Raw genomic sequence first — 72,089 nt, 5'->3', positions numbered from 1 at the left:
AAAACACCATTTGAAGTCACAGACAACAAAAGATGTTTGGATCTAGAAAACTGTCATGGACTTTATCAATATGTGTATCAATAACCCAGTTCCTATAGTGAGGAGAGAAGGAGACAATGAGCAGACATGTCAAGCAGTTATAACTGTAGCAAAATGCACGAGGCAAAGTGCCCCGAACATCCGGTCACAGAGTTTATTTATAGAGAGATAGATAGAGATAGATAGATAGATAGATAGATAGATAGAGAGAGAGAGAGAGAGAGAGAGAGAGAGAGAGAGAGAGAGAGAGATTGTGTGTGTGTGTGTGGGAAGTCAAGAATGTGTGTGTGTGTGTGTGTGTGTGTGTGTGTGTGTGTGTGTGTGTGTGTGTGTGTGTGTGTGTCTTGTGTGGGTGTGTCATACAAAGAGGCATAGAGCAATACATTTACATTCAGTTGATTGAGTCCATGATCAAGAATTAATAAACATAATTTTTTCCATAACAAAAACAGAGTTCCCTCTGGCAGTGCGGGTTCTGGAATCAGGCAGACGTGGCCCAACGAGGGTGGTGAAGTCTGTGGCTGTTCATGTTTAAATGCTAGCTTGTTGCATTCTTGCCATTGCATCGTTAAGATGACCTGTTTGTAAAAATCAGATAATTTGCTTATTTAATTACTTATTTATTCAAGTGTTTGTGACAGAATGAAACTTATGGTGGCTTTAAATATTTTAATCCCCACAAGACATAAAATAAGAAACATAAGTTTGGAAAGTCAAAGTAATCATCTGTAAGTCAGGCTCAGTAAATTGCTGCATTAAAAAATGAACTATCCATTGTGCAAAACACTGAAGAGATTGATTTGTAATCTTGTCTTTTTTGTATCTCTTTTTAATCATCAGAGTCAGCAAAAGAAATGCTGATGATTTCAAACTGTGAACCACAGTTAAACTTCTGCTTATATCTCCCAAAGGAAGAAAAAAAATTACCGGTAACTCGCTTTAAACTGCTGTGGATCTCTGAGGGAACCAAACTGGCACTAAACTACATATGATAGATAACTGAACAACATGTATGTATGTGTAAACACACACACACACACACACACACACACACACACACACACACACACACACACACACACACACACACCTAGTCTATAAAAACATGTTCATAAAGCCCTTTTGCACTAAATACTTCACATAAAGCAATCTCAGCAGTTTTATTCTTGGCATTTTCAGTACCTTCCAGAATGAGCTGTTTCAGGGCTCTGTCGCTTTAGGAAAATAAGCTGTGGCTGGCCAGGCTTACCCATCCCCTGCTCAGGCTGCTATAAGCTGAGAAGCTCTGATATCTGGGAGGGGCTCCAAGTCGAGCTGCTCCAGCAGCATCTCTCTCCTACATGTGAGAGGTAGTTCTATTCTGATTTTCCCATTTACGATGTCACACAAAGCATCTTCAGAGCATAATGCTGCCACCACCATGCCTCACAATGTGGATGGTTTGTTGTTTGCCAAATTGTGGGTTGTCTTGTGGCTAAAGAGAGTAAGTTTTGTCTAAGCAGAACAAAGAACGTTTTTCCAGTTGACCTTGATGTTTCCTACGAGCCTTTGGTAAATCCCAGGTGACCAATCAACTCTGAAATTATTATTGCCACTCCCGCACTCCCAGCTTAGACTAGTGGAACCTGGGCAACCTTGTTTCTTCTGAACCAGTAAAGGTTTGAACTTCTTCAGAGTGGTTGTAGGTGTCTTTGTGGCCTCCCTCCCTCATAAGTCTTCTTCCTGATGACCAGCATAAGGCATGTTCAGACACATTCCTCAACAATTGATGAAGGAAGTCGGTGGGTTGTTCAGTGAGTTAGAAATGCTTCAGCAGCAACCTCCTGACTTATCCTTTGGTCTCTTGTCAAAGTAGCTTGGAGTTTTCTTCTGTCTCCACATTGGAGTTGTAGCAGGAATCCTGATGAACCAGAGGCTGAACCTCCCAGACATAGCTATTTTTACTCTACAGTTACTTGATGCTGCATTCGGCCAATACTGATGCTCCTCTGTTGAGTTAGTGCCATCATTTTAATGAGGGTGAACATATGCAAACATTTGTTTCATATTATGTGTTTACATGTGTATCCACTTTGATATTGGAGATGTAAATTTTGTTGTTTTAAATTACAAATCAATGTCAAAAGAGTTTAATTATGTGTATTATGATTTCATTCTTAAAAACAGTAACAGGATGACTCATCTGTGTGTGTGTGTGGGTGTGTGTGTGTGTGTGTGTGTGTGTGTGTGTGTGTGTGTGTGTGTGTGTGTGTGTGTGTGTGTGTGTGTGTGTGTGTGGCAGGGGGTCTTTTTCAAGCATTATAGGCAATGAGAATTCAAATAGTATCAGAGGATTACAAAACAGCAAAGGAGAAGTCAGCTGAGATAAAAGTTTGTTCTGTCATAATAACTTGTGACATAATCTTGTCCTCCAGCGATGCTGACAAGACACAGACAAGCGAGGCAGACAGTGAGGCTGTGGTCAAGGACAGAATGACTCACTGCAAATAGGTAAAGAACATTAAAGAGACCCGGTCTGATGACACAGAATACAAATGACGAGCAAAGAATCACACACTGTAATACCATTACAATCCAGCTCTGTGTTCTGGGTTCAAAGATCCACTGAGCGTTTGAGTTGGCTCTTCCACTATTCAGAGGAGACCAGTTTAGTCTAAACCAGCAATGACACAGAAAGGTTATCTTCTAACAGCAGCCCACTGTTTGAGAAGACTTAAAAGGAACAGGGATGCACTGCAATGCAGCACCACACCGAAAACTATGGGGACTCCTTCCTGGGTAGCAGTGAAGAGGCAGAACACAAGGTCACCAAAGGTTTTCTCCACTCAGCCAGTCAGAGGAGTCTTTCTCAGAGGAACTCGATTGCTACTGAAACAAATCGCCGGCGAGGTGTGGACCACCTCCAGAGCTAAGTAACCTGCACTCCTCCTCCTCATTGTCTCTCCTTCACATCTAAATGCTGTTCAGATCTGTCTGTGATGGCCTCATCGACATATAAATATTGGACAATGGGTTTCCATAGGCTCCAATAACACGTTTTTGAGGCTAAATGGGAGGTGGTCACCACCGCCATTTTGACCGTGTCACAGGTTCTGTCAAGCCCATACAATTCCACAAAAGGGAAGAGAGGTGGAGCTGAGGGTGTGGCTGTAAGGCTGGGATCAACTGATGACACCCGGTCGAACTAGCTACAAGCTAACCTGAAGCTAACGCGGAGGTGGGAGCTAAGCTAATGCAGGTAGCAACCTAGCTACAACCGGAGTTAACTGTGCACCACACCTCTGAGTCAGAGATACGCTGGGCTGACCGCTGGGTAAAACCAGGTGGAACACAGAGGTCTCCCGAAAGCTGCTGAAAGCCGGCAGCCCGCGCAGCAGACAGAAGCCGCGATCAGACAGAGATGCGCCGAGCTGCGGGGAGAGGAGAACCACAAGCCGGCAGCCCGCGCAGCAGACAGAAGCCGCAATCAGACAGAGATGCGCCGAGCTGCGGGGAGGGGAGAAACGGGGGGAAAACATCGGTCTCCCGAGAGCTCCACAAGCCGATAGTCGGAACCCAGCTCCACCAACATGTTATATTTCAACCCTCGTCTCTCTCGTCTCTCTCGTCTTCCTCCGCTTATCCGGGTCCGGGTCGCGGGGGCAGCATCCCAACTAGGGAGCTCCAGGCCGTCCTCTCCCCGGCCTTGTCCACCAGCTCCTCCGGCAGGACCCCAAGGCGTTCCCGGACCAGATTGGAGATGTAACCTCTCCAACGTGTCCTGGGTCGACCCGGGGGCCTTCTGCCGGTAGGACATGCCCGAAACACCTCCCCGGGGAGGCGTCCAGGAGGCATCCTGACCAGATGCCCAAACCACCTCAACTGGCTCCTTTCGATCCGGAGGAGCAGCGGTTCTACTCCGAGTCCCTCCCGAATGTCCGAGCTCCTCACCCTATCTCTAAGGCTGAGCCCGGCCACCCTACGGAGGAAACTCATTTCGGCCGCTTGTATCCGCGATCTCGTTCTTTCGGTCATTACCCAAAGCTCATGACCATAGGTGAGGATTGGGACGTAGATCGACCGGTAAATCGAGAGCCTGGCTTTCTGGCTCAGCTCCCTCTTCCCCACGACAGATCGGCTCAGCGTCCGCATCACTGCAGACGCCGAACCAATCTGCCTGTCGATCTCCCGACCCCTCCTACCCTCACTCGTGAACAAGACCCCGAGATACTTAAACTCCTCCACTTGAGGTAGGACCTCTCCCCCGACCCGGAGGTGGCAAGCCACCCTTTTCCGGTCGAGAACCATGGTCTCAGATTTGGAGGTGCTGATCCTCATCCCAGCCGCTTCACATTCGGCCGCGAACCTACCCAGCAAGAGCTGAAGGTCAGAGCTGGATGAAGCTAGGAGGACCACATCATCCGCAAAAAGCAGAGACGAGATTCTCCTGCCACCAAACTCGACACACTCCACACCACGGCTGCGTCTAGAAATTCTGTCCATAAAAGTGATGAACAGAACCGGTGACAAAGGGCAGCCCTGGCGGAGTCCAACCCTCACTGGGAACAGGTCCGACTTACTACCGGCTATGCGGACCAAACTCACGCTCCTCTGGTAAAGGGACTGAATGGCCCTTAACAGAAAGCCACCCACCCCATACTCCTGGAGCGTCCCCCACAGGGTGCCCCTGGGGACACGGTCATAAGCCTTCTCCAAATCCACAAAACACATGTGGATTGGTTGGGCAAACTCCCATGCCCCCTCCATCACCCTTGCAAGGGTATAGAGCTGGTCCACAGTTCCACGGCCAGGACGAAAACCACATTGCTCCACCTCTATCTGAGATTCAACTATCGATCGGACCCTCCTCTCCAGTACCTTGGAGTAGACCTTTCCAGGGAGGCTGAGGAGTGTGATCCCCCTATAGTTGGAACACACCCTCAGGTCACCCTTCTTAAAGATGGGGACCACCACCCCGGTCTGCCACTCCCTAGGAACTGCCCCCGATGACCACGCAATGTTGTAGAGACGTGTCAACCATGACAGCCCTACAACATCCATAGCCTTGAGATACCCAGGACGAACCTCATCCGCCCCCGGGGCTCCGCCGCTGTGTAGTTGTTTGACTACCTCAGCAACTTCTGCCCCCGAGATCGGACAGTCCATCCCCAGGCCTCCCAGCTCTGGTTCCTCCTCGGAATGCGCATTGGTGGGATTGAGGAGCTCCTCAAAGTATTCCTTCCACCGTCCGACTATAGCCTCAGTTGACGTCAGCAGCTCCCCATCCCCACTGAAAACAGTGTGAGCGAGTTGCTGCCTTCCTCTCCTGAGGCGCCGGACAGTTTGCCAGAACCTCTTTGGAGCCGATCGATAGTCTTTCTCCATGGCCTCACCAAACTCCTCCCACGCCCGAGATTTTGCCTCGGCAACTGCCACTGCTGCACCCCGCTTGGCTATCCGGTACCTGTCTGCTGTCTCCGGAGACCCACAGACCAGCCACGCCCTGTAGGCCTCCTTCTTCAGCCTGACGGCTCCCCGAACCTCTGGTGTCCACCAGCGGGTACGGGGGTTGCCACCACGACTGGCACCGGCCACCTTACGGCCACAGCTAGCAACAGCCGCCTCGACAATCGCAGAGTGGAACAAGGCCCACTCGGACTCAATGTCCCCCACTGCTCTCGGGACGTGGTCAAAGCTCTGCCGGAGGTGGGAGTTGAAGACCGTCTTGACAGGTTCTTCTGCCAGGCGTTCCCAGCAGACCCTCACTATGCGTTTGGGTCTGACAGGTCTACGCGGCATGTTCCCTTGCCATCTGATCCAACTCACCACCAGGTGGTGATCAGTTGACAGCTCCGCCCCTCTCTTCACTCGGGTGTCCAAAACATACGGCCGCAGGTCAGATGATACGACTACAAAATCTATCATCGACCTGTGACCTAGGCTGCCCTGGTACCAAGTGTACCGGTGGGCATCCTTATGTTCGAACATGGTGTTCGTTATGGCCAAACTGCGGCTTGCACAGAAGTCCAATAACAAAACACCGCTCGAGTTCAGATTAGGTGGGCCGTTCCTCCCAATCACACCCCTCCAGGTCAAGCTGTCATTGCCCACGTGAGCATTGAAGTCCCCCAGCAGGACAATGGAGTCCCCTGATGGAGCACTATCTAGCACTCGTCCCAGGGACTCCAAAAAGGGTGTGTACTCTGAACTGATATTTGGCCCATAAGCACAAACAACAGTCAGGACCCGTTCCCCGACCCGAAGGCGCAAGGAAGCTACCCTCTTGTCCCCCGGGGTAAACCCCAACACACAGGCAGAGAGTCTCGGAGCTAACAAAAAGCCAACCCCAGCCCTCCGCCTCTCACCCGGAGCAACTCCAGCAAAGTAGAGTGTCCAACCACTCTCCAGGTCTCGGGTTCCAGAGCCAATGCAATGTGTCGAGGTGAGTCCGACTATATCTAGCCGGTACCGCTCAACCTCTGCCACAAGCTCCGGCTCCTTCCCCGCCAGCGAGGTGACGTTCCATGTCCCAAAAACTAGTTTTCTTGTCTGGGGATTGGACCGCCAAGGCTCCCGCCTTGGTCTGCCACCCGATTCGCATTGCACCGGACCCTTCATGTTCCTCCTGCGGGTGGTGGGTCCACAGTTGGACGAGCCCATGTATCCGGTTCGGGCTGGGCCCGGCCGGGCCCCATGGGCGAAAGCCCGGCCACCAGGCGCTCGCTCACGGGCCCCAACCCCAGGCCTGGCTCCAGGGTGGGACCCCGGTAACCCTCCGGGCCGGGTACTCCGACTCTTCATTTTAACCGCCATGAAAGATCCTTCGAACCGTTCTTTGTCTCACCCTTCACCTAAGACCAATTTGTCATGGGAGACCCTACCAGGGGCACTAAGTGCCCCAGACAACATAGCTCCTAGGATCATTAGGGCACTCAAACTCCTCCACCACGATAAGGTGACGGTTCAAGGAGGATATATTTCAACCCATTTTCTAAAGTGCAGCATTATGTTAAATGCACTGGGTTTTACCCTATTACATTTAAATTTCATGGTTAAACAGTACATGTTAAAATCTAAGCTCAGCTCGGCAGTGACATAAAATACATAAATATAATTTTACTTACCGAAAAAAATGAAGTGGAGACTCCTTGGACGCTCTATTAGTGCAATTAATGCCACAGCAAGTCATTTTGTCCAACAACTGCACAAAAAATATCCACAAAAAATATATATACACAAACACAGAGACTCAAAATCCCGGAACAGTTTCCAAGCCAGACCGAGGCTCTACTGAGGCCTTTCCACGGAGCTAGCTCTGTGGTCACGTGGGTCTGATGCTCATTGATTATACAGAATTTTAGGCTTTTAATCCACTTAAACAGAAGAGTGAGAAAAAATTCACCCCCCTCAGAGTTGTCATGAGTATAAACTAGATAATCTAAACCAAAAACATGTTTTGGTACCAGGCTGTAAACATGTTTACGCGGGCACAACCAGCAGCCGGCAGAGTCCCGGGGGATATCAGCGGCAAGCCGACAGGCCCGCCCGCAGCCTCCCACCCCCAAGCCGGCTGAGCCCGGAACCCAGTGACCCGGGACTCTGGGGCGACCAGCCCCGCCGAGGACCCAGCAGAGCCCAGGGACCCAGATCCCACCAGACAGGATTAATCAGGCAGACACTAAAAATCTTAAACCCCCTGACCCAGGAGCCACGAAAACTCAGGCAGACCAAGGCACCACCCTCCACACCAAGTGTGACAGGGGGAGGGGAGGCGAAGATGTATAGCAGCAAAAGAAGTCCCAGGAGAAGGGAGGAGTCAAAGGCCCCACCTGACATATACAGTCAAACACAAACACAGTAACACACTCCCTCCCTCATGCTTACACATACACATGCAAACTAAGACTCACAAAAATGCACACCAGACACCCACTCATACTCCCCATACACACTATTCACTCTGGTCCCGGTACTGCTGCACATGGGGTACAACCATCACTGGTTCCCAGAGTTCACACCTTTCTGCTGGGGTGATGATGAGCAGGCTCCCCCGCCCAGCACCGAGCAAAGCGACCCACCACCCCAGACCCCAACCAGACGGCCAGAAACCCCTCCTAGCCTCCAGCCCCAGGAAGCCAAGCAACACCAGATGTGTGCTAAGATCCCTAGTCTCCCTCCGCCTGCTCCAATACAGTGTTGGTGGGTGTTGATGAGGTGTATTCGTGGCTGTTGTGAGCGGGCAGTGCAGGCATTGTCTGGCCTATGTCAGCTGATGCCACCACAGCACCCCTCTTCCCCTCACAGCCCTCTGTGTCTAAGTGCAGATTAAAATTGGAAGTGGGCACCGGCACCTGGGATAAGGCTGAAAGATCCCCTTGCCAAATGCCATTGCCTGTGCTCACTCCCAAGAGCCTACGTGTGTGTTTGTGTGGAATGTCATTGGTGGAATGTGCAAATAAATTGGGGGGCAGGTTGCTACAGGAATGCGGAAATGGATCCATACCCACACCCCCTGACTTGTCCACCCCCCAAAGTCCTATGTGCATGTTTGTGTGATGATGTGAGGGAGCAGAAGCTCATTTCTGGTGAGAGTTGGACTCCGCCAAGGCTGCCCCTTATCTCTGATTCTGTTCATAACTTTCATGGACAGGATATCTAGGTGCAGCCAAGGTGTTGAGGTGATCTGTTTTGGTGGCCTAAGGATCAAGCCTCTGCTTCATCAGACAGTGATCTCCAGCTTTAACTGGAGCGGTTCGCAGTCAAGTGTGAAGCAGCTGGGATGAGAATCAGCTCCTCTAAATCTGAGACCATGGTCTTTAATCACAAAAAGGTAGAATGCCTTCTCCAGGTCAGGGAGGAGGCCCTGCTACAAGTAGAGTTTATGTATCTTGGGGTCTTGTTTATGAGTGACGGAAAGATGGAGCGTGAGCTCATAAGGCGGACTGGTGCTGCATCTGCAGTACTGTGGGCGTTGTACCATCTGTCGTGGTGAAGAGATGATCAATGTTCCAACTCTCACCTATGGTCACAGGCTTAGGGTAGTCGCGGAAAGAACGAGACCGCGGATACAAGCGGCTCAAGATAGGATGAGAAGCTTGGTAATGGGGGGGGGGGGGCTCAAAGTAGACCTGCTACTCCTTTCCATAAAGAGGAGCCAGTTGAGGTGGCTCAGGCAACTGATAAGGATGCCTCCTGGACGCCTGCCTGGTGAGGTTTTCCTAACACACACCCCTGATTTTGAGTGATCAGTTTTGGAGATCACATTCACTAAAATGAAAGCATTTTACATTTTTAGTTATCATATCTTCTTCAAATCAATGTGGCAATCTTCCTGTTTTGTCTAAACTCAATGAGCAAATATATACAAAATTTGGCAGATACACTGTTCAATAATCACTGTAAGCTTCAGGTAATATTTCACATAATATATTTCAGCTTTGTAGAATGAAATCAAACCGAAGTGGGAACACACCCTTGCTCATTTCTGCCTCCCAGCTAGATGAGATATGGAGCTTCTTCATGTATTTTTTTTTTTTCACCCACAGCTTCACAGGAAATCTTGCAACTTTCCACCGTGGTGGGCTCTCAGCTGTGAGTGGGAGCAAACAGATAACCCTTATCACGCTTTTCTCAAAGGAAAGTTGCAGCCGTGAAAGCTAATTACAACGAACAACTAAAAAAGGCACTGATCTGTTACACTGGATCTTGTCTGAGTTTTACTAAGAGATACGTCAGTCTAGTGTTTTTATTCAGCTTATGTCGTGTGACTGGTGATGCGTAATCTTCTCATTATGCTGTCGGTAAAAGCATGTCCAACATGCATAACAACACCCCCGCCAGACCTGCTGCTCTCTGAGGCTCACTGTCACTTGCTGATGTTTTCCCAGCTTCTAGCTTTCATCTAAACTGACTAGACTTCACCAGGGTGATGAAACATCGAATCAGTCCATCAAATCACGATTAAAAAACTAATTTTGCACTTACAAAAACTGACTGCTCCAGAGGGTTAATCAGCGTTGTTTTAGACTTAACTTGTTCAAGCAGTCTAATGCTTTAAAGAAATCAAATTAGGAGTCTTTTCCAGAAGCTAATGCAATTTACTGATGTCTCAATGAAATATCAGTGAAGTGATTTGGTCAAAAAAAAAAAGAAAAAGAAAGAAAACGCCGGATTGCAGCAGCTAAGCTCATTTATACAGCCTATCTTCAGAGCTCTTGATTTTGCAGCGGATTCAAGAGGAAATGGTGAGACCCTTCACTCTAATGTTTGCCTTTTGATGCTGTGTGAGTCAGTGGAGTGGATGCAACAAATGTTAATCCAAGCCCTTGATGAGGACCTTCAGGATTCACTCAAACACGTCACGACAACCCACAGCAAATCACCCGTGATTAGTGCTCAGAAATCTGACATAAACACAGCTTTAGCTCGTACGGAACACACTTTTAAAACAGGATCACTTCACATGTCAAACATTAAAGTGACATGAAGTGGTCAGATGTGCTAGTTAACGTATGCTACAAGTGCTGTGTGACATCACACAGGTGAAACTCCAAAAATGACAATATTGTGCAGAAGTTCTTTTTTTTCTGTAAAAGTAAAATTGTCCCAAACCAAGTAGCCTGCTCAGTGCATATGCATTATACTACTTTATGTAAAATCTTTGTTTCATTGATTTCATGTATTATTCTAATTATCTGAGATTTTGAATATGGAATTTTAATTAGCTGTAAGCCATAACCAACACAATTATAACAAATAAAAGCTTGAAATTTCTTGATTTGCATGTAATTGTTACATCCCCGGTGTTTAGGGGGCTTGGGGTAACATGGAGGACACTTGAAACAAATTATAAGTTAACAAATGTTTAATTAGATTTTCTTCTTTTTTTTTTTTTTGGTTTGTAGCTTATTCCAGAGTCAAAAAGTAATAATTGAACAAAATGGGTCTTTTTCCCAGGGATATCAACATTTAACCAAAACAAGCTCAGACACCAAAATGTAACACACAAAAAACTAATTACTCTAAAGAGAGCTTAAAATCTCAAAAGGTAACAGATTATCCCCTATTACCCATACCTCTTATCACTACTCAATATCAAAGTCTCACGTCCTAAGTTGGCGACAACAGACCAGAGGAAAGGCAGCTCTGCACTACTGTCCCTGTTGGTGATGATCTCCAGCAGGTCCTTTAACCAATCAGCGACTGATGAAAACATGGCGCAGCTGGTGCAGGGAGGAGCGACGGTGAGCAGACAGGCTCAGTCTGCAGACAGGCTCCTCAGATGCAACGTCAAGGAGGGGAAAAATGCAAAGGAAAATGAAATAAAACAACACTAAAGGCTCCAGCCATAACAGTAATGGGCCTGTCTCACATAATAGTTTCACCTTTTAAGTGGAATTACTGTAATAAAAAACTTACTGTAATAATCAAACTTGAGCACCATATTCAGATTTTTATATTTCAACTGCCTCTAAATGTGGTTCATAGGAGACATTTATGTATGTGTATTTGGTCTAACTAAAGAAATTAAATGGACATTAGACATAAGACAAGTTACTTAGTACTTCTGTAGCTGATTTGCAGTAATCAGCAAGCAGATAACGAATATAGGATGCTAAGATCTATATTGACTTTATATATTTTTTTGTTTTATATTTTGAGTTTATTCTTGCATGTGTCACTCATTGTCGTCTAGTTATTCATCTGTTCTGTGAGTCCCTGTTGTCATGGTCTGCATCTGCGTCTCCCTCATGTGTCTCCTTGTGTTCCTCATGTGTCCCCTTGTCTGCAGCCCCCTCCAGGTTCTCCCCCCAGGTATCCCCCAGGTCCTGTGCTCCCATTGGTCTCCCCTAGTCACCCCTTGTAAGTTTTTCTATAGGTTCAGTTTTTCATTTAATTAGTCTCTTTTTGTGTGTTTCTTTCCCCACTGGTTTTTTAGTTCTCCTTTCTCCTTAGATCATTAGTAATTTATCTTGCTCTTCTAGTCTTTAGGTTTTGTTTTTTAATCTTAGGTCATGTTATTTTCTCCTCCGCAGCTCACTTTCCTCTCCCTGATTAGTTAAATTGATTTCACTAGGTTTCTCTCCCCACGCACCTGCAGCTCATCTGCTAATCATCCTGCCCCAGTGTATTTAACCCTGTCTGCGTCTCAGTGTGGTGTTGGTTCATTGTACGGGTCAGCGTTGTTTTGTCCTCCCCCCTCTTAGGTCGCTAGGATTTTTGGCTTCTGCCCTACCAGGTTTTTGTTGGCTCTGCCCTCCTAGGAATTTTTGGCTTTGCACCCCATTTGGTTTTCTTAGACTCAACATCTTAATAAAGATGTCTAATTTTACATCCTCTCCTGCTCCGAGTCGTTCTGGGTATCTGCATTTTGGGTTCTACTCGTCCTCCAACCCTCAGCGTGACACCTGTCCATCTATCTGTTACTGAGAGTCTCACACCTGCTCCTCTCCTCGTCCAAACCAGTACTCCCAGTACATTACTGAAAGTTTTCATAGAAAACTGAAATGAATGAAAGACAATAATCCAGTGTATTTCAAACCCCGACTGGTTCACCCCCAGGACAGAAACACCAGCTCAGATATGGAGACCAGTACAGTGAGGAATGTTCTCACAGCTAAACTAAAGGAAAACCAACTCACCCAGTCAAGACTCAGTTCATCTACACATCTAGGACAAAGGTCACTCAAAAGAAGACAACATCATGTTGAACAGGGACTGCCCAGACTTAAGCTTCATTTATAGCGATGTGGACTGGAATCCACGTGGCCTCCAGACGGACTGCCATGTACACTGGCTGTGAATCATGTGCAGAACATCCCCGCGATGTTGCTCACAAGTTCAAATGTTAACAACTGTGTACAGAGATGAGCTGGGAAACAAAAGTCACACTCATCTTCTTGAACCATCATACACTAGAAACTCATATCCCACTCCTTAATAACAACAAAAGAAGCTGACAGAATGATGCAACATGGGTTTTATTTTGAAATAAACCAGATGTGCCTCTCTGGCACACGTCTCACTTCCTGTCTGGTTCCTGTAAAATCGTCAGCTTCATGACAATCCACAAGTGACATTTGGAAAACAATGGGGAAGATTCTGCAGCGCCACATCCAATTCTGCACCACATCTGGTATAAATGTATGGCGTTTAAAGCGTGCCACAACCCGTGCGCGCGTGTGAACGGGACTCGCAAGCGGAAATATACATGGCGAGAAGTCATTTGTGCACTGAGAGGGAGCAAACTGTGTCTGTGAGCGCACAAGGATGTGCACAAGTGACAAACCTGCGTGCGCGCGTTGTCAACGAGCACACGGCAGAGGAAAACGTGTGCGCGCGGCAGCCTCTGTGCGCGCTCGGCAGCCTCTCTGCGCGCTCGGTTTCTGACTCCTGCTCGCTCGGCTGTAAGGGCTTTTGGCACTCTGGAGGCGTGGCCTGTGGCAGATCTTCTCTGTCCTCTGATTGGTTAGTTTACCCCGCACTTTACCCTCTATCTATATAAAAAAGTCTGATATTCAGTAGTTGTTGGCATAGCTCAGCTGGGAGAGCGGGTGACTCTCGCCCCGGCGGATCCAGGTTTGAGTCCGGGCAAGGAAAATGCAGTAGATGTCATGTTAATTTTTCTTAATTTCAGGTATTTTACAGTTGTGACCGTTCAACTGTCATTAAACGTCCGAATGTTTGCTGGGCAGTGTTTTAAAAAGTGCACATACGCTAGATGGTTTTAACCATATAAAATTACATTTTTTGTGATACTGGAAAAATACATACTGAAATAAAACTACTGATTGAAAACTTTATGACTGTGGTTGTACAATATATGACTCACTAATACACTGCAAACTCCCTTAGAGTGGGGCTTCCAGAGAGAGAGAGAGAGAGAGAGAGAGAGAGAGAGAGAGAGAGAGAGAGAGAGAGAGAGAGAGAGAGAGAGAGAGAGAGAGAGAGAGAGAGAGAGAGAGAGAGAGAGAGAGAGAGAGAGAGAGAGAGAGAGAGAGAGAGAGAGAGAGAGAGAGAGAGAGAGAGAGAGAGAGAGAGAGAGAGAGAGAGAAGTTCTTGCCTCATTAATGAATTGTTTATTTTTTTCAGTATTTAATTGACAAATTATCCTTTCAAATAATTAATTGATGAGTTACATAATTGTCCATTTAGAATTGTTGAATGGACTGAGTCAAGTTTGGTGCACTTTATATATTTCAAAACATGTTTTTTTTATTTTAATTATGCATATAAATAATTGTAATGTTAATTTATTGAAATATTTCTATTTTTTTTCATTACCTCACCCTTGTTTTGACAAAAACGGGACCTTGCTGGATAATATCATGGAGAAACTATTTGTTCACAGTACATGGCTCAGTGAGGATCTGTGTACCAAAGGAGGAGATGCTCAGAAATCTGTCTGCAGATTGTTACAATCCAGACTGGAAGTGGTGGGCTGTAATAAGAAAGGAGACCAAACAGAGGAGTGGGGGTTCAACAACTGATTTATTTAACAAAAGTAAGGATTTACTAAAGCAAGTTAGTGAACAGAAAATGGCCAGTGAGGACTCCCCACCACACAGGAGAGACCCAGTGAAAGCAGAAAAACAGTAGGCTTTGTAGGCAGCACCACACCCTGAGCCCAGGTGCCTCCAAGGCTGCTTAACGAGCTGCCTACAACAGAAGAAAAACACAATTAAACACAAATGAAAACCCAATGAGACGGTGGGGGCATCACAACACGTTCAGGACTACCCAAACACCAGTAATTCTTGACTGCACAAACTTGCTTTAGTAAATCCTTACTTTGGTTAAATAAATCAGTTGTTGAACCCCCACTCCTCTGTTTGGTCTCCTTTCTTATTACAGCCCACCACTTCCAGTCTGGATTGTAACAATCTGCAGACAGATTTCTGAGCATCTCCTCCTTTGGTATACAGATCCTCACTGAGCCAAGTACTGTGAACAAATAGTTTCTCCGTGATATTATCCAGCAAGGTCTTGTTTTTGTCAAAACAAGGGTGAGGTAATGAAAAAATAGAAATATTTCAATAAATTAACATTAAAATTATTTATATGCATAATAAAAAAAACATGTTTTGAAATATATAAAGTGCACCAAACTTGACTCAGTCCATTCAACAATTCTAAATGGACAATTATGTAACTCATCAATTAATTATTTGAAAGGATAATTTGTCAATTAAATGCTGAAAAAAATAAACAATACATTAATGAGGCAAGAACTTTTTAAACTTGAACATACCTACACCCACAAGTCTATTTTTACCTGGTTAAAACCATCTAGCTTATGTGCACTTTTTAAAACACTGCCCAGAAAACATTCGGACGTTTAATGACAGTTGAACGGTCACAACTGTAAAATAATATCACAGGAATTAGGAAAGAATAATATGACATCAACTCTATGTTCCTTGGCCGGACTCGTACCTAGATCCTCCAGAGTGAGAGTCACCCGCTCTCCCAGCTGAGCTATGACAGCAACTGCTGAATCTCAGATTTTTTTATATAGATAGCTAGAGAGTAAAGAGCGGGGTAAACTAACCAATCAGAGGACAGAGAAGATCTGCCACAGGCCACGCCTCCAGAATGCCAAAACTCTTCACAGCCGAGCGAGCGGAATTAGAAACCGAGCACGCAGAGGCTGCCGCGCGCGCACGTTTTCCTCCGCCGTGTGCTCGTTGGCAACGCGCGCACGCAGGTTTGTCACTTGTGCACATCCTTGTGTGTTCACAGACACAGTTTGCTCCCTCTCAGTGCACAAATGACCTCTCGCCATGTATATTTTCGCTCGCGAGTCCCGTTCACGCGCGCGCTGCCATGTATATTTTCGCTCGCGAGTCCCGTTCACACGCGCGCTGTGGACCCAATGCGCGTGCACGGGTTGTGGCACGGGTCTGACGCGATATAAATGCATCTGTTTCACACTCATTGTAAATGAGGCTTTAGTCTGAGCTCCAATCTCACGCTTTTGCAATTAGCTCACCTGTCTTCCCTTCAGTAATAATCTTCCCCATGAATTAGACTCCTTTGGACTGGCCTCTTGCCTCTTTTCTGTTTCTGTCTGATTCTTGGTTTAAAAACTTGCATTAAAACTTTTTAACACTAAAAGTAAATGAATGTTTAGGTACGCAGACATTAATGGATAAAAACAACATTTCAAGCAGCCATAAACATGCCAGTGTGGTGTTGCAGCTCCTTAAGATAACTCACACTCCACTTCGTCACTCCCTGAAAAGAATTTCATCTCACATAATTTACAAAGTAAAATAATGTCCCTAATAAATGGTGTCTCTGTTTTCATCTCATGCTGCTGGTCATTTGTTTAGAGCTGAATGACAAAAGTGCCATGTGGTGGTATAATAGAAAAGTTTTCATCAAAACAAGTGCTGGCTAATTAATTTATATCATCCTTTCACAGCAGAAAATGTAAGGAAGTGTTTGGTTTCTGAAAGCCTGTTTGGATGAATGGAGGAGTGGACAAGTGTGCAACAAAACCAGGATCGGTTTTCAGATCTTTTACTTGGACTTAAAAGCCATTTTCTTTACCTTTTAATGTCCGTGTTTATTATTTATGTCTTTAGATGAATGCCTTTGTTGTATCCTCTATCCCAGTAATTTGAGAGAGGTACGTGGTTGCTTTTCAGCTAAACTAAGAAACTGAGACGCAGCACACGTCTATGCTCCATTTAGTTTTATTCAAAAGAACCCAGAAACTTCTCTGCGCAGGCGCAAAATACAGCTTTTGTCCAGCCAAAAGTAATCGATCACGCAATCATTGAGCGCCCAGTACTCTGTGAGACAAACTGCAAAAATAACGTATTTATACTTTAGTACTGTATTTCTCTATTCTATGCAATAACAAACATGACAACAATAATTATAAAATATTGTATGGCTCCTTTTTAACAGTATAAACTGGTCTCTTGAACATTTACGTTTTTGTAGCCTATAATCTGTCACAATACTCCCCCTCAAAATAGATGTTGTCCCCAACATCAGGACATGAACCACACAATAAAACTCTTGAGGCATTTCAACCAAATACCGAATACAGTCACAGACCGGACTGCAAACATGTATTGTCCCAACAGTCCATGGCACTATGAGAACAAAGACATCACACTTATCACGTAAAAAAACGGGAAGAAAAAAAAAGAAAAGAAAATCACAGTACTGTACAATCACAGCCCAACCAAAAGATGTGAGGCCGGCAAAAGTGTAGCCCTTAAACATGCACTGTATACCCACAGCATGTTCTGTTCCGGGTAATAAGGCAAAGACTGAATGTAATAACAAATTGGTGAACCCAATGTATCATAAGTGAATACTTTAGGTTTTCTACAGTCTCACTAGGGTCTTTGAGTCACTCCATGGGCAGGTTCATCGAAAGAAGGTGAGAAAGACGAGTGAGAAGAAGGAACCTCAAGACGCTGAACCTCAACCTGACCAATGTCATCTTCGAATGGTTCCTCAACCTGACCAATGTCATCTTCAGATGGTTGGTCAGCTTCTGTAGCTCCAGGTTCTGCCCTCCTCAGCTCGTCCGCAGGCCCATTGTATTCCTGGTGGGCCGGTCCTGAGGTCTCAGCTGGCTGTAGGGAATCAGAGTTTGAACGCGGACAAGGAACCGAATACTCATTGTCCTCGTCGGAGTTGGCCTCTGGTGTCTCAGATGACCTGGCAGAGTTTGTTTGCTTTGGCCGAGACTGCAAGGGAGTTTCCAATGGCAAACAGTCACATGGCAGTAAGAGATTTCAATGCAAAGTTCTAGACCTGCCTTTCCCTTCTCAGTTTCAGTTCATAAACAGGAATGTCTTTACTCACTTGACGGACAACTGTATGAATAATATCCTCCCAATGATTTCTCAGTTTGCCTGCCCCCCCACTTGGAGTCAAGTTCCTAACTAAAACGCAATCACCAGGCAACAGGGCAGAATACCTCACCTTCCTGTCATACAGTTTCTTACTCCGAACAGCAGCTTTAGCCACATTCTTCTGAGTGTTCTCATAAGCCTCTTTCATACAATGCCTCCACCTTTGCATGTAGCTTTGATGGTCAATATGACCCTGGTCTGTATTTGGAGATAAACTGAACAACATGTCCACTGGTGACCACAGTGCCTGTCCGTAAAACAAGTACTGTAAGAGGGAGAAAACCCTGTCACTCCACTCTTCGTAGCATTGTATGCATAAACATGTTTATTCAGGGTGTCTTTCCAGTTACCCTTCTGTTTCTCAGTGAGCGTTTTCAACATCTGAATCAATGTCCGGTTAAATCACTCAACTTGCCCGTTTCCCTGTGGGTGATAAGGGCTGGTTCTTGACCCTGTAACCCCACAGTATTTCTGCAGTTGCACAAAAAGCTGATTCTCAAACTCACCACCTTGGTCATGGTGAATTCTCTGGAGAAACCCAAACTTCAAAGCATAGTCAAAGATTTTGTCCGCTGCCATTTTACCAGACTTGTTTGCGGTGGCATAAGCCAAAATCCGTGAAGTGGTCCACAATAGCAAGTACATACTCATAGGCACCATTACATTTGTCCAAGTGCAAGAAGTCCACAGAAAAAAATTCAAAAGGCTGAGTAGTGACTATGTTTGTGAGTGGGGCTCTAATCTCGTGACACGGTTTCTTGGTTTTAAGGCATACACAGGTTCTCATCACATAGTCCTCTATTTCCTTTTGCATGAAAGGCCAGTGAAAAAACGGTTCCTTACCAAGGAAGTGGTCCTCTCTATCCCTTGGTGGCCCATTTCATCATGCAGTTCTTTTAACACAGTCACTCTTTGTTTTTCTGGTAGCACTAGTTGTCTTCTGTGTGATGTTTGTCTACACAAAACACCCATGTCACTAAAACACAGTTTATCCTACTCCCTGAAAAAACACACAAGTTGTGGACCCAGTTGCTTCAGCTCTGTACCTGAGGTTTTTTTTCTCTTCCAACTTGTATTTAATAAACTCTTCAATAATGGGATCAGTCTCCTGGTCTTGTTTGATTTGTCCTACAGTTAATAGAGCTGTAAACATGTTCATTGACCCTGCGGCACATTCAACTGAAATACCCATAGACCAGGCTACACTAGCCTCATCCTGATGGTCGACAGCTTGTGTGGCTGCACCCAGAGCATCATTTGACATTTCTTTTGAAGATTCCCTCATGTAAGTCTCCATGTCTAAAGGCATTCTAGACAGACTATCTGCATCAATTTTTTCTCTACCTGGACGGTATTTTACTGTAAAGTGGAAATCAGTAAGTTCTGCAACCCACCTACATCCTGTGGCATTCAGCTTAGCTGTTGACAGAACATAAGTAAGAGGGTTGTTGTCACTAAAAATGGTAAACAAGGGGGCATAGTACAAGTAATTACAAAATTTTTACGTGATCGCCCATTTAAGAGCCTAGAATTCCAACTTGCCCGAATGTAAGTTATAGTGTTTTTCGGCCGCAGTTAGAGTTCTGGACCCATAAGCTATAACCCGAAGCTTGCCATTTTGCCTTTGATACAATACAGTTCCTATCCCCTGGTTGAAGGCATCTGTATGTAAAATAAAGGATTGTGTAAAGTCCAGAAAACCAAGAACAGGAGGCTGAACTAAGCAGTCTATCAACTGTTCTAAGACTAACCCCAAAATTCCACTACCTCCGCTCCGCTCCGGCACGAACTCCGCAGCAAAAACGGTCCTGTTGTAGTCAATCAGAGCTGTTCCACTACTGCGGCCATGCGGCGCTGTTCCGCCATCTGGCAAAAATAGGATTGATTCTATTTTTGCCGGACGCCGGAGCACCTCTGCAGTCAATGGACAGAAATCACAACCGCCCAACAGGAAAGGGAGAAAACACAACTTAAATTATTTCACAATAAATCGATAAACAAAAAGCGTTTTTTGTTTCATATGCACAGGTTTAACAACTTTTAACAACTATCAATGGCGGCTGAACTTTAAATGCACAAAAATAAGCCATGAATACAGTTTCCACTATCAAAGTAGTCACACTTTGTTGATCCAAGCACTGCTGATCTCTCAACACAAATGAGGGCAGATTAAACAGTTCATGCCGATGCTTCTCCCACACAACGGGTGTTTGGATCTAACTTCCGCGTGTATTGCTCGGACTGTATCGCAAGATCTCGAAAATCCCGCGCATGCCTGTTTGCGCACCTCAGGTCTCCGCACCGGAGCGGAGCCGTTGTAGAGTGGGTACCAGTAAAAATTGAGTTCGGAAGCGAGCGGCTGCGGAAGGCGGGGGCGGAGAGGAGCAAAAGTAGTGGAATTTTGGGGTAACTGATGCTCTGCACTCCATCGAATAGGAGTACTCGAAGGCACGCTGATGATCTGTTGTTTTTTCCTTTTTTGAATGTGTTGTATAGTCTCAGTCTGCGAAGGGACTTTAAGCAGGTCATACAATGGGCTAGCAATACAGGAGAAATCCTTAATATATTGCCGGTAGTAGCTTGACAGTCCAAGTATTGCCCTGAGTTGCCCAGCAGTACTGGGCTGTTTATTTTTCAGAGCACGTACTGCTACTGTGTCTGCTGGGTCTATTTTATTTCCCTCAGCAGAAACAATCCTACCGAGGTATCTTACCTCTGATTTGAAAATGTCATATTTACGTGCTTTGAGTTTTATGCCATGGTCTCTTAGTCGACATAATCCTCTCCTGACATCCTCAACGTGTTCCTCAAAGGATCGACTGAACACGAGAATGTCGTCAAGATAGGGAACACATATCTCGTCCCACAGACCCTCCAGGCATTGCTCCATATTTTTCTGGAATGCAGCTGGTGCGTTCATTATGTTTATGTTTATTTATTTGGCAGACGCTTTTATCCAAAGCGACTTACAATTTATAACCTGTAGGGCATGTAGTGATCTGTGGGGAAAACCGGAGGACCCAGAGGAAACCCACGCATGCATGGGGAGAACACGCAACTCCACGCAGAAAGGCCACAGCCGAGTTTCGAACCTTCTACCTTTGTGCTGTGAGGCAACAGTGCTAACAGCTGCGCCGCCATGCAGGGTATGCCAGAGGGAATCCTAATCCACTCGTAAAGGCCCCAGGGGGTCACGAAGGCAGTTAGATGTCTACTATGTTTGGACATAAACCCCTGGTGATACGCCTTGCCTTGGTCAAGCAGGAAGAAGACAGTGTTACCCCCCCCAAGTTGTCCATTACATCCTGTACCCGGGGTATTGGGTGCTGGTCGGTGTGTGTCTTACGGTTCAGCTCTCAATAATCATTGCATAAGCGCATCGAACCAGCTTTTTCTCTCACACAGACTACAGGGGATGAAAAGGAGGAGGCAGACTTTTCCACCCATCCCTGTGCTATCAGGTCCTGTAAGTAGTCCTTCATCTCCCTATACATGGGCTTAGGTACAGACCGATATGTTTTTGAAACAGGCTCTGTGTCCTTTAATAAGATGTCCATCTGCAAGCTTTCCACACATCCTATGTCATCATCTGTTAGTGAAAATGATGCACATTCCGCTCTTAACACCTGCTGAAAAATCTTATTTTTTTCATTTTCATCCAGATGAGACAAGTCAACAGGAGGGTCCCATTGTTCACTGGTGGTGCATTTTGTAGTATTCTGAACCGATATCTTATTTACTGCATTAGGCCGGATGTCTCTTTTGAAAATGTCAGCAGGGTAGACAGACCCCACTGATTGCACAGTTCCCACAAGGGTTCGCCCTGGCAATGTGATGTCATGGCCGGTAGGGTTTTGTGCACTAAGAAAGGTCTTAGGGGTGGATCCCCCCTTCACTGAGACTAATGTCTCACAAAACTCTAGACCATCTGGCCACTGAGGGTTTTCACAAGCCTCAAAATTCAGAGCAATGTTGTCTTCAAATGCTTTAGTCTGCATCTTACATTCAATAAGCACTGAACTCTGGCTGGGCACAGTCACTTTGTTGTGTTTACGTTATACTCAAGATTTTGCCCCACAGTAACTGCTTTTATGAACGTTGCAGCTTTTTTTCTCTTCAGCTGTGGGAAAGCTGATGTCACTGCACTCAAAAGTTTATCTTTTCCCCCTAATTGCCATCTTTTGTAGTTTCTGAAACCAAGTGCTCGATAACATTGGACCCCATTATTGGGCACTGCTGCTGGTTAGCCTTAAGCACTAAAACAGGTATCAATAACTCAGAGTCATTAGCTAGAAGTTTGAATGGTATCTCAACCCAACCCACATATGGCATCCCAGTACCATTGGCTGCTTCGATCTGAAGGTGTTCATTTGGGCTGATAAGTTCGCTTACATCTCTCACTGATACATCAGGTAAGTTAGTGTCTTTCCATAACTTATCTATAGCACAAACCTGTGAACCTGAGTCCCAAAGTGCATCAACCCTTTTGTTACCTAAAATGCACTTAATGAGACACTTTCTACCAACTAACTGCTTGGCAGATGGTATTTTATTTTCTTAACCCCTTTGGCTCTGACTGATTTTTGGGAGATCCCCTTACTTCTGTGATGAACTCTACCACAGGTGTAGGGTTTACATTTAAGTTTGTGTACGGCCCAGTTGGCATCTTCTGGAACAGTAAAAGGTACTCTTGCATGCAGAGCAACATTTTAAGTTCTGATTTGTGCTTTCTAAGGTACAATTATCACAACACTGGGACCTATCAGAGCCACTGGTCACCCCATGTCCCTTTGGAGTGACCCCTTCTAGTTTAAAGGCCTATCTCAAGTTGGTTTTACTGACCTCTGGGCTTTACAGCCTGCCTGAAAATGCTCACTGCTGCCACATCTAAAACAGTGTGGACAAAATTCTTCACCCGCTTGGATGCAAGCAAAACACCTGGGTTGGGGGTGAGGCACGTGGTAACGTTGAGGGGCGAAACGCTGTTGGAACTGGGCAGTGCCTCCCATTGATGCAGGGCTGAGTGCTGGGTAGTATGGAGCCTGAAGAGCTGCTTGGGGGTGGAAGTGTTGAGCGGATGAGTCTGGTTGATATGAAGAATGAGGCGCAAAGGTGGGTGTCGAGTAGTGGTTCCCAGGCCCTCCGCTGGTGGGTTGCGTCGTGGACTTCTGCATTGCGTCTCTGATTTGTGACACCTCAGCTCGCAGGTCTTTAAAGAACACCATCTCGGATCGCATCTCTTTAATCTCTGACAGCAAATCAGGAGACAGAGTAGCTGCGCTTTGCTTTTGGACAGCCTTTTTCTCTGCGTGAGCTGTGATGTCACTGGGGTGCACAGCATTCACTGTGTTCACTCGTGGAAAAACAGTAAGTTTCCTCTTATATTGTCGTTCCTTTTCATTTGCACATGCTATATTCACTTTCTCCAACAAAACTTCATCTGAGGTAGTAGTCTGGAGGAGGTAGGGCTGCATGTCACTCTTCACATTATCACTCTGCAGGCTTGTCAGGATGGTGTGCATAAATAAACTTTGAACCAAGTCAGGATCGTATTTGAGACTCGAATCAGCTTCTTGTGATGCAAAGATTATCTTCTGAGGAAGGTCCATAGCTCTCAAGAGGAAGTTTTGTGGGGTTTCCTTGCTATTCTGAACTTCTGATGAAAGCTGCTTACATAGTTCAGTGGCTCCTCTCTCTTGGTAATGAGACCTAAGGTTTGTCTGCAGGATGGGGAGGGTTAAATCAAGTTTGCCTTCGAGGTAACTTCTTAGCTGCAGCCCTGGTGTGATTGCATGTATCACCGCATGAATTATTTCCTCTTCAGGGTAGCCTTTATTTAGTCCATTTTCAATTTGTCTGGCCAAACTGGAAAATGTGAGTCTGTCTTTCTGTCCGGGTTCCCCTATTTGGCCTGATATTTTAAAATATTTGCACCACATGAAATTATCTGATGGTGCAGCAGCCCTATTTTGCATTGGTGTGCTCTCTAAGGTCAATTTCCCACCGAAAAGCTGATATATAGCTTCCTCTTTAGCTTGAAGAGTGGTCTGAAGTGTTTTTACTTCTACCTGCAGACTCTCTCTCTCTCTCTATCTCCTTCACCTGCCAGGTCTGGCTCTGTCTTGGTACCTTCAATTAAGTCCTTTATACAGAGCAAATAGGACAGTCCCTCATCTTCCAATTCAGCCAGCTCTCTTCTTCCACTTGACTTATGATGTGCGTGATTAGCTGGCCTGGAGTTTTCTCTGCGTTTTTTTTTTTTTTTTTCAGTCCTAGTATTTGTAGATCACTGCATAGTTTTAGCAGTTGTTGCATTTTAACCCTTTAGGCACCATAGTTTTTTCAGTAAAATATGAATTTTTTATATCAGTATTTAAAGAGCTTGTACAAGGACACAGAACATGAAGGGACACAGGGCCTGGGAGGAAAGATCTGGAGAGCTGCAAACAGGAGACACATGAAACACACAGAGACACAAAAATGAGATGCAGACAAGGACACATGAGGGCGCTATGAGACACAAAAGGAGAAACTAGAGGGATGGAGAACACAAGGGGACACATGAGGAGAGACGCAGACGCAGACCATGACAGGCGCTTAAAGGCTTAAGTTGGTACAAAGCACCTTTAATTTCTAGCTGTAAGTCTTCCCGCTCAGACTCCATTTCGTCAGAAGAGTCGGCATAAAACAGTTCACTGTAGGTTTCTATCAGCTTTGTGATACGGTGCTGCCCCCCCCCCCCCCCCCCGCTGAACTGGTCACAGAGCCACGGTGCACGTCCACAATGCCTCTTCTGTCCTGGGTTTGATGAGAGATATTCAGCTCCAGTTTCCGCCCACAGTTGGCGTAATTTCCTCTGACCGAATATCCCAGCAGTGCCTCCAAATGTTGTATCCTCTGTCCCAGTAATTTGAGAGAGGTAAGTGGTTGCTTTTCAGCTAAACTAAGAAACTGAGATGCAGCACACGTCTATGCTTCATTTTGTTTTATTCAAAAGAACCCAGAAACTTCTCTGCGCAGGCGCAAAATACAGCTTTTTGTCCAGCCAAAGGTAATCGGTCACACAATCATCGAGCGCCCACTACTCTGTGAGACAAACCGCAAAAATAACATGTATTTATACTTTAGTACTGTATTTCTCGATTCTATGCAATAACAACCATGACAACAATAATTATAAAATATTGTATGGCTCCTTTTTAACAGTATAAACTGGTCTCTTGAACATATACCTTTTTGTAGCCTATAATCTGTCACACCTTCCATTCTGTTTGATTACAAACAATAGATGAAAATGTAATAAATCACTGATTAATTAGCTGCTTGACTCTGGTGACGTCTTCAGTGTTTGTGTCTCCCAAGAAGAATAACAACAAATTACACCACCTTATTTTTCTCTCAGGAGTATATCTGATAAATGATGAAGCAATATTTTGAATGTTTTGACTTCTAGTTATGCAGATTGTGTGTGTGTGTGTGTGTGTGTGTGTGTGTGTGTGTGTGTGTGTGTGTGTGTGTGTGTGTGTGTGTGTGTGTGTGTGTGAACATGCGTGCATGCGTGTATGTGTGTGTGTTTGGTTAGTTTATGGTCTATTAACTTATTTTATGTACACTTTGTTCAAACCAGATTCTGAGTAAAACACATGTTGAATTCAGAAGTTGTTGGATGGCTGGAATATAGTTAAAGATAAATGAAAGTGAAGTTTAAAGAATAATTTTGCTAACGTGCAGTCTGTTCATAGAAATTGTGTTAAAGACTCAAAGCAAGAAAGAGCCAAAACTTTACTCTCGAAAATTCGTTTTGGGGAAGTGTACCAACTATCCATCACCACCGGGTGACTTGATTTTTCGTGTTTCAACAGTTGTCTGCTTATCTTTACTCACTTTTCTATTACCTTGTGTATTTTCCAAGCCTCATGTTGTTATTTTGAAGTTTCTAGATACTGATAAGCTTCCAGCCTGACACCCCTGGCTGTGTTTCATTTGTTTTCCTTTCTTCCAGCTCTTCTCTCATCTCTCTTCACCTGGGATTCATTTGTTTTTCTGCAGAAGGCGTTGAAGAAGGGAGGAAGTCGTCTTCACAGGTGGCTGCAGCGGTTGCAGAAGGTAAGGATTAGATTTCACACCTCGTGCCTTTGTTTGTTCACATGTAGAAAGTTATTTTCTCTGTGTGTGATAAGAGAATATGGAAGATCTGAATCAGTGCCCCACATAGAGTTTATCACTGCCTCCAAATCTGGCTAACACACAGTATATTTATACTACACCACAGACCTATTTGAGACTCTACTCCTACTCTACTTCTCTTTGTTCTGGTCTGGTCTGCATTGCTCTAACCAACATATTTGCCCATCACAGTCTGAGAGAAACAGATATGACACAATGTCAGGTCTGACAAAGAAAAGAATAGAGGGAGGTTTAAACTAGAAACCAATGAGAATAAAATAACTACAGCATAAAACAGATGAGAGGGCTGTTGGAAGAATGGGGAACATGATTTAGACCAAGGTTTAGTGAAAAGTGGAAAAAAGGATGGGAAGCAACAGCTCAGTGTTTAAAGAGGGACTGCACACCATCAGAAAATATAAGTAAGTAAGTAAGTAAAAGTTTATTTATATAGCGCCTTTCACAGATATAAATCACAAAGCGCTGTACAACATGATAAAGATCAGGGCAAATACCTCTAACCAATAAAAACATCAGAAAAACAATAGCAGTGATAAAATAGAAAATAAAATCATGAGTATAAACAAAGTGAAGGTGTGAACCCGAACAAAGCCATCTTTTTGAACATTTAGGGAGGGAACGCCTGGATGAAAAGGTGAGTTTTTAGATGATTTTTTAAAGACCTCTACAGTGTTAGAGAGATGGAGATTTGAAGGTAGACTGTTCCAAAGTCTGGGTGCAATAGTCTGAAAGGCCTGTCCCCTTTGGTTTTCAGTCTGGTTCGAGGAACAGCCAGGAGGTTTTCAGATGTGGATCTGAGGTTCCGAGAGGTGATGTGTGGGGATAAAAGCTCAGATAGGTAGCTTGGAGCCTGGTTGTTAAGAGCTCTATAGGTCAGGACTAAAACTTTAAAGTGTATTCTATATTCTACCGGGAGCCAGTGGAGGGACTGTAAAACTGGAGTGATGTGTGCTCGTCTGCTGGATTTGGTTAGGAGTCTGGCTGCTGCATTTTGGATGGCTTGAAGGCGTGAGAGGGAGGTTTTGCTGAGACCAGTAAAAAGTGTTGCAGTAGTCTAAGCGTGATGACACAAAGGCATGGATGATTTTTTCCAGATCTGCAGTAGAAACCAGTTTACGGACTTTTGAAATGTTTCTCAGTTGAAAGAAACAAGAGCAGGAGATGGTTTTGACGTGTGAGTCTAAACTTAAAGCTGGATCAAAAATAACTCTCAGGTTTCTAATGTTGGCCTGGGCTGATGGGCAAAAAGACGCAATTTCTTCCTCGATTTTTGGCTGAAGTTCCGGGGGTGCAGCAATCACGGTCTGTGTCTTGTTAGCGTTGAGGACAAGAAAGTTGCTGGACAGCCAGTTACTGATCTGGGTCAGGCAGAGTACAAGTGTGGCCAGCCTGTCCAACTGGTGTGGCATAAAGGACATATAGAGCTGAATATCATCAGCGTAGATGTGGTAGGAGATGTCTGGGAAAAACTGAATGATGCCAGCTAGGGGAAGAATATAGAATGCAAATAGTAGAGGCCCTAGAACTGAACCTTGTAGGACCCCGCATGTTAGAGAGGCAGTATCTGAAGAGAAGGTTTTGGACTTCACTGTGAATGTTCTGTTGGCGAGATAAGAAGAGAGCCAGTCTAGAGCAGAACCTGAAATCCCAGCCAGGGCCTTTAACCTGTTTGGTAGAACATTGTGGTCTACAGTGTCAAAAGCTGCACTGAGGTCAAGCAGGACCATGACAGAGCATTTCCCTGCATCAGCAGCCATCAGGAGGTCATTATGCACCCTTACTAGAGCAGTTTCAGTTGAGTGCTGCTTCAGAAAGCCAGATTGGAAGGGGTCAGAGATCTTTGACTTAGAAAACCAGGATCTGAGTTGGGTTTCAACGACCTTCTCAAGTACTTTGCTGATGAAGGGTAGCTTAGAAATGGCCCTAAAGTTACTGGTGGAGCTGGCGTCAAGGTTGGGTTTCTTTAAGAGAGGAGTCACTACTGCATTTTTAAAGTAAGATGGAACACAGCCTTGGCTCAGTGAGCTGTTGATTATAGTCAACAGAGACGGACTGATAGAGGCAAGGGACCCGACTAAAACAGAGGGAGTTAAGATATCTGATGAGCATGATGAGAGCTTCATCTGACTGATTATTGAGGCTAAGTCATTTAGTGTAATTGGGGAGAAGGAGGTGAAAGACTCTGAGCACTGAGGGGCCTCCCCTCCTGAGGGGGGAGGGCTGGTGGTATGCTGGATCTCAACTCCTTGTTTGCAAAAAAGTGGAGAAAGGTGTTACAGTCATCAGCTGAAGATAGCTGAGCCTGCTGCAGAGGAGAAGACACAATGCTGGAGATGGTATCAAACAAAACCTTAGGATTATTCTTATTTTGGCATATGAGGTTGCTGAAGAAAGAAGACCTGGCATTTTCTACAGCTTCGTTGTATGACTCTAGAAGTTCTTTAAAATATTCGCGATGAACAACCAGACCTGTACTCTTCCACAGTTGTTCCGCTTTTCTATAGGAGCGTCTAAGTTCAAGAATCTGGTTGTTCAGCCAGGAAGAACTGGAGGCACTGGAACTGCGGCTGGTTTTGTAAGGGGTGACCTGATCTAGAATTTTGAGGCAGTGATCATTAAATAACTCACTGGCGTCAGATGGGTGCCAAAACTTGTGCACGTGTATTCCGCGTGCACAGGTCCACATCGCGCGTGTACGAACGGGACTCGCGCGTGGAAGTTATGACCTCTCAAGTGAAAATATACATGGCGAGAGGTCATTTGTACACTGAGAGGGAGCAAACTGTGTCTGTGAGCGCACAAGGATGTGCACAAGTGACAATCGTGCGTGTGCGCGTTGGCCAACGAGCACACGGCAGAGGAAAACATGCACGCGGCAGCCTCACTGCGCATGCGGCAACCTTTATGCGCCTCGGTTTCTGATTCTGCTTGCTCAGCTGTTGGGAGTTTTGGCACTCTGGAGGCGTGGCCTGTGGCTGATCTTTTCTGTCCTCTGATTGGTAAGTATTTTTCTGCTCCTTACCCTCTACCTCATTGGCCCATTGGTTTCCTCTCGGAGCACAATGGGGGTAGCGGAAGAACGGCTGCGGCGTGCACAGTGAGGCTACTATGCGCATGTTTTCCTCTGTCGTGTGCTCGTTGGCCAACGCGTGCACGCAAGTTTGTCACTTGTGCACATCCTTGTGCGCTCATAGACACAGTTTGCTCCCTCTCAGTGTACAAATGACCTCTCGCCATGTATATTTTCACTTGAGAGGTTCTAACGTGCAAGTCCCACGGAATACGCGCACAAAGGTTTTGGCACCCATCTGACTCCATATTACTCCACCCCTAGTCAAGATCTGAAATATGCTATGAAAGTGGGCGTTGCCAGGAGGCAGGGAGTGGCATGGCCAAGTGTGGGGAATTTCCATCCGGTGAGGGAGGGCGAATAGAAGGAGACTGTACCGATGACATGAAATTGTGCCAGCCCCAGTCAATCACAAGTTTAAAATGCAGTAGCCGCTGTTCTGACACAGGGGGCAGCACTAAGACGTTTTTAGACCTAGATTCTAGATTTCATCAAGTTTACACAAACATGTCAAAAAATGCACAGAAACAGAAAGATTGCATTTGTAAAGACCCAATTATACAGTTAATTAGCAAAAAAAAAGTTATCTGGCGTGGGCCAGACAATGCCTGCACTGCCTGCTCACCACAGCCATGGAATACATCTCATCAACACGCATCAACACTGTCTTGGAGTAGTTGGAGGGAGACTAGGGGTGTTAGCACACCTCTGTTGTTGCTTGGCTTCCCGGGGCTGGAGGCTAGGAAGGGGAGCTGGCTGTCATGTTGGGGTCTGGGGTGGTGGGATGCTCTGCTCGGCGTTGGGCGGGGGAGCCTGCTCATCATCACCCCCAGGGGAAAGGGGCGAACTCTGGGAACCGGTGATGGTTGTACTCCTTGTGCAGCAGTACCGGGACCAGAGTGAATAGGGTGTGTATGGGGAGTATGACTGGGTGTCTGGCGTGCGTGTTGCCCCTGGGTCCCGGGTCGCTGGTTTCCGGGCTCAGACGGCTTGGGGGTGGGAGGTTGCGGGCGAGCCTGTGGGCTTGCCGCTGATATCTCCCGGGACTCTGCCGGCTGCTGGTTGTGACCCCCCGGGGCAATCCTCTGTGCCTCTCGAGGGGGGCGGGGGCCTTTCTGGTTACAGTCATCCTGGGGTCCCTGCACTCTGGTACAGCTCCTGGATCTCTGGGACTTGGAGCTCCCTCCATCTCCTACACATCTTTGGGGGGGCAGATCTGTGGCCCCTCACACTCTATTGGATGCTCCTATAGAGAAAGCTTACATCTCTTTCGCCTCTGTCTCTGTGTCTGGTCGAAATTATAAAGCATTCAAAAACAATAACAATAAAGTTTTAAGTCTCAGGCGTGACATTAAAGGAGAAGCTTTGATGCTCCTGTAAGGCTTGTCACCAGCATTCAGACATTAATTATCTTTGCTTCACGGTCTGACAGGACACGTGAAATAAAATAAAATAAAATAAAAGTTATTTTGGAGTTTAGTTACTCTTTAATCACAGGAACCACTGGGAAAAAATACAAAACATCAGCCAAATAAAAAATAATCATTTTCACATTATTTAAACTTTTCAACAATTTGTTTATTTTAGCGTTTAATTTTGTAGCAATTTTTTAAACAATTTTCCACCTCCAAAAGAGTTTTACCTGAATACATGTCTAACAAATGTTTAATCGTTTTCATTTTACACTCTTTAAAAACTAGATAAATAATAATTTACAACACAGTATAAACTAACTGCTGAATGAAGTGATGGGTCTTTACAGAGCATCTCTCTATTAAAATAAACCCTGGCTTTTTTTTTGAGGATTTGGAAATATTCATAGTTAGAACTTGACATTTCAACAATCTTCATGTGAATAATAGTAAATCTGTTAGAAACTACAACAAACCAGAGCAAAGAAAATGAAAAATCTGAGCAGGATACATTTTAGCATCATTTTTATGCACCTAAAATATCTGCCCTTGTAAATATGTTAAATACAACCCACTAAAGAATGAAAATGAGGTAGCATCATTACCAGAGCTCTAAAGCTCTCCTACACTTGTTATTTCAATGCATCTGCTGTGGTCTCTGGTATAAATGAATACCAATGAATTGTGAGTTTTTCTCTGTGGATAAGAAGCTCTTATGTTTCAGGAAGTAGACGTTATCCAGAGGAGTGGGACGTAGGAAAACGGTAGAATTTTGGAGTGGTATTCATGATATTTGGACATCTCACCTCTGATGGGCTAGCAGCAACGCAACTCTACCACTAACTTTCTTTTCTTTGCAACGTTGATGTTTTATCTCTAACACAAGCCTGAAGGAGTTCTGTTGTGTTGTAAAATTGCTAATGCAGACAGTTAGCTTCTACTAGCTGAGATGCGCTCTGCTCTCTCCTGGATGCAAAAACAATCACACATTGTGAGCTAAGATGGGCGAGTCCATGAATGCAAATGTACAGTGTGACCCAGATCTGTGTGGCTTTTTCTGACCAGTTTCCCCATTGATTATAGTTTACCGGCTAAAGCAGGAAATAGGGGTAGAAAACTATTGTTTAATTAAAGAGCAAGTCAGCTCCAAATTAACTTATTTTTTCTCATAAACTATATAAATGCATGTCTAATCATGCTACAGAAAAGTGTAGTCATTGTTTTTGCACTTAAGTGCATTTTAGTTAAAAATTAAATGTTCTGCCTAAAACTGTCAGTGTTGTGCCATTGTCAGGTAAAAACTCTGCACTGCATTTGAATATAAATCTGCCATCACTATTGGCTAAGAGGTACCCGAGAACGTTAGCTGGTACCATGTGATGTCGCAATTTCGTTGTGAACCTGAGTGTGTGTGTATTTGTTGACCGCTCCGCCCTCTCGGCCTGCTAGGCAACATTATTTGCTGCATTTTTCAAACAGGAAGTGTGAGTGGAGTAAGACTCTGGTAGGGGGTGACTTGCCCTTTAAGCCTGCTAGTGACATCAAGTCAAGTCAAATTTATATATAAAACAAATTTAAAACGACATGGCAGCCTACCAAAGTGCTGAATAGATGAAGGGTAATAGGTCGAAAAGTAGATCAAACAACTAAAAACATGGAACAATCAATAAAAACTAAACCCCCATTTAAATAAGTAGTGAGAAAACAACAATAGGCTACAAATAAAACAGATAACAACCTAAATCTTGTAAAGTTTACCACAGTAAGGATAACATAAATTACCCCAAGAGATCAATGCTCAAAGGCCAATTTAAAAGTGTTTTTAGGCAGATTTAAAACACGCTAGCGAGGGAGCTAGATGGACGGACAGAGGGAGAACGTCCCATAATTTTGGAGCAGCAAAGTCAAAATCCCTTTCACCTCCAGATTTGCTTCATTGAAGGAACATAGAGCAAATGCCAATGCACAGAACAAAGGGGTCTTGTTGGAGCACACCGATTTAATAGTTCAGACAGGTAGAGTGGTGTTAGGTTAGGGCTTTCAAGGTGAAAAGAAGTACCTTGAACTGGACCCTAGCTTCAGCTAGTCAATGCATCTCTGCCAGCACAGGGGAAATATGATTCCTTCTGTTTGTGCCTGTTAGGAAACTTGCTTCTGCATTTTGGACTCTTTGTAAATGACAGAGTCTACGTTGACTTCTATGAGAAGTGAGTTAGCATAGTCTAAACGAGAGATGATAAATGCATGAATTACTAACTCCAAATATGGCCATGTCAGTACGTGTTGTGAAACTCTGTGTTATAAGTAAAAAATGGTTGTTTAAAAGCATAAATGAAATAAAGCTGTTTCTTCTTCCAGCTCTCAGAGGGTGCAGACACTTTTTTCCTCCTCTCCTCCATATCTTATCCTTAAGGCCTTTGTCTGCCTCTGTGTGCTGGGTGCACGGCTGCTTCTGCATTTTTTCTGGAAACTGGAAACTGAAATCACTAAAATGGATCTTGTCAGTTGGTCACCCAATGCGATTGATACAAATTTTTCAATGATGAGAACGGGAGAAGGGGCTCCCGGATGCCCCTCCGGGACAAACCCAGTTGGACACATCATGGACTCCTGGAAACAGTGGACCTGGATTTGTTTATCTCAGCTGTCTGTGGAGGACTCTGAAGACGTGTGGATATTTGTGGTGTTGGTGTCAGGTTTCCTCTTCATTGGCCTTGGAGGTTTCCTGGCTTACCGGAAAATTAATGAGCCGTCGAGGAATATTGGCCTGCTCCCGGAGCTTAGAGATGGTTTGCACCATGCTGTGAATTCACAGACTCACATAATTGTCGAGATGAATCATAAGCTTGGAACTATGGCCGAGATTCATTCCTTGACACAAAAGATGGATGCCATCAAGGATAGAGTGGATGAATCAGCACGGATTGGGACAGATTAATGTCCATTATTGGGATTTTGAGAGGTTGAGGACCAAGGAACTTTAAGACAGAGAGGAAATTATCTCTGTCTGGCCCCAAAACAATTTCTAATCGGAATCTGGTGCCCTTGAGCCAGCTAAGCTCCAACGAAAACTCCCCCCTCAGAAGATATGTGGAATGTGCCGTCGCTATGGCAACTCAACTCTGTCTCCTATCCTAGCCTGGGCGGGACTGCGGGAAGGCCGCCGAATCGTTCCAGGGTCACTGCAACCCTCCAACCCTCAATGCTCCTCCCCCTGTTCAGGCTGAGGGTTACATGCGCTGCTTGTAGTGGCTGCAGGAACCGAAGTGTGGATAGTCCCAAACCCACCACCCCACCTAGTGGACACTAATGTTATGTGATGTCTGAAGTCTGTTGCATATCTGTCTGAGGTGTTTTTTTTTTTGCAGAGCAAAGCTGCCCTCCCGGTGGAGGGTAACTCTGAAGTGCCCCCCCCCCCCCCCCACCTGAACCAATCCTCATGTAACCCTCTGATCTCTATTAAGGTAGTGCGACTCAGGGTTGCGAATGACCACAGTCACCAATTATTGTCATGTGTCTTGCCCATGTATGTCTGATCTCTGAATTGTGTGTACTGAAACTAATTTCCCTCTGGGATTAATGAAGTATCTTTGAATTGAATTGAATAACAACCCCATTGCCTTTACTATTCCTCTATTTTCTTCCAATGCTCTTGCTTTCCTTCTCCTTGAAGAATTAATTATTTTCTGAGACAACTTGCATTGCTGTAGTGTGAAAGACACATTCTTTGCTGTAGGTCATACACTAGTAGTACATTGATTGAACCAGCAATAATCTGAAAGGATCATATATAAAATCTTTATGTAGGCATTGTTGTTTACTCAGATATGCAAAACATTGTCATTGTTTGCCTAATGACGTTTTTTATATATATATATATATATATATATATATATATATATTTACATATATATATATATATATATATATATATATATATATGTTAAATGCATTTCGTCGCCCCCTGCTGGCGTGGGGCAGCCATTTTTCCTGCTTAGCATTGGGTCACAGTGACTGGAAATAATGTTGTTTTCAAGAATTTAACAAAATTTCTTTAATCTCATAATTTTCTATATGAGATTGTCTTAGATCTTAAATCTCACTTAGGGATGGAATATCCCTTTAACCTGTTATTATGAAAGGGCTTCAATTTTTCATGCTTTGACCTCATTTATATTTTCACAAGATCATTTTTTTATGTATTTTGCTTGTTTTGAATATGCAGATGGTGTGCCAGTCAGGTTGTCCATTTATCCATTTAAATCTTAAACATTCTTTAGGAATATAAATGCTTTTTCAATCTCACGTCAAAATGTTTCTGGTGTGATTGACTGCCTCAGCATGAGGCTGATTAATGGGCCAACGGGTGAAAAAAATCCTTTTAATTGGCGGCCGGTGCTTATCGATGTCAGAGTTTTAAAAAATGAATGACAGGTTCTTGTGCTTTCAGACATGAGACAGGTTTAGGGAGCTGGTCTAACTGCTGCTGGACATTAATTGGTTGGAATTTAACTGTCTCTGTGGGAAGGAATATTTCTTTTTTTATTAAAACTCTGGAAACATTTTGTCTTTCTATCTTGATGTTTTGAATATTACTGCAGTATTGCTACATCTGTTTACTTTTTTTTCCTGTAGTAAGCTTAAAGTCAGATTTACAATATTTATTCATTTAATGCATTCAGCAAAAAAGAAAAAAAAAACTGCTGAAGAAATTAATGCACAACATCAGCAAAATAAGGGAGACGAGATATGTACATGCTTCTCTGAATAATGGTATATTTTTCAGTATCTGCATCTGCAGAAGAGTAGTAGGACTTGTCTGTTCAAAGGACAGGAAATCACACCTCCTCATCTTTATTACGTTCAAGACTGAACTTTAATTTATGCTGTGTTCACTGAAAAGTGAAAGCGAGAGTTCTAAATTTTCTGTCAGTTTAGGGAGAAGACGAGGCAGCATGCAGGGATAATCTACATAAATGTGAAAGTGCATGGAGCAGGAATCAGAACACCTTGTTTTTTATTTTAATTTATTTTTTATTAGTTTGCACAAAAGATGTAATCAATATGAGATAAACAATGAGAAGGAGGGTCTTAAAATCTATTCTGAATTTAACAGGCAGCCAATGGAGGGAAGATAAGTCAGGAGAGATATGATATCTCTTTTTAATTCTCATCAGAACTCTAGCTGCCACATTTTGGGTGTAATGGAGGTTAAAAAGTTACATTTTAATTAATGACCAGAGATATTAATTATCCATATCTAGTATGGACCCCATCTCTGGACACTGGGCTATTTAAATCAGAAGAGTGGTTCTTTTTATTACAGGGAAATTAAATAAACACTTTGCATGAACTGAGAGAAGAGAGGAGAGAGAGAGAGACCTCCAAATGTTTAAGCAAAATTTATTACCAGTATCTAAATGATTTTAAACAGTTTAACAGGACTAACTCTCTAGTGATGGATGCTCATGGAATGGAATGTGAGGTGGAGTGTGTGTTGGTGTGATGTCAGTTCAGAACCTCCGTTCTGGAGAAGCGAGTCTGAGTGGGAGATGATGTTTTGCTCCTAACTGATCAACGTTTGAACCGTGGTCAGAAAACAACATGAGACGCCATCTGTGTCGCTCTACATTACCCGTCAGTGAGACTCCCGTACAGATCAGGCTGCCAGGTTCACGACCTTCCACTGGTACTGGAGCAGATGAAACAGCGTCAACAGCACGACAAACCAGTCTTTGGATAGTCTCCAGGTAAAAAGCGACAGGTGTTTCACAACGTCAAAGGGACCCCCCTTTGGGTCAGCGATTTCAACTTTTATTCTGAAGGAACCGTTGTTTTGTTGATAACAACAACAGGATTCCCCAGTTTGGCAGTTCTTAGCTTAAAAGAAAAAGTACAGAAGGCCCGTCTGTACTTCACTTAGCGAAGAACTTCAGGGGATCACGAGAGCTGGCTGAATATTGAACTTAAAATGGCGTTGCTCTGTTTTATTAATCTTGATGTTTATAAATCTGGACGAATCACAGCTGACAGATTAAATAAACACTGCAGAGACTCTGCCACGCTTCAGACAGGAGGTTCTGATTGGATTTGTGGCAGCAATGTGTCATGTGATTGCTTACCTTTGTATCAGCATGTCTAGTGGCTAGAATAAGTCATTTACTTATTAAAACAATCATAACATTGTGATTTCACAGATCGGTCACATGGGTATTATTGACTAACACTTTGATGGATTAACTTAATTAAAATAGAGTTCTTTGATTAATTAAAATAAAAGAGTTCATTCTTTGTTCTTCTGTCTTCATCGCTGGAATGTAAACAGTTTAGAAGCGAATGCATGACCTTGAGGCTGTTTCATGCACACTGACACTGTGTCAAAAGGAACCAGCTGTTAGAGAGGAGAAACGGCTCCTTCATCACGTTACATGGGCAAGCTGAAGACTTTTAACTACATTCTGTGGACGTCCTGATAGTAATGAATTACAGTAATCCAGTCTTTAGGTAATAAATGCATGAACTACTTTTTCAGCATCCCTCCTGGAAAGGATGCTTCTAATCTTAGCAATATTCCAAAGGTGGAAGAAGGAAATGCTACAAACCTGTTTAACAAGGGAATTGAATGACATGTTCTGGTCAAAGATAACACCAAGGTTCTTTACTTTGTTCTCAGTGACTAATTTAATGCCGTTCAGATCAGATGATTGACTAAGCAGTTTCCTTTTCTGAAGTTCCGGTCCAAAGATGAGATTTCAGTCTTGTCTTGATTCAAAAGCAGGAAGTTTAGAGTCTTCCTTAGAGATAAGGTGAGGAGCTCAGTCAGTCATCCGGGAGGGGCTGAGAGTAGACCCGCTGCTTCTCCACGTTGAGTGGACCCAGTTGAGGTGGCCTGGGTATCTGGTCAGGATGCTTCCTAGATGCCTCCCTGGTGAGGTTTTCTGGGCATGTCCAACTGGGAGGAGACCCAAGGGAAGACGCAGGACACACTGGAGGGACTATGTCTCTCAGCTGGCCAGGAAATGCCATGGGATTCCCCTGGAGATGCTGGCCCAAGTAGCTGGGTAAAGGAAGGTCTGGGCCTTCCTGCTTAGGCTGCTGTCCCCGCGACCTCACTCCAAAAAAGTGGCTGAAAATGGATAGAAAATAATTTTATAAGAACAGTGATCAAATGAGATTTTTGCTGCTCTGACTGATAAACTCCTCAGATTGAAGGGACAAAAAGGTCAACTTCTTGAGTTGCAAATTAAATTTTACTGTTTATTAGTTTATTAATGTTTTTTGTCCAAATATTAAAGTGTATTCTGTCAAGTTTGAAACTAGGAAACAAAATCTCACAGTAAAGTTTTTGGTGACCTGAGGCCAGAAGTTACTTCTTACCATCCCACAAATTCTTCCCAAATCTGATAAATGTTTTATGACACCAGCTCATCGGATGTTAGAGTGATGACTGAGGATGTGCAGGAAAATGTCTCCTAGCCCTGACAGTTAATCTCGGTTGGGGCCTTTATGAGTGGAGTCAGCATGTTCTCCTTGTAAATGGGTGTTTTTTTCTGGTGTTCTGGTTTTCCTCCCACAGTCCAAAATGATGAATGTTGGGTTAACTGGTGATGCTAGATTGGCCTGAGATGTGTGAGTGTGGGTGTTTATGTTGTGACGCTGTGATAGACTGGTGACCCGACTTGAACTTCTGGAATAAGCTCCACTAAACCCTAAATAGGACAAAGTGGGGAAAGAAAATGAATGGATGGATGTTTTATCTGAGAGATTGTGGCAGGTAACCTAGTTTCACCCACCCAGTGGTAGAAAACAGACAACCACAACATGTACATAAAAAACATCTTTTTTTTTCTGAATATAAACCAGAATATGATCTTAATAAAACAGGTCTCCCCATAAGTAACTGCTAATATTAATATTTTTGAAGTGTCAGATGCTCTAATAGTCTTTCATTTCAAAGCTACAATTAATGATCTTCAGTTTATTTTATAATGGGAAATTTTAGGGAATTAGGGAGAATTTTTAATTAAAAATTAGAAACCACATACAAATCCTTAAGTGACTAAAGCTTTGTGAAAATGCAAAAAATAATTAACAAAACATGGTGGATTATATAAAATTTCTTGTGAAAAGGTTACAGAGGTGTTTGGGTATTTTACCTTTAGGCTTCACATTCTACCATTATTTATTGGAAGACCAAGTTCACTTGTTGTTTTCCACACATTTTCAGTGATTTCTATTAGGGATGAGCCGGATACTCGTTTCAGACGAGTATCCGGTACGGATAAAGCATTTTTGACGAATACGAGCATGAGACGAGTAAACCTCGGAAATATCTGTAATCGTGCTGAAGGAAAATCCTCATTGGGTAACTGACTGTCTTCACGCTCTGTGATTGGCCAGTCACATAGAGTGCCTGCCCCTCCCTACACACAAAACTCTCTAGCCGGCCGGGAGCGCAGTCCGTCCGGCTCATCCACGCACCACGCACACAGACAGTAACGGATCTTGCTGTGATTGCTTCACTGTTGCTCACGTTTCTTCAGTTTTCCCTAGGTTTTCTTCAGCTCGCCTCTTTTTCAGTTGAATATTTAAAGTTACTTTTTTCGTAACTTACTGTACATGGTGCATTTGACAAGACAGAGCTGACGTGCTGCATTAACTCACTACCTCGGCTCCGGTCGGGTTTTTTATTTTTTTAACTCCATCTCTCTCCCTCTCACCCTCTCTATCCCTCTCAGACACACACACCTTAACCAAAATTGTTTTGTTTAACTTTGTGTGGGGCAAAATGCCAAGAACGTAAAGACAAAAAATCAGTTTAATCAAATTAAAATACAAAATATATATATAAAGTTGTGTCTGGTTCTAGCATTTCCTATTTCCTAGTTCCTACTGCATGAGTTCAGATGTATTAATCCATGCACTTAAATATTAATGTTCTGGTTTTATTGAAAAACTTGTTCTGTAATAGTTTCTTTACTATTGTGATCAAAAATATGTAATCTCAATTCTGAGGCTGCTCTGTAAATAGTTTTCAAATAAACGATACACATATCAACTTCTAATCAATACATATCAATTTCAGACTTAAAATAATGTATTGATGTAAACCACACCCACTTCCAGTTAAACCACGCCCATTCCCAGTACAGAAACAGATAATTTAGTTGGTTGAACAGATAGAGATACAGATACTGATAGTGGTGTACTCACTCATCCCTAGTGCAAAGGTATACCCTGGGTTTTAATATGACACCTCATTTAAGACCAAATCTTAAGACAGTTTTTAACTATGGTATTACAACTCACAAGGCATTAATATAAACTAAAGACCATGACAAGTGCACTGAAACACTGGCTAAAACCAGGCTTGCACTGTGCAGATTTTTTACTTGTTGCATTCAGTTCCATCTCAATTGTACGACTTCCTCATGTAGTAGCAACATGTTGAAGCAGAAAATATGTTTATGTTTATGTATTATTTACCATAATTGCTCTTACTGTTTTCAGCTGGCCCAACTGGAGCTATTACACAACTGTGTTACCCACAGATGGGTTTCCTCCTGTTTCCCAATAGCAGATAGTACAAAGCAAAAGATTAAGAAAGACAAAACGCATTAACAGACACTCAAGGCCCTTCAGTGCAATTCAATATGCTAAAGAATAGTTGAATTTACAGAATTCTCCAGACCATTAAGTCGGAAGAACCTGAGATTGTTGTGGCAGTACTGATGTCTGTTGTCTTTCAGGCTTGCCGTAGTTGTAGGACGACACAGAAGTTTATGGGGGTTGGACGATCAAGATAAAAGAAAGGAAGTAAACCAAGATTTTCAGATGTGTTTTATTTGACATAAACACACCAGAACATGCTTTCTTGGCAATGCTTGTGTGGAGAAAAGTGTAAAATTAAAAAGACAATGTGTGTAGACACAGAAATAGCTGGGCAGCCGTGTATGCATATGTTCTGTGTGAGCGGTTATGCTACATTTTGGGTCACACTGCTGCCTCAACAATGTGAAACCCTCACGAGGAACGAGCAAGATATCAAACATGTTTGAAATTAATGTGCCCGCTCAATTGCTGATCGGGAGCTGGTTATGAGTTGCAAATGTCCTGTATACTACATGATACAAAATTCACCCCTAAATCAAAGTAGCACAGTGTACTCCTGGCTTAAACTGTCCCACAGTTACAACAAGGACCAACTTTTGTGCCATCTTCAAGATTTCATTGGCCCCATCTGGCTGCCCCAATAACATACTGCTCATAATGATGGAAGGATTGATGGAAATGGCTTTTTTTCTGTGACTTGATGTGATTCTCATCAAATAAAATGTAACCACTTAGTTACATGAGTTCCTCCTCCAGCTCACTCTCTTCATATAATGATGAGACAGAGGAGGCCATTTTTTTAAGTTCTTTGAGAACTTCTTCCAAGTTGTCTGCTGCTTCTCTGACTGAGTGAACAAATCTCATGATCTCAGATCTGATTTCAGCTTTGTTTGAGCCAGACTGATCTTCTGTTTCAGATGTTTCTGTTGTGTCGCACTCTTGCATCTCTGTGTTGAACAATAACTTCGACGTATCAAATGAGTCATTGCCATCAGGTTTAGACCCTGAACTAGAGGAAGGTGCATCTTGCTTCTCTGCTTCCTTTGCTCCCCTGATGTGGTGAATCTCCCTTGCATCCATTGCAATGAAAAAAATATCCACTGCCACAAATAAACCAGAAAATATACCTGATACTACCTCAGCTGCACGCACTGCCCTTGACGTTTGTGCAGCAATCTTTCCAATGGTCACCACTGAACCCAGTCTGATTAGTTCAGTGATGCCATCTAAGCCTCTTCCTGCCCTGAAGCCAAGCCTCATCAGGTTTTGCTTTTTTAAGTTGCTGTCAGTGTCAGATACTTGGGGGCAATGGTTGCTGATGGTTTGCAAACTAATGTTAATCTCCAACAGCCAGGTGACCACTGCTCTAGTTTTCTGGTCAAACTCTTTAATCATGCTGTGAATAGCTTTGCGATCAGAGGACTGGTTGACCATATTTGTGATGTTTGAGGCCCCAGCAGTGACTCCACCTACAGCACCAACACCTACACCAACTCCTGTGACAATGAGTGAAGCTCCCAAAGTGAATGGTGCCAGTATAAGTCCCACAATGGATGTAATCCCACCCACTGCTCCAATCACTCCTCCAGTCAGACTGCCGATAGTTGTGCCCTCGTGAACGCGTTCCAAACCATCAGCCAGGGCCCTCAGATCTTTCAGCTTGGCTTGAAGTTCATTGACTGTTGTCTTGCACTGACAAAAAAGAATAAAAGAGATTAAACAATTATTCCCTACAAAACTCAAAATATTTTAAGCCCTCTGCACACTTCACTCACTCAAAAGGGCAGTCAGTGTTCTTGGAAAAAACTGTTCAAGCAAGCTACAAAAAATAAATAAATAATATATATTTTTTATTTTATTTATATTTTTTATATAGAAAAATGCCGTGTTTCCTTAGCATTAAATTCTTAGCAAAATCAGCCAATCTTTCTTAAATTGTAAAATTAGAAACACAAGGCATATGGTGCTTCCACATCTGGGCCAACCCAGTCCCACCCAGGTGGTGTTTTTTGGATTCACATTTGGGTAGCTTGATTTTTTTTCCATGTTCAACAGGCAGTTTTTTCAGACCCTGGTGGTCTGCTTCAAGCTGCATTGACCACACCCACCCACCTCTGAATAATAGGCTGGCTCAAATTAATGCCTACCATTAGGGGAAGCTTCAGATTGGCGGGTAGGATCAGCCAATGGGGACTTCTCCACATGTCTTTTTCCCCCGCACACATGCTCGCAGGTTTCCACATTCCAGAGAACTTAGCTATTATGACTGTCCTACTGATTGTACAAAGGTTTATTGTTGAACTTGATGACACCTCGATTGGTCATGGTCAAATCTTAATCAAACGTTTCTGACTACACAGTGGGATGCAAAGGAGGTGAAAAGAGTTGTCTGCTGGGAACGCCTGGATCAACCACAGCACTGTTGTGTTCTTTGCTTGACTCAGTTAGAACTTCTGGAGTGTTTCTCAATGCCAAGGAACCTCACCATGATCCCTTGGCCGCTCACCGGTTGCCTACGAGATACATCATCAGGAACCGCCAAGGCGTTTTCCAATGTTCATGTTCTACCGAGGCATCTGTTCTCCATTTGTTAGCCTTTTAGCCAGTTGAGCAAGGATACACAGGAGGTGTCTTGTAGCCCAGCCTTGGTCAAAAATATCCCAGAATGCACCGCAGTATTTTCAAAAGGATGGCGGATCAGAAGCTATATATGTATATGTATGTATGTATGTATGTATATATATATATATATATATATATATATATATATATATATATATATATATATATATATATGAACAGATCCATGTGCCTTTTAGTCATTATGATGGCATGTTGCATTGCTGTTGTGTCTCCTTCTCCCTGCACTTCTAGTACTGGTTTCATCTTTCTTAGCAGGAATTACATAGCAGAATCATCCATAATTTCTCAAATGCGTGTGTGAGTACAAACCTACTGGTATGGGCCCCAGACCAACACCACTTAGCCTGAACTGGACCGGGCCAGATGTGAAAGTACCAATAATGAGTTCATTGAAGTTATATATTTCATACCTTTGTTGTTAGACACTTTAGCACAATGGGATGCGCCAAGACCTCATTGGCAGTTGGTCTAGCCATAGGGTCTGTCTTCAGAAGGTCACTTAAGAGATAACCAAGCTCTGGTGAAAAGTTGCTTGGGAGAGTTGGGCAGACACCATTAATTATCTTTGGAATGAGGTTGATTGTATTCTCAGCAGAGAACTGAAAAACAAAAATAGTTAATCATTTTCTGATTTTCTTTTAAATTACTGAAGTTTACATTTATGTTCTTCATTAGCATTAGCATTATTCATTGGCACTAGTGCATATTTCTAAATTCCCAGTAAAAAAATCTATTTGTTTATTCAAACATAATTATTCAACTATTACTGATTTCCACTCTGCATTTTAACAGTGTTCCTATTGTAAGCTGCAGTTTTATACAAACTGTGGATCAATCTCAATAGGACCTAATTTAATAAAAGTTAAGATGAAGAATTTATGTCACCACTTAAAAAATATTTTTAAAACAGAAAATGAAGGGTCTTTAGGTAGAACACGATGGATACACAAATTTTTACATGTGTCCAACAGACCGTTTAACCATCCATCCTTTCTTTTCTTTCTTATAATTTTCTGCAGCCTTTGTGTGCTGTTCAATTTCAATCAACGATGAACCCATGTTCTTGTGCCTAAGTGTAGGTCTCTCACAGGTGTGGTGACCACGGTGACCCCAAATGAACCTTTGTGTCAATATGTAGGAATTTGCATAGCTTAAATTAGTTAAGTAAATGATTTTAAATGGATACATTCTTTGTATAAGCAATGTTTACTATATAAAATGATGAAGGGTAATAATGTAACACAGCATTTTGTTGTGATATTGGTAAGTTAAACCCAGGGTTGAGGGCAAATAGACAGGTACATATAACTCTGAGGAGTGAATAGCAGCAACAGGGAAAAAAGAGACAGCTATCAGCGACAAAACACTCAAATTATCTCATAACTGGGGAAGCTGACCACTGGTTGAGTACAGGTGTGTGATTACAGATGGATGGCAGTTGTGAGTGAGAGGTAAACACAAGAACAATGGAAAATCAAAACACTCATAACAATTATGAAAAAAAATACTAACATTACTGAAAATATTCATATGCCACATTAACTGGGATCCAACCAATTAGAAATCAATTACAGAAAATCCACAACTGAGCCAATAATGATGATAAATCAATTTCTTATGTAACTTACTGCTTTCTTCTTAGTGCAGAGTTCAACAAGTATGCATCCCACTGCCCAGATGTCACTGAAAGTCATGTTTTACATCAGTACAAAATAAAATCATTGACTATAAAAATTACAGGCTAACTCATGTTACATTAACCCTCAGGAGGCAGGCATTGCAGATTTGCAACAGTTAAAACCTACCTACCTAGTTACTCCATATACGTATTTCATGAGCATTTTTTAACTAAGAAGTACCCCTGAAGTACTTAGTTGTTCGTCCTTTTCATCAAAACTTATTTTGAGCTTGAGACGGTTAAGTAACAGATGGTAATAATTCTAAGTTATTTTTGTTATGAATGTCTCATGGTTAGTTTACAACAATCAATGTCAGACAGTTACCCCCCCCCCCCCCCCCCCCCCCCCCACACACACACACACACACTCCCCTGAAAAAAAAATCTAGCATGCCTGCATAGAAATGTTTTATGTTTTGGTTAAAAATAAATACCTTTTGGCATCATATTCGCCTTTTGTGAAGACCTCAGGTGCCAGGTAATTTAATGTTGCATTTGGATTTGTGCTGGATGGACTGTTTGAACTGTAAGAAAAAATCATCAAATCAATGAAGTAAAATAGATTATATCCTGTTATGTAAAGTCTGAAAAATAAATCTTTATCTCTTTTGCCTTTAGACACAGTTATGAGCGAGTGAATGATACTGATCAGTTTAAGAATTCCACCTTTCTCCAAACTGCCTTTGTTTCAGACAAGATTTGTAGAATACGCCTAATCTCATGTAATTCTGAGATAGAGACATTTTAGACACTGTATTCATGCTGATGTGACAGGGTGAGCATCCTGTCACTGTAACCTGATTGATCATATGCCGTGGCTACTTGGCCACAGGGATATTCCTTTGGCAGACTGGTTAGCATGTGTGACTCTCACCCGGGAGTCTGAGGATCAAATCCTACTCGGACCCTTGTTTCTCCACCTTGCCACATTAAAATATTACATTCAGGCGTGGGGCTCGATTAAAAGCTAATCTAATTAATCAAACTTTGTTATCAATTAGTCTGGATTAATCACTTTTTAATTGTTCAGGACAATTTGTCCCCCAGATATGTTATTGTATTAAAGAAAATGTTACTAAAGCACAGTTGACATACTCACACTTTATTAAGTGTATTTCTGTAACCGCAAGGTCTGTTTGATTACTTTAGCCTCAATTTCAAGGTAAATATTAGTATATGTGTTGCTTATGTAAAAATGGACATGGAACATTGCAAAATGAACTGAACTGAAAGTGACAGCACAGCACTGCTGATATATACATATACATATATATAATCGGTTCAATTAATTTGTCTTGTAGCCCAGCCTTTGTCAAAAATATTCCAGAATACACCGCAGTATTTTCAAAAAGATTGCGGATCAGAAGCTATATATATATATATATATATACACAAAGCTTGCGGCTCTGATCAACTATCAGCAGAGCACATGAAGTATGCTAGCTGTAGAGCTCAGGTGTTGCATTGTGCTTTTCCGGCTTTTTGAAGCATGGAATCTTGCCTGACCATATGTTAGATGTTCTCTTAGTCCCTATAGTCAAAGAGAAAACTGGAAAAATTGCCTGTATTGATAACTATAGGCCTATTGCTATGGCAAGTGTGTTGTCCAAAGTGCTTGAGCATATTTTGCTGGATAGACTGCAAAATTTTATAACTATGACAGAGAGTCAGTTTGATTTTAAAGGTAAACTTAGTACTGACTTGTGTATCTACGCTTTAAAAGAAACAGTAAGCAAATACATTAGGCATAATACTTTGTTTTTATGTGTTTTTTAGATGCCTCTAAGGCCTTTGACAGAGTCAATCATCAGAAATTATTCATCAAGCTACAAAACAGAGGGGTCCATTCATACCTAGTCAGGATTTTGCACTTCTGGTACTCTCATCAACTGATGCAGGTAAAGTGGGGGACAGAAGTGTCTGAACCTTTCTCTGTATCGAATGGAGTCAGACAAGGCGGGATTCTGTCTCCTGTCCTTTTTAACCGGTACCATGACGAGCTGTCTGTTACTCTGAATGATAGTAAGACTGGATGCTTGGTGGGTGACCGCCTTGTAAATCATTTAATATATGCAGATGACCTAGTCCTCATGTCTCCCTATAGCGCAGGCCTGCAGCAGCTGCTCAGGGCATGTGCTAAGTATGGTGAGCAATTTGACATCCTGTTTAACCCTAAAAAGAGTGTGGTTATGATTGCTGCTACTAAAGGGGACCTGAAGCTTAATTTTCCATCTTTTAACTTAACAAATCAGGTCCTCGAAGTGGTAAGCAAAGTAAAATATTTGGGGCACATTTTAAAAAGTGACCTCTGTGATGACGAGGATATTAAGAGGCAATGCGGTAAATTGTACATGCAGGCTAAACACTCTGGCACGTAACTTTGGCATGTGCTCAGATCCTGTTAAAGTGTCCCTCTTTCGTTCCTTTTGTACTCCTCTCTATACAGCCCACTTGTGGTGCAACTATAGTAAGGTAGTAATGAAGAAGCTTCAAGTGGACCTCTGCTAGTCCTTTGTTTGTTGTAAGTAACATCCCTACTTTTCATGCGCTTATGAGGCTCTTCGTGTATAGATTCATCTGCGGTTTGAGTTTGTCAGCTAACGCTGTTGTTAGAGCGCTGTCATTGTTAACATATAGCGACACGAGGTACTCCTCAGTCCTTTTTGAACATTGGAACAACTGCCTATATGGTCTGTAATTAGAATGTTTTTTTTTTTTTTACTTTTATTTTATTCTTGTTATGGACATATCCCATGTCTGAAATAAAGTTTAAATGAATTAAAAAAAAAAAAAAAAAATATATATATATATATATATATATGTGTGTGTGTATATGTATATACATACACACACACACACACACACACATATATATATATATATATATGTGTGTGTGTGTGTGTGTATATACATATATATATATATGTGTGTATATACATATATATATATATATATATATATATATATATATATATGTGTGTGTGTGTATATATACATGTGTGTATATACATGTGTGTATATATATGTATACATACACACACACACATATATATGTGTATATATATATATATATATACACATATATATGTGTGTGTGTGTATGTATATATATATATATATATACACATATATATGTGTGTGTGTGTATGTATATATATATATATATATATATATATATATATATATATATATATATATCAATCAATCACACACACACACACACACAATTTCTTCCAGAGTAATGCTCCCCCTATCTAGCCACACTCCTGAACAGACATTCCCCATCACGCGCTCTGCGCTCCTCTAACAAGGCCTGCTCGCTGTCCCTCGTTCGAGGTGTCGTACTCGCGGGGACCGGGCTTTCTCAGTCCTAGCACCGTCACTCTGGAACCAGTTGCCACCCTCAGTTAGGCTGTCCCCCCTCTCTGCCAGTCTTTAAGAGTCACCTAAAAACCCATCTCCTCCGCTTGGCGTTTCCTGAACATGTTTGAATTTGGCCATCTTTAATGTTGATTTTATTTCCCTGTTTTCATTGGTTCACTCTATCCCTTGTTTTACCCATTTGTCTTCTACTGGAATGTTTGACCTTTTTTGTAATTTGTAATTTGAACTGCTTTTATTTTTGATTTATTCACCATATTTAACTTTGTCATGTACTATGTTCAGCGCCTTGGGCTACCTGACAGGGTTGAAGAAGGCGCTTTATAAATAAAGCTTTGATTGATTGATATATATATATATATATATATATATATATATATATATATATATATATATATACATATTTATATATATATATATATACATACATACACACAAATTAGCAGATTTTTAACATTTTAGACCCTATGCAATCAGGGTTCCATCCCGGTCATAGTACTGAGACTGCCCTTCTTTGAGTTTTTAATGATGTTCTGCGGCCACTGATTCTTGCTCCCATGTTCTACTGGTGTTGCTGGATCTCACAGCTGCTTTTGACACCGTAGACCTTGCTATACTTCTGTCCCGACTGAACCAGATAGTGGGTATCCATGGAACTGCCCTGAACTGGTTCAGATCGTACCTCAGCATTAGAAGTTTTAGTGTGAGGTTGGGGGATTTTGCCTCTGAAGCCTCCTCTCTGCCCTGTGGCTTTCCCCAAGGCTCTATTTTAGGACCTCTGCTTTTTAATCTTTACATCCTTCCTCTGGCAGCTATGTTTAGGTGGCATGGCATGTCTTATCATTTGTATGCTGATGACTGCCACATTTATGTTTCATTAAAAGCTCAAGAGTCGCTGCAACCGGCTGTGGATTGCCTGAATGAGGTGAAGGTATCGCTTTACAATAACTTTTTACATTTGAACGAGTCTAAGTTGGAGGCTCTTTTACTTTTTCCTCCCTCTCCCACTGCAGTTAGTCCTGTCCTGCCACCCTGTTTTTGCAGCTTAGTGAAGCCAACCATCACTAACCTGTGGGTGGTTTTGGACCCAGAGCTGCAGATGGACTCTCACATAAGCCAGGTGGTTAGATCCTGCTTTTTCCAGCTTTGCCGGCTATCAAAGATGAAGTCCATCCTGACTATCCTATTTACTTCTTGTTTTTGGACAATTCCTGCCCCATGCTCCTTTAAGTAATGTTACAGTTACTTTCCTAGGTAATTTATAAATGTTACAATGTGATAACTGAGTTACTAACTCATTTATATTGGGCAAGGTAATTTGTCGCTATAAATAATTATCTTTTAAATGCAAGATGCCCGACACTGATGGTAGGTTCTGTCCATCTACTCCCACTTTCATTTTCTGAAGTTCTCCTTCTCTTAAGGGTGACTGGGAACTGGTGCCTGGTCGCCAGTCAAACAACACCAAACACACACCCTTTTGAATCAAATAATGAACCCACTGACATCCCACAAACATAACTACTTAAATAACTCACCTTTCATTGATGTTTCCAAATCCACTCAAACGCACCAGTCCAAATTCATTGAGCAAAACATTCTACAGAAAAGTGAAAAATGAATTACAAAAAATCATATAAATTATAAATGACCCAAAACTGAAAACATTATGTATTGTTATACTCCATAAAATGTCCCATATTTTTGTGTACATTAGGCAGTTCAAGTCTGTTTCATTTTACAAACATTAAAATCTGTGACCACAAAAATACAGTAAACCCGTTTGTTTCAGTGTTTGTGTAAAGCATCTGGAACCTTTGGTGTCAGGTGTTTGTGAAACAAAGCTTCTTCATGAATGGTTTTCAGAGCCACACAGATCTCAACAATCCAGTTTAGTATCTACAAAACACAACAGGGCAGGAAAAAGAAAAGTTGTGAAAAAGGACAATTTTTTTATGTTGTGACTTAAATATGTAAAGATGTGCTTTACAGTTTCATACCTCTGACTCCTGTGGAGACTCAGGCGGGTTTAATTCTATTTTATCAGCAAGACTTCCTCCTGGACAGTAGTCCATCACGACATAATAAATCCTTTGTTGCACATCTGTATTAGAGTGATAAAACTATTACCGTTTTGAGCATGAAGGTTTAAAAAGATTGACTCTCATAAACAGGTTATATTATTTCCAGCTACTTAATTGTGGTCTCAGTGAAATATCAATGTTTTACATTTAAATTCTTGATAAACTTGTAAAATGAGTAAAATATTAATTTTTTGTTATGAGATACATTTTTCAGCACCTAGTAATTTATTTTCCAGTTCTGTTTCTTTGTGTTTACTTAGCCCTGTGAACTCCAACAAACCTCAAGCTGTGACTTTATGCATACGTTGTATTTAATCAAATACAGATCAATGTTCATCTGAGCCAAAAAAATACCTTTAAATGATTGCTTCATGTCCACAACGTGAGGGTGGTTTAATTTCTGGAGAGTTTCAATCTCTGAAGTTAATGTAGTAACAGCTTCACTGGGTAGCTGTAGAAAACATTCCATCTATTAGTGTAATGTGACTAATTTTACTGTGAATTAGGAAAAACACCAAACTTACCTGATTTAGATTAATCATCTTAATGAAAAAAGAATCATTTCCTTTAGTGGCAATAGCACAGTCTTCAGCTTGTTTTGATAGCACATAGCCTTCCTGTGCTAGCTTACTCTGTTCTTTCCCCATTGTTTGCTTTCCTAAATATGCAAGTATATACAAGTGATCAAACCAGAAGAAATAGTTATAGAAACAGTTGTTATGTAGCATCTGGAGTTATTACGACTATTATAGCTGTTTCAAGGAAGTAATGAAAAAGTCAAGCTTCCTATTGTTATCCACTTCTGTGTGAATCAGCAAATAATCCCCTAAAACTGGTAAAAACAAAGCATAAACACACAGTGTAAACAATGTACATACCCAAGTTCAAAACCTATCGGTGACCAAAAGTCTGTGATTTGCTCTTGATTTGCTTCTGAAACATGCAGGAAGGGAGCTGGAACTCCTACTGCAGAATGGAAAATGAAAGTGAACAGTGCACATTTGTCACATGGGAGTGGAAAGTTACACACAGAAACTCTTTTGTTTGTGATGTCAGCCTGAGCTGGGGTGGGGTTGTACTGCGCTGGTCCCTTAGCAGCACTGAAAGTAAACAAATATGTGTCAAAGTAGAATTAGAAAAAAATAAATCCATGAAAATAAAAGGACAAAGGCCTGACTCTACATGAAATGAGAAACATTGTTTAGTTTAATAATATGAACTTCAGAGGTAAACACACAAGTACTCTAAGAACAACTTTTATTTTATTTTTGTTTGTTTGTTTGTTTTTTGTTTATTTTAGAAGATAAAATAAAGTTTCAATAAACACTAGTGATTAGTTATTTGAAAATAAAAAGTGGCTGCGCAGTATAGCTGTTGCCTTTTACCATGAAGGTGCTGGGTTCGCTTCCCGGCCTGGGATCTTTCTGCATGGAGTTTGCATGTTCTCCCTGTGCATGTGTAGGTTGTTTCCGGGCACTCCGGCTTCCTCCCACAGTCCAAAAACATGACTGTTAGGTTAATTGGTCTGTCTAAATTGTGCTTAGGTGTGAGTGTGAGTGTATGCATGATTGTTTGTCCTGTGTGTCTCTGTGTTGCCCTGCGATGGACTGGCTCTCTGTCCAGGGTGTACGGGCGACGGTGGCACAGGAGTTAAGTGCTCGCCCCGTAATCGGAAGGTTGCAGGTTGGAGCCCCGCTCAGTCTGTCGCTGTCGTTGTGTCCTTGGGCAAGACACTTAACCCACGTTGCCTGCTGGTGGTGGTCGGAGGGACCGGTGGCGCCAGTGCTCGGCAGCCTCGCCTCTGTCATTGCACCCCGGGGCAGCTGTGGCTACATCGTAGCTCATCCCCACCAGTGTGTGAATGTGTGTGTGAATGGGTGAATGACTGATTGTGCTGTAAAGCGCCTTGGGGGTTTCCAGGACTCTAGAAGGCGCTATATCAAATACAGGCCATTTACCATTTAACCCCGCCTGATTGGCCGTTGACCGCTGGAGATGGGCACCACCATGTCTTTGGTTTTGCACCATGTAGAGCATGTCCGTGGTGTTGTGTTGTGAGGAGCCTGGCAGCAGTGACAGGAGGACTGTATCTGTGAAGGAAACAGGATCCCCCCCCCAGCCTTCCTATTGGAGTCTTATGTTGTGAACTGTTGGTGTTCGTGCTTATATGTTGAGGCGTTTTTTTGCATAGCAAAGCTACGCCCTGTCGGGAGTAACTCTGGAATGCCTTTTTTCCCTTCCCACATTTATCCTCATGTAATTCCCTTTTCATCTAAATGAAATGAGCGCCTCATGGCTGCTCTCGTGGTCTGCCTGTATCTGTTTTGTCTACGTGTGTGTGTGTAACCTTGATCAGGCTGTGCTGCGGAGTCAAGTTCCTATGCTTTGGGACGCTGGAGCACTGGCAATAAAGCTTTTCTGATTCTGATTCTGATCATCAGCGTATTTCACCAGGTGACAGTTGGGATGTGTGGATCTGCAGTCGTCGGTGTAGAGGATGTAGAGCAGGTGGGAGAGCACACAGCCCTGGGGGGAGCCGGTGGAGGTGGAACGGAGACTGGAGAGACACTTATTGACCCGAACTTTCTGAGTCCTGTTGGTTAGAAAGTCCAATATCCACAGGGTTAACTGGTCATCCAAATAAAATTGGGAGGAAAGTTTACTAGCCAGGATGTGAGGCTGCAGAGTGTTGAATGCTGATGAGAAGTAAACAAACAGAAGTCTGGCAGAGGAGTCAGGGAGCTCCAGATGTTTGTGGATGGAGTCCAGGATGAAAATGTTTGCATCATCGGCGCCTCTGCGTGCACGATAAGCAAACTGGAGTGGATCCATCAGGGGTTCAATTGCTCTCACAATGTGCTCTTTTATGATCTTTTCCATGGCCTTCATCACCAAGGAGGTGAACGCCACAGGACGAGTATCATTAGGATAATTTGGGTTGCTTCTTTTTGGGACAGGGATAACTGTGGAGTGTTTCCACAGCTGGAGGACGGTGTGACTGTCAAGTGAGTGTTGAAATTGAGTCCGGAACACACTTCTTAGCTGCTCTGCACAGTGCCTCAGAACTCTGCTACTGATGTTGTCAGGACTGGGTGAGCTCCTCTCCCTGGTCCTCCTGAGAGCTCTCACCACGTCCTCGGTCTGGAAGGTGAGTGCAGAGCTGCAAGGTTTGAGGGAGGATCTGGACTCCTCAAGCTGGGTGATATTGTCTGTCTCAAACCTGAAAGCGTTGAGGTTGTCAGGGAGGGAGGTGGGGTTGCTGCCCTCCACCTGGATGGTTCTGGAGGCGGTGACCACAGTATTCACAACAGCCATGGTTTTGAGCCCCTGGCAGGCTGAGCAAAGTACCGCTGTGGTACATTTTTTTCCACAGTGTTTTTATACTTCAATTTAGCAGCTTTATTTGCCCTCTTGACCTCCCTGTTGACTTATTTCTCATCCTGTGCAGAACCGGTGGATTTCCTTTAGCTCCTTGGTGATCCATAGTTTGTTGTTGGGGTAGATGGTGACCATTTTTGAGGGGATGATGCTGTCTGCACAGAAGGAGATGTATGATGATACTGTGTCAACTTGATTGTTGATGTCATCAGAGGAAGAAAGAAGGCTGACCCAGTCAGTGGCCTCAAAACATCCTTGTAGGGTGAGGATACTTTCCGCTGTCCACTGCTGGGTGCTTTTGGTTACCGTTTTAATCCTCTTGATGACTGGTGTAGCTTTGTTAATCTACATAACTAGAATTTAACACTGTTGCTATTCAGCTTTGTTAAACCCTGAGAAAGATCAAACGAATTGGCAATAAAACGTATCATATATATATATATATATATATATATATATATATATATATATATGTGTATATATATATATATATATATATATATATATATACGGATATTTATATAATCGATAGAAGTTCATACACCAGCTGGCTTGGTCTATATTTAATCAAAAGATTAATATTTAATTTAAGAGATTTAAATTAATAGCAAAAGTTTAACTATTAACTCAGAAGATCTAAAGAGATCTTTGCTTGTTCAATGATCAATATACACCACTCTGTGTCTTATTTCAAAGAAGAGTCAGGTTTAAAAAGTTAAGAATGTATTACTAATAATTTAAAGATGACAATTTAAAAGATAATTAATAAATTACTATTTATAAAAGGCTTTGGCATTAAAGCTTGGTGTGAAAGCAATCTGTGTCTGGATGAAACTAAAAATGAAGTGTGTGTGTTTGGATGTGTGAATTAGGTCTCAGAAGGTTTTATCTTAGAGAGATAAAAATGCGTTCTGGGTGAAAGAATTTGGTTTGCAGTTAAGCTAAATTATTTCTTAATAGAAGGCATTCAGACACAATCTGTCAAAAGTGTCTACCTCACCCAGTTAGGAGACCCCCTTTTGGGTCCGAGATGATGGAGGAGATGATGACCCCCAAGAACGAGGTGGGTAGAAGAACCGTAGTGCGACCAAATCGGTCCTGAGATGTCTCCGGGTTATTCTAACGAATTAGATTTTGACATGTTAGAGGGAAGGACTTAACATACCTTGGAACACGCCCTCTCAGAAACAGAAAGTTCTGGGTTGTCATGTGACAAAAGGTTATGTGAGTGCAAGGTTACCATTTAACATGGAGACTATGTGTGAGGTTGCAAATAATTAGGGATGAGCGAGTACACCACTATCTGTATCTGTATCTGTTCAACCAACTAAATTATCTGTATCCTTACTCGGAATGGGCGTGGCATAACCCGGAAGTGGGCGTGGTTTACATCAATGTATTATTTTAAGTCTGAAATTGATATGGATTGATCAGAAGTTGCTATGTGTTATTGTTTATTTGAAAACTATTTATAGCACAGCCTCAGAATTGAGATTAAATATTTTTGATCACAATAGTAAAGGAACTATTACAGAACAGGTTTTTCAATAAAATCAGAACATTAATATTTGAGTGCATGGATTAATACATCTGAACTCATGCAAGGAACTAGGAAATATGAAATGCTAGAACCAGACACAACTTTATATATATCTTTTAATTTTAATTTGATTAAACTGATTTTTTTCTTAACGTTCGTGGCATTTTCCCACACAAAGTTAAACAAAACAATGGTGATTAATGTGTGTGTGTGTGTGTGTGTGTGTGTGTGTGTGTGTGTGTGTGAGTGTGTGTGTGTGTGTGTGTGTGTGTGTGTGTGTGTGTGTGTGTGTGTGTGTGTGTGTGTGTGTGTGTGTGTGTGAGAGAGAGAGAGAGAGAGAGGGAGAGAGAGAGAGTTAAAAAAAAATTAAAAACCCGACCGGAGCGGAGGTAGTGACAACAGCACGTCAGCTCTGTCTTGTCAAATGCACCATGTCAGTTACGAAAAAACTAACTTTAAATATTCAACCGAAAAAGAGGCGAAAACCTAGGGAAAACTGAAGAAACGTGAGAAACAGTGAAGCAATCACTGCAAGATCCGTTACTGTCTGTGTGTGCACGTGAATGAACAGGACGGACTGCGCTCCCGGCCGGCTGCAGTTTTGTGTGTAGGGAGGGGCGGGCGCTCTATCGGACTGGCCAATCACAGAGCGTGAAGACAGTCAGTTACCCAATGAGGATTTTCCTTCAGCACGATTACAGATATTGACTCGTTTTACTCGTTTCATGCTCGTATTCGTCAAAAATGCTTTATCCGTACCGGATACTAGTCTGAAACGAGTATCCGGCTCGTCTGAAACGAGTATCCGGCTCATCCCTACAAATAATACACTTGTCATGATTAAACATTACTGATTATCATAAATAAGTATTAGCCACAGAATAATAATTCATTTCAGTAATTTAATACATTTATAATGAACCTTTGGTGATGTAACAGTAAAAAGAATTTATTATAAATGATTCTTCTGGAACGTGATAAAATCCTTGTCTTGCTGTGGAGGAAAAGGAAGTCAAGATATGGTAAGGCAGTTCAGATTAAAGATGGTTTACAGCAGACTTTGTGTCTCCTGTAATTGATAGTCTGTAGATAGAAGTGCAGCCAGGAGAGCTTGACCCAGCTGAGGAAGTGTGACCTTTGGGTCACAAATGAGGCCATTCACGTCGCTACACTGGGGTGTAAGCAGGGGCCAGCAGGATGGTGTGGTGGTCTGCTGAGCCAAGAGGGGGAGGGAGAGGGCTTTAAATACATCTGGTACAGAGCCAACACATTGGTCCAGAGTCTTCTCCTGACATGTACTGCATGTAACTTACTGTTGGAAACCTTTAAGCGACTTGTCAGGGGAGCAGTGGTTAAAATCACCCAGGATGAACATGGGAGAGTCTGGTGATAATTGTAAGTCGTACTCTGGGGGTAAGTTCCGGTGCACCTCTTTCAGCATGGAGAATTCAACCAGAGGAGAAAGTAGCTTCAGATGTTTTGGTGGATGGATTTGGAGTCTTATTTTATGATATTTAGTTATCTTGCCTCAGATCGGCTAACAGCAACGCAATTTTACAACTGAATCCATTAGCTTTGCAACGTTGATGTTTTATCTCCACAAATAACGCAAGCCTGGAGGAGTTCTGCTGTGTGGTGGAGCTGCAGAACTGATGCTAATAGTTAGCTTCTGCTAGTTGTAATGTCCTCTGCTGTTTCCTGGACGCTAAACCAACAACAGCATTCCCCATCGTGAATCAAGATGGGTGAGTCCATGACTCTCAGTGACAGTGTAATGTAGATCTTTCAGGCTATACAATAGAGTTTCACCATCTATTGTTTAGCCTGGAGCCTAAAAACCTGCTGCATTCTAAAAATTCCTTTACCAACATAAATGTGAGTTGAGAAACAGGTTTAGCGACTTAGAATGATTGTTTTGTTTTTGTACAGACACTGTGAGGTAAAAAGGCAGCTTAAAAACCAGAGTGTGAGTAGTGATATTTTTCAATAGCTACCCGACTTTCTATAATTTATTAGTCTACATTGCTACAAAAATGTAGCATCCCAAAGTGTGCTGCCAATTAGACCTGATGGTCATGGTCACAGATTCTCTCCGAGCGGCTAGCTCTGATGAGGACCGCAGGAGTGGTCAAAACTGTCAGCAAGGTAAAAAAAAAACAACAACAAACATTTCCTGTGTTAAAAAAAGAACCTTAAATGCAATCAGTAGTACACTGTCAACCGTTCTGTCATGTCCTGTATCCTTTGTCTCCCAGGTCCATTCCATGTTTCTCCCTCCTAGGTGTCCTCGTCCTCCCTGTCCCTTCCATATCCTGTCTCCCTAGTCCATTCCATGTGTTCTCCCCAGAATTCATTTTAGTCCTCCTCTTCATATGTCCTTCACCCTTGACCCCTGTGTTCTTTTAGATGTGTTTCCTGTCCACTTATGTTAATTAACCATTTCATCCCCGGCAGGGGCAGTTCTAGACCAAATTTTCCAGGGGGGGCCACAGTGGGGCCAGTATTTTTTCATGGGGGCGCAAGAAAAAAAATCATAAGTAAAGACAATGAACAAGTAAACTATTACAGTGAATGCAGTAATGGTTTACTTGTGAAAGTAAAACTGGCATGTTTTTATGGTACTCAGACAACAATTCTGAATGCTTCACAGTAACATGAGACTTGAGTAAAAAAACAATTCTAGTTGATTATTATAGTTTGTGACTTTATTTGAAGATTATATGAACTGTACATATGAAAAATAAACATTCAAACAAATAAAATATCTGCACAATACAATGTGCTTTTTGTAGTCAACACACACACACACACACACACACACACACACACACACACACGCGCGCGTAAGCAAAATCACTTCACCAATTGTTTTGATATACTTTAATGAATCCTTATGCCTTTCAGACTTTGCATGTACTGAACCCCCCCCCCCCCCTCTCTCTCTCAGTTGCTTTTTTCCAGTTCCTAAATCCACATGGTGAGTCAAACACACTTCCTGCGCTACTTGGTGGGCTAAAATGTCTGCATGCATGACAATAAGTAGAGTCCATAGTAACAGAATATTCAACCCAAGGATGACTTTCATACCAGCTTGGCTGAAAGCTGCGTCTTCTGTCTCCTATTAATGTCACTGGAAATGTCCTCAAATGAGGCTGAGTAGGTGGGTCATCCTTGCACTTGCTGATATCTGAAAGAAAATAAATGTTAGCATGAGGATAAGAGTCATAATTAGTTAATTCAGTCTTATTTTATCTATTTATTAAATATAAATAACAGAAATTTTGGTCCAGAGTCAGCATGCCTCAAATGCATTTTCCACACAATATAAGCTACAATCACAGAGGGGTTGTTCAACACCCACAAACCTGACGGTAGTGTACACGGTGCACATGACAGAAGATGTCCCTCTTTTTGCTCCTCACTCTCTCCCTCACAGCCTACATCTTCCTCCTCACTCTCAGGGTGGACAGTCTCTGACCTCTCTGGTTCCTCTCCAACCAACTCCTCCTTCTCTCTAGCCGGCGCATTCTGACAAGAATTCAGCTTTCAGATTAAAATGTGGTGTTAACTTTGAGAAGATATAAATATTAAATCCAGTGTCCCAGTTCACACAGACAAAACTGGGTGCTGCCCTAATTAATTAATATAAAATCATAAACAAGCTAAATCTACACCACATTTGAAATATAGATATAAATCTATATGTATCGCTACAAACCATACCTGGCTGTTCCTGGTTTTACCCACATTTTGGGTCTTGCTACAACCTCCAACCCATGACACCTTCAGTAGAGCGCATACAAATGTTTTAACAGCATAAGGATGCCGGATTGGACAAAGTAAAAATTCTAAATAAGTTAAATAGCAGTTGTTAAAGATTAAACAAAGTCCTATTGTGGATTATTTTTAGAATGTAACTCCCATGATAAAGGAATGACCACTTTGTTGTTTAACTTTCACAAACTTAAGGTTCTGAGAAAAGCTGGTTTAACGCATCATAAACAAAACACACCCTTAAATCTGCATGTCCCAGCACACTAGTGTTTTGGCAATATATAAATGTTGGTTGCAGTAATACTGATCACAGAACAATGCTACTCTTAGCTACGGCTAACACTAGCCCGAGCTACTGTAAACTAGGGTGATCATACGTCCTCTTTTCCCCGAACATGTCCACTTTTCACTCTCTGTCTGGGCGGGTTTCTTGTATTGATGAAAAAGTCTGGTTTTTCATCCAGATTTTGCAAAAAATATGCTAAATATTTACATATGAATTGTTTTAGAGCCTTTTTGTTGGCAGAATCTGATATTAATTTTAGCTCTTTCAAAAAAATGGGTCCCAACGTGGTTTGTGTGGCGTTGCCATAGTATGACGTCATAGGCACAGGTCCCCTGTCCTCTTTTTTGGAAATGGAAATATGGTCACCCTACTGTAAGCATTACTCTGAACTGTTAATGTCCTCGGATGAGAAAACAAAGATTAATGTTATCGTACCCATTATCCCGTATATTCTTATCGGTCCAGTGAATGATGTATTTTTATTTATTATTTTTTTCAAATTTGTTCTCTAGATTGATTAAATAATGGGGTACTTTTCTGCTCTAAACTTTGCACTCAGTTTTGGGGTATTCACGTTTTTAAGAGGACCTTTCTGTGGTACTATTGTCCTTATTGAATATTAAAATAAGACCAATTATACAACCCGTTTTCTGGTGAGACAAAGGGACTGAGAGTGAAAGGCAGTGCTGATAGCATCAACATGTATACTGGACAATACTTGTCCATAGGCTCCAACAATAAGTTTTTCAGCCAAAATGGGAAGTGGCCACCACCACCATTTTGACCGTGTCACAGGATCCGTCCAGAGCTGTAGAAAGAGAGAGTTGCGACACGCTTTGAACTCGCCAACTCGCGGTCACGTGGTTCATGGAGCTCTCAATAGTTCCAAACATCCCAGTACCGTAAGTGAGTTTGAATGGCGTATGGTGGGACAAATCACAAAAATTGAACATTGTCACATTTCCCCTGGCAATTTTGGGTAATTATTGAATAATATTATATATTATATTATATATTATGTCCTAACTTCTTCACAAAGTAGCCAATTTACTTATTTTCCGAGCATTTTTAGGAAGACAGACACCCGTGACTGTTCTACATTAAAGGAATACGACAGTCCTAACACACTGTAGAATACATTTAGACCACCTATATTACTATAATATATTATAGAAATAAATTAGATGTAGTAATGCAACACACTGCTCTAATATAAGCATATTTAATAACTAAGTCCTAAAAGAAGCCATAAACTCGAGTTCTACTATCCATTTTAAAGTGGTTTATTGAAAGCTAGAATGCTCCAGCTTACCTTGAAGAAAATATGTAGCTGTTCATGCTTTGAATGATGATCTATTATGTTCAGTAGAATACATTTTACAATCATTACTTTATATTTTTATGTGAAGACAGTGCATGTATCTCTAAACCAGTTTATCTGGCTTATATAGCCTGACTAATAGCAACTAATTAAAAAGAAATTTTCAATAAAACTGTACGGTCAAACACAGTAGATTAAAAAAAGTGTTAATTGTGAAAAAATGAATACCAAACTTGTACAACATGTATAACAGCATTTTTAATAAAGTATCTTTACCAACATTATGTTTAGTCATTACATATGCGCAAATAAGCTGAATCATTAATTATGAGCAATGTACTCAAGACCTAATGAAACTCTTTTGAACAACTTTATTTTGATTATTATTAAAATACATTTCGTCATTGGGTTAAAATTTGAAATTACAAATTTTAGGGTTGGATAAAAATTTAAAATGTAATTTTACATCTCTATATTTTTGGTTTAGTTCAGTATTTCTATATGTACAAAAATAGTATTTTAATAATACCTTTATAGGTTGATTATCTTACCATGGTTGGCTGCATATGGATGTAGCAATCGGTCTGAGGGAGGAATCAGAATTATGGCTTCCCCAAAGATGCAGAGAGAAGAAGAAAATGGTTGGCTCAAGTCAGCAGGAGCAACCTCACCATGACCAGAGATCACAATAACAAAAAGCTGTGTGCAATGAGTTTAATGTGCACTCTTAAATGCTTTCTATCAAGTCTCTACATGTTTTGCTCTCAACTGCACAAGGCTGCAATTAAACTGTTAAATGTGGCAGGAAATAAACTAATACACCACTCTACGGGCACTTTATGAGGAGGGACAGTTTACCAAGACTAGGCAAGGCAAGGTGAGACTCAGAGCTGATGCTGTTTGTTCATCACCCTGAACCAAGGAGGAGGAAGAATCCCGCAGTGAGAAGTACAGCAGAACCACTGCATGTTGATCCACTGACCAGTGACCACACATATTGTACTCAAGTAAACTGTGGTATGCATCTTTTGAAATATTAGACATTTGTATTTATTTTATTTAAAAATGATTCTTTATTCTAACAGTGCCATTATAATTTCAGAGAATGAGGAAAGCAGCAGCAGCAGTGAGGCAAATGAGATGAGGGAAAGTGAGGGGGGACATGAGATGGTGTAGTGTGGACAATCTACATACTAGAATTAACGCTGTTTGCTATCAGCTTTGTTAGATTCTGAGAAAAGATCGGACACATTAGCATATGAAAACTTATATCATGCATAAATATCTAGGATATTTATACAATCGATAGAAGTTCATACACCAACTGTCTTGGTCTGTATTTTAATCCAAAGATTAATTTTTAATTTAAGTTAATAAATTTAATAGCAAAAGTTTTTTTATTAAACAGAAGACTTAATGGATTCTTTGCTTATTCAATAACCAAATATACACCTTTCTGCGTTTCACTTCAAAGAAGAATCAGGTTTAAAAATTAAGAATTTATTACAAAAAATTTTAAAGATGACAATTGAAAGTTCAATTTAAAGAAATTACAATTTGTAACAGCTTTGATATTAAACTTGGTATTCGAAGCAAACCTGTGTCTGAATGGAAAACTAAAATGAAATGTGATGTTTAGATGCGTGGATGAATCTCAGAAGATTTCTTTCAGAGAGAGAAACGCGTTCTGCGTGAAGAATATTGTTTTGCAGCTAACTGAGTTTTCTTAAAGAGAACAGCATACAGACACCATCTGTTGGAAAATGTCTACCTCACCCAGTTCAGGAGACCCTCTGTGGATCCGAGATGTCAGGTGGAGATGGTTTCCTCCGAGCACGAGGTTGGTAGAGGGACCTTAGTGCGACTCATCGGTCCTGAGATGTCTCCGGGTCACAACGACTGATGAAACTATTTGCATCTCAAAATCAATAACTCTGAAGGAGCTTTGGTCAGCTGGTTACAGGTGCGTTTATTCAGAGCAATTCTATTGGCGTGACAGAACAGCTTAGTGAGGCTTCAGGTGGCTGACCCTCATCCTCTGGATGGTTCAAGAACTGGACTTGAGCTGCGGAGATTTTGGTTTTAACAAAACCTCAGAACACGCCCGCTCAGCGTCAGAAAGCTTGTTATGGAGCAAAGACATGTGAGAGCAAGTTAACCTTACCCTGGATCCAGTTCTGCATGATGTGTACACGTGCAAATGACCTTCTGGTTACTGATAAAACATTACTGATTATCATAAATAATTATTATTATTAACCCAAAGAATAATAAGTAATTTCAGTAATTAAATACATTTGTACTGAACCATGATGATTATTTACGATGATTATAGTAAACCTTGTAATAAACAGTAAAAAGAGTTTATTAAAATTATTATTTTAAAATCTTGAAAGTGTCCTTCATCTTGCAGAGGTAAAGCAGACAGATAAAAGATGGTGTTTAGCAGACTGCACAGCTCCTGTGATGGATAATCTGTGAAACAAAAGTTACAGCTTGACCCAGCTCAACCTAGTTGGGGAAGTGTGACCTTTGGGTCACAAATATGAGGCCATTCATGCCGCTACAGATGGTATCAGGAGAGAGGGACATCCCAGGAAGCCATGAGGCGCCGGCGTCAGGGCCAGGAGGAGAAAGGAACAGGCTATGCAACTAGGGAACCCAGCTGGAAAACCTGAGGGAGGAAACAGAAAGTCAAAAAGGCATGAAAAACACAAGAGGCATTAAATGGAGTAAACAGACAATCAAAAAGGCGGTACAACTCTGTTTTTCAGTAGGTTCAACAGGCTGCAGGTTTCTTCAGGACATGAGTACCGAGAACATCTACCGAAGCTAAATTCCTTGTAAGTGTAATTTTACTTGGCCAATAAATCTGAAATCTGAGTATCTCTCTGCCTGATGTTAGAACCCTGCAAAGACAAATGCAGCCCATTAAGCTGGAACCAGGTGTGTTAGGAGAGGTGTGCGACATGCTCAGTTTGAAGGTGTGTGCTTACTGTGGATGAGATGGCAATCACTCCAGGCGTGCATCGCTCCATCACAGACCCAACTGGGATTTGCCACCACCGTTGTTTCTGGTCAGCTCTTCACTCAGCCACTATGAAAACATGAAGATGGACACACAACACAGTTTAACCTTAAATGGTTACATAAGATTTTTGTTTTACTTACTCTTTGACATTTATTTACTGATATTTGTGTTATTGTTAATCCTTATTTCTTGTCATTCCTTACTTAATAACAAAATTGCTAATGCGAATATTATAAAGAAAGTGGAAATTAGCAGTTTTTGGAAAATGTCTAATTTTTAAAAGTTATTGTGTTCGACTACTGTTCTTGAAATATCGTAATTCTATTCTTATTACTCGAGTACACAAAAGAGAACAATCTTCTTACGTTCGCAATCCTGTTTGTCTCATGCTTCAGCAGTTTGTTGCAGTCAGTGTTGTTGACTGAAACATATTCAATAATTACTTGTCTTCACAATCACATTTTTCTTTATTATTGGTGTCTCCAGCTGTGCTTCCATTTCTGATGCATGTTCTTGTTGATACAGCAACCAGCAACGTATTGTACAAAAAATCCCAAATAAAACTAACAATGTAAAACATTTACAACCTATTTCAAACTGTGGGGAATATTTTTAAAACATAGAATCAAACAAACTGAAATAAACCCATCTACAGCTCGTCAAACTTGTCTAAACCCTCCTGCTCACAATCAACAAGCTGCACACAATTAGCTCATTAAAGGTTATCTAGCTAAAACTAGCAACATAAAATATCATCGGTGGCTTATTTTGGTATGAAGCGGTTAGCTAATGCTTCACAGTGCGAAAAAAAAAAAGATGACATTTCATTAACTAACCAGAAAAAATCCTTCCGAAACGCCGAAAATGAACTGCGGTCAATGCAGAAGCGGGGGCTGTTTGGAACTATTCGAAGCTACTTGAACCACATGACTTCCGCATTCCATTCTTTCCATTGAAGTCTATAAGAGTGTCGTAACTCTCTCTTACTATAGCTCTGGTTCCGTCAAGCCCAGACAATTCAAAAAAAGTGAAAAGAAGTGGAGCTGTAAGGCTGGGATCAAATGACAACACCAGTCGAACTGAAGCGATGTAGCTACAAGCTAACCCAAAGCTAACGCGGAGGTGGGAGCTAAGCTAACGGAGGTAGCAATCTAGCTACAACTGGAGTTAACTGTGCACAACACCGGAGCTTCTGAGTCACAGATACGCCGGGCTGACCGCTGGGTAAAACTGGGTGGACCACAGAGTTCTCCCGAGAGCTCCATAAGCCCATGATGAGCTCTCGGATGGAAACCAATGTTTTCCACCCGGTTCTCCCCAGCGGCAGCTCTGCGCATCTCTGATCGCAGCGGCGGTTGTCTGCTGCGCGGCTGCCGGTGTTCTGAGAAAACGTCCTACTTTGGCAAAACGTCCTACCCGTAGTAGAATTTTACGTTGTTTAACATGACACAAACCCTATCCCTCCCCCAACCGGCAGCCCGCGCAGCAGACAGGTGCCGCGGTGATCAGAGATGTGCCTAGCTGCGGGGTGGGGACCATACCGATAGTCGGAATCCAGCTCCACCAACATGTTATATTTCAACCCATTTTCTAAAGTGCAGCATTATGTTAAATGCACTGGGTTTTATCCTATTAAATTTAAATTTCCTAGTTGAACAGTAAATGTTAAAATCTAAGCTCAGCTCGGCAGTGACCTAAAATACATAAATATAATTTTACTTACCGAAAAAAATTAAGTGGAGACTCCTTGGAAGCTCTATTGGTGCAATTAAATTCACAGCAAGTCATTTTGTCCAACAATTGCACAAATAATATCCAAAAAGAATGCACAAACGGCACAACTAATGGTCTTAGTTGAGAGACAGAAAATCGCGGAACAGTTTTCAGGCAAGGCTGAGACTCAGGCTGAGGCCTTTCCCCGGAGCTAGCTCTGCGGTCATGTGGGTCTGATGCTCATTAATTATTCAGAATTTTAGGCATTTAATACACTTAAACAGAAGAGTGATGAAAAAATTCACCCCCCTCGGAGTTGTAAACTAGATCTATTAAACCTAAAATTGTCATGGTCGGTGGTATATGCCTAACCCACGACATACAGAATCAATCCACAAGTCAGAATTAGAGTTAAATAATGATTTATTATAAAGGAGAAATGGCAGGAACAAAATGTCAGGCTGGACTGCTGGGATCCGGTGGGGGGAGTCTGAAGGACGAAAAAATGTCAGGACTGGTTGCAGAAAAATGGGAATAATGGATCAGTTAAGGCTTACGGTCTGAAGGTTCAGTTAGAATGTTCGGGAGAGGTTGGTTGTCTGGTCTGGGGGTGAAGCAGATGGCTTACTGAGTTAGAGGAAGCTGAGAGTCCAGGCGAGGAGGGAGCTGAGCAATTACTGAGCAGGAGATCCAGGAGGAAGGTGGGGAGCCGGCGTGGGGGAGACCATGGGAGGACGCTGAGAGGCGAATGGCAGGTTGACCAGGTAGTTATTGTAACAGGATGTCTGGGTGAAAAGGTAGGAAGACAAGTGGTCAAAAATCATGAAGAGCTCAAAATCCAGATAAAAGTCAAATCACTAGGAGATACAAGTTGTTCGGCTGTTAGTTGAGTACCCAAGTAGAGTTAATCATCCAGCAAAGTGAAGCCGCCTCTCAGGTGCTTAAATATCCCCTGGCAGGTGATGAGTGGATTGCTTGCAGCTGCTAGCAACTTCCCCACAACCGGACACGCCCACCTGCAGAGGAAAGGAAGCTCAAAAAGTAAATCAGAGAAAGATGACACCCCCAGACCGTGACAGTACCCCCCCCCTCAAGGGACGCCACCCGGCGTCCAGACAGAGGAGGCGGAGGAGGCAGCCCGGGCCGCCACGAAATCCCGGACGAGCGAGGGGTCCACAATCCAAGACCCAGGCACCCATTGCCTGTGTTCGGGCCCGTAGCCCTCCCATTCCACCAGGTATTGGCGACCACGGCCACGGCGCCGAACGTCCAGGAGACGCCGAACCCGGAAACTGAGACCCCCATCAGCCAACTGAACAGGAGGAGGCGGATCCGGAGGCGGAGGACAGAGAGGACTGGAGGAGACAGGTTTAAGGAGGGAAACATGGAAAATGGGGTGAACCTTCATATGAGAGGGCAGCTCCAGGCGAACGGAAGAGGGGTTGATAACGGAGGAGACAGTGAAGGGGCCGATGTACCGGGGAGACAACTTCCTACAATGATCCCTGAGAGGGATGTCTCGGGTTGACAGCCAGACGCGCTGACCAGGCGCATAGTCTTGGGCCCGCCTACGGCGTCGATCAGCCAGGCGCTGGTTGCGGGCGGCAGTCCTCTGCAGAGCCTTCTGCGCAGCTGACCACGTGCGCTTGGCGCGCCTCAGGAACTGGGGGACGGAGACTACACAAGAGGGAAACTTGGAAGGGAACAAGCAGGGTTGAAAACCGTGTGAAACTTCGAAAGGTGACAAACCGGTGGAGGATGAGATATGAGAGTTGTGGGCATACTCGACCCAGGGTAATTCAACACTCCAGTGGGAGGGGTTGGACGAACAAAGGCAACGAAGCATGGCCCCCAGTTCCTGGTTCATCCTTTCGCATTGACCATTGGACTGGGGGTGGTACCCGGAGGTGAGGGCGACCTTGGCCCCGAGGCAGGTGGCGAAGTCCCTCCAGACTCTGGAGACAAACTGGGGACCTCGATCCGAAAGGATCTCAAAAGGGATTCCATGCAGCCTGAAAACATGTCTGGTGAGCAGAGTGGCAGTTTCGGAAGCTGAGGGGAGAGCCTTTAAGGGGACGAGGTGACAAGCCTTAGAGAACCGGTCCACGACTGTCATGATAACAGAGAAGCCTCGGGAGGATGGCAGGCCTGTTACAAAATCCAAAGCGATGTGGGACCATGGCCTGGAAGGGATGGGTAATGGGTTAAGCAAACCGGGGGGAGGCTGATTACTGGCTTTACTACGGGCACAGACGTGGCAAGCGGCTATGTATTCCTTTGTGTCTTTAAACATAGTGGGCCACCAAAAAAAACGTCTGATAAGGGCTACTGTGCGATTAACCCCTGGATGGATCGAGAATTTGGCAGTATGACCCCAGTGGATGACCTTGTGTCTAACAGAGGGAGGAACGAAAAGAGTGTTGAGGGGTACCTTGACTGGACCAGGAGTGGTCTTGAGCGCCTCGAGTACCTGATCTTGGATCTCCCAAGTTATAGAGCCAACTACACAGTCAGGAGGGAGAATGGTGGCGGGTTCGGAGTTAGAGTCAGCTGAAAACTGTCGAGAGAGGGCGTCGGGTTTTACGTTCTTGGTTCCGGGTCTGTAAGAGAGGATGAAATGGAAACGTGAGAAAATCATAGACCATATGGACTGCCTGGGGTTTAGCCTCTTTGCCTCCTTCAGATAGGCGAGGTTCTTGTGGTCAGTCCATATGATAATGGGGTGCTCAGCTCCCTCCAACCAGTGCCTCCACTCCTCCAGGGCGAGTTTGATGGCCAGGAGCTCCCGGTCTCCCACATCATAATTCCTCTCGGCTGGGGATAGACGTCGGGAGAAAAAGGCACAGGGGTGGAGACGGTGGTCAGAGGGAGAAACCTGGGACAACACGGCCCCCACACCAGCATCAGATGCGTCCACCTCGAGGGTGAACTGTTGAGAGGGGTCTGGTCTGGTGAGGACTGGTGCTCGGGTAAATCTGTCCTTGAGAGCCGCAAACCTCCTCTCGGCAGTGGAGTCCCAAACAAAAGGTTTCTTTATAGATGTCAACTGTGTCAGGGGTGCGGCCATCTGGCTGAATCCTTTAATAAAACATCTATAAAAATTGGCAAACCCCAAGAAGCGTTGCAGCTCTTTACGTGTGGCAGGGGTGGGCCAGTCCCGGACCGCCTGGACCTTTTCAGGATCAGGCCCCAGTCTCCCACTCTCCAGGACAAAACCCAAAAACTTTACAGTGGGGGCGTGAAATTCACATTTCTCCGCCTTGACGTAGAGGCGGTTCTCCCGCAGGCGGTGGAGCACAGCTCGAACATGTCTGGAATGCTCCTCCGGGGTCCTCGAAAAGATCAGAATATCATCAAGGTAAATCGTGACAAACTTATTTACAAAATCAGCCAAAACTGTGTTCACCAGTGTCTGGAAAACGGCCGGGGCGTTGGTGAGCCCAAACGGCATCACAAGGTACTCGAAATGTCCTATCGGTGTCTTGAACGCCGTCTTCCATTCATCACCCTCCTTTATACGGACGAGGTGGTATGCGTTCCTCAGGTCGAGTTTGGTGAAAACAGAGGCGTCCTGTATGGGTTCAAATGTTGAGGACAACAAGGGCAATGGATATTTATTTCTTACTGTGATCTTATTAAGCTCCCGGTAGTCGATACAGGGCCGAAGGGTCCCATCCTTCTTGGAGACGAAGAAAAACCCAGCTTCAAGGGGAGACGTGGATGGTCGAATGATTCCAGCAGCGAGTGACTCAGATATGTATTTCTCCATGCATTGTCGTTCAGGTTTGGAGATGTTGTACAGTCGACTAGACGGGAGAGGAGCTCCAGGAAACAGGTCAATTGCACAATCAAAACTTCTGTGGGGTGGTAGAGAGCAAGCCTTATCTTTAGAGAATACCTGCTGAAGGTCATGATACTCCTCTGGAACGCCGGTGAGGTCCGGTGGTGGGAGAGCTGGAGCCTTGAGGATGGGACGGGTTCTAGCTGAGCCCAAACAGGTGACATGGCATTGATCACTCCACTCCTCCACTACGTTAGAAACCCAGTTTACGCGGGGGTTGTGGAGCCTTAACCACGGATGCCCCAGGACGATGGGTGACTGATGGCAGGGAAAAACAAAAAAGGTTAAAGATTCATGGTGATTTCCAGAAACAGAGAGACGAACAGGGACCGTCATGTGGGTTATAGAAGTAAGATGGCTACCGTCCAGAGAGACCACCCTGGTTGGAACCTCGAGAGGGATGATGGAGATGCTGAGCTGTTTTATGATCTTAGGGTCAAGTAGGTTTTGCTCACACCCAGAATCTAACAACGCCTGAGTGGCTATGGAGGAGTGCTCGTATGTTAAGGAACAGTCTAGGGCACAACAGGAAATAGCTAGATCAGATGAGCCGCCCACCAGAATTCTAGGTCCTACTGGTGGGCCCTGGAGTTTAAAGCCTTGGAGCAGGTAGAGACAAAATGGCCGGCTAGGCCGCAATATAAACAAAGACCAGACCTCATCCTCTGATTGCGTTCTTCTGGGGTTAGTTTTGCCCGACCCAACTGCATGGGTTCGCTGGGTGGTGAGGGCGGTGCCGGCTGAGCAACCCGGAGCTGAGTGTGTGGAGATGGGGTAAGGTATGAGTGGTTACCTCTATGCCGGTCGTTTAACCTCCTCTCAATCCGGTTGCAGATTGCTATAAGAGCCTCTAGAGTCTCTGGCTCCTGGCAGTACGCCAGTTGGTCCTGGAGGCGCTCGTTTAGGGCCTGTGAGAACGCTCCCTTTAAGGACTCCTCATCAAGGGTGGATGCGGAGGCCAGGGTCCTGAACTCAATGGCAAAGTCAGACACATGTTGCCTCCCTTGGCGGAGGCTCCAAAGCCGTTTGGCTATCTCAGAAGCGGGCTCAGATTTATCAAACGTCAGGTTGAACTCGGAAATGAACTCAGAAAACATACCTGTGAGAAAGGTCGGGGAACGGCTCCTGGCTTCCGCCCATCTGAGAGTCCTGCCGCGCAGCAACCCCACTATGTAAGATATCTTAGCTGCGTCTGTAACAAAAGACTCCGGGGAGCGTTGGAACGCCAAGCTGCATTGGAGGAGAAAGCCTCTACATGAGCTCCGATCTCCGTCGAATGTCTCCGGTGGAGGAGACAAGGCGACCCGGAAGTTGGATGGGCCGGATGGTACCGGTGAAGTGGGTCCGGGCGGGGTCGGAGCTACGGGAACAGAGGGTTCCGGGCGGGTGAGTTGATCATTTAGTTGTTTCATCATAGCGCCTAATTGAGACAGAGCTTGGTTAGTACTGAATAGTTGTTCAGACAGGGATTGCAGGGTCAAACTGTGTTGTGACAAAGTTTCAGCAACAGATTCTGTACTGAGGTTAGGTTGTTGGCTGGATGATTCTGTCATGGTCGGTGGTATATGCCTAACCCACGACATACAGAATAAATCCACAAGTCAGAATTAGAGTTAAATAATGATTTATTATAAAGGAGAAATGGCAGGAACAAAATGTCAGGCTGGACTGCTGGGATCCGGTGGGGGGAGTCTGAAGGACGAAAAAATGTCAGGACTGGTTGCAGAAAAATGGGAATAATGGATCAGTTAAGACTTACGGTCTGAAGGTTCAGTTAGAATGTTCGGGAGAGGTTGGTTGTCTGGTCTGGGGGTGAAGCAGATGGCTTACTGAGTTAGAGGAAGCTGAGAGTCCAGGCGAGGAGGGAGCTGAGCAATTGCTGAGCAGGAGATCCAGGAGGAAGGTGGGGAGCCGGCGTGGGGGAGACCATGGGAGGACGCTGAGAGGCGAATGGCAGGTTGACCAGGTAGTTATTGTAACAGGATGTCTGGGTGAAAAGGTAGGAAGACAAGTGGTCAAAAATCATGAAGAGCTCAAAATCCAGATAAAAGTCAAATCACTAGGAGATACAAGTTGTTCAGCTGTTAGTTGAGTACCCAAGTAGAGTTAATCATCCAGCAAAGTGAAGCCGCCTCTCAGGTGCTTAAATATCCCCTGGCAGGTGATGAGTGGATTGCTTGCAGCTGCTAGCAACTTCCCCACAACCGGACACGCCCACCTGCAGAGGAAAGGAAGCTCAAAAAGTAAATCAGAGAAAGATGACACCCCCAGACCGTGACAAAAATGTGTTTTGGAACCAGGCAGTAAACATGTTTATTTCTGCTGTGATATTGGTCATTTTAACATGGGAATCAATGAGGGTTTGCTCGCTTCTGACACTAGCCCCCAGGGGATGAGGGTGGAACTGCAATTTTTGTCACTTCCGTGTTGGCTTCAATTTCATACCAGTGCTATGGAGGCTTGGCTGATAGTAATAATTGTGATTGTGACTTGATGTGATTCGCATTTTACAGAATGTCATCATTTAGCTACATTAACTCCCTCTCCTGCTCATTTTCTTCATGTAAACTTGGGACTGAGCTGACTTTTAGGATGTTTTCCAAGTTGGCTGCTGCTTCTCTGAAAGAGCGGACAAATCTCATGATCTCTGATTTGATTTGAGCTTTGTTCAAGTCAGACTGGTTTTCTGTTCTGGATGCTTCTGTTGTGTCACCCTCTTGCATCTCTGAGTTGGACAATAGTCTTGTTGTATCAGATGATTCACCGTCGTCAAATCCAGATGCTTAACTTACAGATGTGTGTTTCTCTTCTCTGCTGCCTTTGCTTCCCTAATGTGGTGGATCTCTCTAGCATCCAGAGCAATGAAAAAAAAAAATCCACTGCCACAAATGAACCAGAAAGAATATTGCTACGTCTGCAACATGCACTGCCCATTGCTCGTGCAGCAATTTTGCCTATGCTTGCCACATTAGCAGGTCAGATTAGTTCAGTGATGCCAGTCAAGCCTCTTCCTGCCCTGAAGCCAAGCCTCCTTAGGTTTTCGTCTTTGAAGTTGCTGTCAGTGTCAGATGTTTGGGGAAAATGTCCGCTGATGGTTTGCAAACCAGAGTCAATCTCCATCAGCCAGGTGACCACTGCTCTAGTGTTTTTTTTTTTTTTTTTTTTTTTTTTGTATTCACATCACAATAGCCTGTGCATATTCCATGCTCAAATGGACATTTTCTTCAGACCTCCTCCCA

At 43.1% G+C, this 72,089-nt stretch overlaps 1 protein-coding gene across 2 annotated transcripts; it reads right to left on the bottom strand.

Moving 5' to 3' along the window:
* Positions 1-40,396: 40,396 nt before the first annotated feature.
* LOC107376214 (uncharacterized) lies at positions 40,397-50,963 on the bottom strand. Of its 2 annotated transcripts, XM_070555338.1 has the most exons (10): positions 50,845-50,963; positions 50,491-50,624; positions 50,321-50,417; positions 49,883-49,986; positions 49,698-49,781; positions 49,421-49,482; positions 44,937-45,026; positions 44,453-44,507; positions 43,235-43,423; positions 40,397-41,873 (listed from the first exon to the last, which is right to left on the bottom strand). In XM_070555338.1, exons 2-10 carry the CDS (start codon positions 50,611-50,613, stop codon positions 40,917-40,919), a joined length of 1,761 nt encoding a protein of 586 aa, XP_070411439.1. In that variant the 5' UTR covers positions 50,614-50,624; positions 50,845-50,963; the 3' UTR covers positions 40,397-40,916. The 2 variants fall into 2 exon arrangements, with proteins under 2 accessions (XP_070411439.1, XP_015800692.3); XM_015945206.3 differs by lacking the exon at positions 50,845-50,963 and having other exon boundaries at positions 50,491-50,816.
* Positions 50,964-72,089: the final 21,126 nt, after the last annotated feature.

This window comes from Nothobranchius furzeri, chromosome 1 (genome assembly GCF_043380555.1).
Source record: "Nothobranchius furzeri strain GRZ-AD chromosome 1, NfurGRZ-RIMD1, whole genome shotgun sequence".
In the NCBI taxonomy this organism is placed as follows: Eukaryota; Metazoa; Chordata; class Actinopteri; order Cyprinodontiformes; family Nothobranchiidae; genus Nothobranchius; species Nothobranchius furzeri.
The sequence above is the reverse complement of the archived record's forward strand: the minus strand, read 5'-3'. Positions and strand labels throughout refer to the sequence as shown.

Coding starts and splice junctions, on each gene's coding strand:
- LOC107376214 (XM_015945206.3), bottom strand. CDS start 50,694: ATGCTACATAACAACTGTTTCTATAACTATTTCTTCTGGTTTGATCAC. Junction 43,424..44,452: donor TCTGCACTAAGAAGAAAGCA/GTAAGTTACATA, acceptor TTTGTTTTTCAG/TTCTCTGCTGAGAATACAAT. Junction 41,874..43,234: donor TAAAGTGTCTAACAACAAAG/GTATGAAATATA, acceptor CTTTTTTGTCAG/TGCAAGACAACAGTCAATGA.